Raw genomic sequence first — 70,495 nt, 5'->3', positions numbered from 1 at the left:
TCGGACACGACTGAGCTGCTGAAGACGCCCTGTGTTGGACAGGGCAGGTATTGAACTCTGCCGTCACTGTAGAAAGCTCTCCTGGGTTGCCCTGCTGCGTATATCCCGAGGCTGTGCTGTCAGATGCATATATGTGTGTGCTTGTCATGTCTTCTTCACCTATGTTCATTTTATCAATTCATAAAATAGTTCCTTATCCCATATGATGTTTGTGACCTTAAATTCTATTTGTCAAAATTCAAATCTGTAACCCAGGCTTTAGTCGATTTACATTTACCCAAAGAATCATCTCTGCATTGCTTTATTCCCTGCCACATCGGAAATTTTCATATTTACACAAATGTTCCAGGTTTCTGGCCAATTGAAGTGATAACAGAACCACAGAAAAGGAGGGGTTTATTCACACAAAATGGAGCCTATCAACTTTGTTGAACATGTCCACCAGGAAATTCATGCTTGTTGATTCAAGTCAGTTTCACTGTCAGATTTATTCAGCAATTTCTTTCCTGCTCCGGCTGATTTCTTGCTGAATGTCCCCATCTACTAGTGAATAGTGGGAAAATATTCTGTTTCCTTAAATCCCATCAGTCTCTCTTGTAGGCTGAAAAAAAAAAAATTCTCTAGAGAGATTTCCATGTCAAATTGCTGTACCTTATGAAAGTTACTTTATTTGGGGGAAAGAACATTGTAGATCTGATTAAGATAAAAATCTTGAGCTAAGAAGCTAATCCTGGATTTCTGGGTGAGCCCTGAATGCGATAATAGGTGTTCTTATCAAAGAGATGTAGGGCTGTCCCTGGTGGTCCAGTGGTTAAGACTCTGCACATCCACTTCAGGAGGCGCGGGTTCAACCCTGATTGGTGAGCTAAGATCCCGCCTGCCTCAAGGTGTGGCCAGTAAAGAAGGAGGTCATAGCCCAGCACACACGGAGGAGACGGTGGTGTGAAGATGGAGGCAGAGATAGGAGTGATGTTGCCAGGAGCCCCGGAACACTGTGGAAGACCAGCAGCTACCAGCAGCTGGACGGCAAGGAATGGGTTCTTCCTCAGGTTTTCCAGAGGAGTGGGACCCTGCTGATATCTTGAGTTCAGATATCTGGCCTCCTGAACGGTGAAAGGATAACTTTCTGCTATTTTAAGCCATCAAGGTTATGGTAACTTGTTTCAGCAGCCCGAGGAGACTACAGTAAGTCCCTGCATATAAATGAATTTTGTTCTGAGAGCACATTTGTAAGTCCAATTTTTTCATGAGTCCAGCAAAGTTAGCCTAGGTACCCAGCTAACACAATCAGCTATATAGTACTGTACGGTAACAGGTTTAGAATACTTGCCACATAATCATACATAAAAAGCAAACATAAACATTTTTAACCTTACAGTACAGTATGTTGACAAGCACTGTAAAACTTGAAAAGGTCAGTACAAGGCTGGCATTAGAGAGGCTGGCGTCGACTGAACAGTCAAGTACCGGCTGCCTCTGTGCTGCCTGTACGCTTGCTTCTGGACGTCCTGGGCTTGAAATAAAGGTAATGCACTACCGTACCTTGGGCTTCCCTGATGCCTCAGCAACAAAGAATCCACCTGCAATGCTGGAGACCAGATTCCATCCCTGGGTCGGGTAAATCCCTAGAGAAGGAAATGGCAACCCACTTCAGGATTCTTGCCTGGGAAATCCCATGGACAGAGGAGTCTGGCAGACTACGGTCCCTGGGACCGCAAGACTCTGACACGACTCAGCGACTAAACCACCACCGACACCACTACTGCACCCTGTGCAGCACTATACGGTAAAGCACACAGAGCTCAAGCCCTCGGAGAGGATGCAAGCACGTGATGCTGCGCGCCAGACAATGAACTAACTCTTGTAAACGGGCATTCGTATCTTTGAGTTCACAGCATAAAGCTTCATCTGTAGGGGGCTTCCTATAATATACTCCCATGACTCTCCTATCTTCTGCTGAAACCCAGAACTACAGCTGTATTCCTGCAGCGGGGTTTCTAATTACTCAACTTCTCCCAACTGTAATTCAAAATACCTCCGTATCTCTGCCTGTTCTAACTCTTCTTCTGGCGTGGTCGTCACTGTCCCTCCTTCTGTCCATGATTGACTTCTGTGTTTTTATGCTCTTCCCCGTCTCCTACACTCCACAACCCTGGACCTTCAGTTACCCTCTCCGAACAGCATTGCTTTGCTGTTGCTGCTTAATAATAATTATAAAATATTTTAGATATTCAGTAACATATAAGTAATATAACAATCACTTGTGTACCTGCCACCTTACAAAGGCGAAGCTCCCTGTGTCTCTTTCCAATCCAATTTACCCATCTGTCCCGCTGCACTTTAAGTTCTTTGAAAATAACACCCAAACAATTTTTTAAAGTAAATAATGTACCAAAGCTTATAGTAGAAAACCATTGTTCCCCTGGCCAAATCGTCCTGTCCTTAACACTTGCTGCCCAAATGCAGGCAGTTTCAGCTCACTTAGCTCTCTTTTACGGTTGTCACTGCTTTATTTCAATATAGCAGGCTTCTATTGGTGCTTGTTTCTTTTCTTATTTGGAATATTTTTTACTGACTCCTTCCGAAGAAATGTAAAGATAAGAAGTAAGGACTTCCCTGGTGGCCCAAGGATGAAGACGCCACACACCCAACGCAGGGGCCCAGGTTCAATCCCTGGTCAGGAAACGAGATCCCACACGCTGCAACTAAAATTCTCAGGCTGCCATTGAAATCTCCTGGAGATGCAGTAGAGCTCCATGGCTACCCTGGCGTCTTCCACTGAGCTGTGTCCCAGGACACTGTACCGCACACACGGCACAGAGAGGGGCTGGGGCTGAATCTAGGCGCCAGGTGACCGGGCCTTCCCTGCTCACACCCTGACATCCAGGGCTGAAGTGGGTGAGGGGTGAGTCTCCCAGGCCCCTGACACCCTGGACTCGGCAGGTGTCTGGAGCAGGCCAGGCTTCACCCATAAGCCCGGGGCCCAGGCAGGGCCAGGTGCAGAATCCAGGTCCTGAGGCCACGTGTGCCCTCCAGGGCCTCCCATCTGCTGGGTGGGGGCGGGGCGCTGCAGGCTTAGCCTCAGACCCAGAGGGGCGGAAGCAGTTCCCACAGGAGCCCAGGGCCTGGGAAACGTGGACACAGATGTTTCTAGAGTGCTGCTTGTTCAGCATGTTGAGAACAGGGCGCTTCAGTGAGTCTAGGAGCTGACATTCTGTCCTGGGTCCGTGGTGTCCCAAGCCCTACAGAGGGGCCCAAACTCAGCCCCATCCCCACATCCTGCACAGTCCTGCTCCCCAGACAAGATGCCCCCAAATCCTTGGGCTGGGGCTCCAGGTCTCCCCTCCCCAGCTCCCATCTCATGTCTTTTTCCGCTAAGACACAACCTTCACCCTCCACTCAGACCTGGTGTCCTGCCTGTTCCCCATCCTCCATCTCTGCTCCAGACACCTGCCCTCCCTCTGTGGACACAGCCCACAGATGTACTGATGGTCCGGTCATGGCCCTACCTCCCTTCAACCAAGAGTTTCTTAAGGACCTGCCTGGCATTGCTCATCTGGGTCCTCAGCCTCTGGTCAGCCTGGCGCCAATCAGGTGCTTCATAAACATCCCCTGAGCTAGAAGCTCCATGTGTGGCCGCGGCTCTCAGTGTCCAGCCCACCTCCCGGGGCCCCTCCACTCTGGTGAGCTCCCCACACCCAGCACATGCCTGCCCCTTCTGTGGGGCAGTGGAAAAGGGGGCTGCTGATGGGCCTGTGGGTTTGAGTTCAAGGTCCTTCTCTCATCTTTTTGAAATATTTCTCATTGGATATCTCCCACTTTCCTATCTGAAGGGAAATTCCAGAGGCTTCTCTCTAAGTGACTGCTAGTCCCCTGGGCACATCTCAACAATGGCTTTCTACTGAGGTCCATATAGTTAAAGCTATGCTTTTTCCAGTAGTCATGTATGGCTGTGAGAGTTGGCCCATAAGAAGGTTGAGTGCCAAAGAATCGATGCTTTCCAGTTGGGGTGCTGGAGAAGACACTTGAGAGTCCCTTGGATAGAGGAGTGTGACCAGTAAATCCTAAGGAAAATCAACCCTGAATATTCATTGGAAGGACTGATGCTGAGGCTGAAGCTCCAATACGTTGGCCACCTGATGTGAAGATCTGACTCATTGGAAAAGACTCTGAAAGATTGACGGCAGGAGGAGGAGGAGAAGACAGAGGTTGAGAGGGTTGGATGGCATCACTGACTCAATGGACATGAATTAGAGCAAGCTCTGGGAGGTGGTGAAGGACACGGAAGCCTGGCGTGCTGCAGTTCATGGGGTTGGGAAGAGTTGGCTATAACTGAGCGACTGAACAACAACAATTCAAGGGCATCTGCCATCTGCCTCTGGGGAGGCTGAATCCTGTGCTGCGGCAGCTGCTGACCTTTGACACTCCCTGGTGAAGGACAGGAAAGCCTGACATGCTGCAGTCCATGGGATCGCAAAGAGCTGGACACGACTTAGCAACTGAACAATAACAATGACCCTGCAATCCCATCCTGGGCATATATGCAGAACTAACTCACTGGAAAAGACCCTGATGCTGGGAAAGATTAAAGGTAGGAGGAGAAGGGGACAACAGAGGATGAGATGGTTGGATGGCACCACCAACTCGATGGACATGAGTTGGAGCAAGCTCTGGGAGTTGGTGATGGACAGGGAAGCCTGGCGTGCTGCAGTCCGTGGGGTCGCAAAGAGTCAGACACACTGAATGACTGAACTGAATATTCACTGCAGCACTGTTTACAGTAGCCAAGATATGGACGCAGCCTGAGGTGTCCCTGTCACAGCCCTGGAACCCCTTCAGGCCCCTGTTCTGTCTCAGTTCCAGTCCAGGCCCTTCTTCCATGGGAAGGTTGGCTCCATGCCTGCATCTCTTCTGGGTCAGAAGACACCTACTGGGCTGCCTCAGGGCCACTGGGAACCTGCGAGCACCCCCGCCCCCACCCTCCCCCTACCCTGTCATCTCCACTCTGCCCCACCCCCACCCCAGTCCCAGGTGCATCCTCAGGGCTGTTGCTTCCCAGGCGTCCTGCAGGGGCCTCCTCTTTCAGCTCCTGCCCTTAAAAGGGGGTGATCATCCGTCCATCCCCACCCCCTCCCTGGGATGCCCTGAAAGGCTCCGCGTCAGCATCAGACACAGCATCCTTGTTCACTTCCAGTCCCTTCTTTCCTGGCTTGGAAGCTGCTGACCAGTGTCCCAGGCCAGGAAAATCCTCATCAGGTAGGACTTTCTCCTAGATCTTTCCAGACTCCCACCTGGATGGCAGCTTTGGAGCCCAACACTGTGTTAATCTATTCTGTGCTTGCTCAGTGTGGCCCCACCTTGGAGTCATGCTGGATTGGGGTCTCCCTTCCTCAATGAGGAAGAGTCACATGTGAAGGCAACAGTGGGGGAGGGGATTCACAACAGTCCCTACTTCTCATGTCCCCACGGCCTTGCTCTCACCCCAGGGCTCCTCCCTGTGCACCCTTGAAGCTGCCCTCCTCTGCTGGGGGCTGTGTCCCCTCAGATGGCAGCTCCTTCTCGTGATGGCTGCAGGGCAGAGAGGCCAGGACACATGTGTCTTCAGGGGCTGTGGAAGGAGGTCGTGGCCCTGAAGGCATGTCCTGCATCCCTGGGCTCCCACCCACGGGCCCTGCTGATGTGTGGGCTGTAGAGCAAAGTTTTCAAACTCACAGCTTTGGCATTTCCATATGGGGTTCCCCTTCTAATCTTCTGACCTTAGGGAAGGCACTTGATTCACCAAGCCTTAGTTTTCTCATCTGTAAAATGTGGTTAGCAGCACAATCCACAGTCCCTTTTCTGAAACCCTTGGGGTCAGATATTCTTTAGAGTTCGGAAGTTTTCAGCTTCAGACAGGTGACATGGGACATCTACTCTCTATGACATCAGACCCCACTGGGGTCTCAAAGCACCTTGTAATCAGACACATTCGTGTTTCTATAACTGAACTTTTGAATAGTCGCAAGTGAAATAACAGAGATCATAACTTGTCTCATGTGTCTTCAGGTCAGATTTTGTTAAAAAACAATTTTTCAAATATTTGTTTTCAATTTTGAAATATTGAAGGTTGGGATTTTTAAATATTTCTTTTCAGTTTTGAACAGGATCTCTCAGGGTTGAGACTTAAAGGGTTGGAATTAAAGATAAGGACCATACTACCCTGTATCTCCATAGGTAATGGCACACACAGCCCAGAGAGATACAAAAGGCTCGTGTTTGAGGTTTGGGATAAGACAAGTCTCCTGATGAGGTCAAGGGTGATGGGCGGGGAAAATCATCCTGGAGCAGCTGTGGTCGCGGTGGTGGTTTAGTCGCTCAGTCATGTCCAAGTCCTGAGACCCTGTGGACTGCTGCCCGCCAGGCTCCTCTGTCCATGGGATTTCCCAGGCAAGAATACTGCAGTGGGTTGCCATTTCATTCTCCTGGGGATCTTTCTGACCCAGGGATCAAACCCGCGTCTCTTGTGTCCCCTGTGCTGGCAAGTGGATGCTTTACCACTGAGCCATCAGGCTGTTACCCGAGTGTCTGGGCCAGTGGTTCTAACTCCACAGACCCAGAGCCTCAGCCATCACAGGGCCCTGAACCTTTTCCAGGCGTCTGAGTTTTGCCACCTCCAGAGCTGGATCTTCCTCTGCTGGGTCCTCAGTGAAGACCACTGCTGTACTGGTGACTGTGACCTGCCTGACCATCACAGCACCATGTCCACCCGGCGGACATCCCCAGACCTGGACGTCACGGCCATCATGTGCCTCTGCCTCTGCCTGCCGCAGCTGTTCTCCATGTGTGTGGCCATCTCTCTGGTGGCCGGCAGGGCCACCGAGTGGGGAGCCACAGGAAACTGGTCCATGTCCATCTGGTGCTTCTGTTTCGCCATGACCCTCGTGGTATTCACTGTTGAGTTCTATGGATTCCATTCCCACTTTCCATTTCTCTGGTTCAACTTCCTGTGACCTACGCCTGCTATGCCACCCTCCTCTGCCTCTCGGTCTCCATCACCTACTCCATCACCCACGTCCAGTTTCTGCCTGATGGTCCTTACCGGGACTGGGTCGCCGCTGCCTCTGCCTTCTCCTGTGTCATATCAGCGCTGTATGCCAGAGATGTGGCCTGCACATGGGTCGCCTATGGGTTCAAGGAGGTCCCCTGCTTTGTGCACACCGTGCCAGGCCTGCTGAAGGTGCTGGAGACCTTCATGGCCTATGTAGTTTCTGCCTGCATCATCAACACCTCCCTGTACCTGCACCAGCCGGCCCTGGAGTGGTGCGTGGCCGTGTACTCCATCTGCTTCATCCTGGCAGCTGTGGTCCTCCTGCTGGACCTGGGCAAATGGGAATACAGGCTGCCCGGGCCCTTCTCCCTCTTCCAGCTTGTGCTCACCCTGCTCTCCGTCCTCCTCTGTATCAGTGCTCTGGTCCTCTGGCCGCTCTACCAGTTCAGCGAGGAGCTCGGCGGGCAGCCCCAGAGGCCCAGTGATGGGGACTGCAGGGAAGAGCTCACCTACGACATGTGCGCCTGGGACCAGCGCCTGGCTGTGACCGTCCTGACAGCCATCAACCTGCTGGTTTATGTGGCCGACCTGGGGTACTGGGCTCGTCAGGTTTCTGTAGGGACCGAGGACCAGCCCAGGGACTCCTGATCCTCTGCTCACAAAGGTATCCTCACTGAGCTCTGGTGTTCTCTGATGCCCTCTTCCTAGCTCTCTCCCTCCTCACATCCTCCCCATGCATCTCACTCTCTTTCCTATTTCCTTCCCTCCTCCTGCTCTGTCTCCTTCCTATTTTCCTTGGTTGCCCAAGTCCTGTTTTGCCTTTTTCTCTTGCTTCTCTCATCTTTTCTACATTTTCTGCTTTTTGCCCCTTTTCTGGTCACCCTTGGTTTTCTCGTCTCCTGTGTCCTGACCACCTCTCCCCATCTTCCTTCTTCTGATCTGTCAGGACCTGAGACTCCTCCCTTCTCTGCCCACCGCTCCCTTCTGCCTCCTAAGGTGCTGACTGAACAGCACACAGCCCCCTCTGTGTGATTTGGCCCCCCATCTCCCATGGGAGGGGAGTGTACAGGGCACCTGCCCTTTAACTTTAACTAAAATATCTGGACGTCTATACTTTTCAGTGGCAGGAGTCTTGAAGCAGAAACTCTGGTTACTGGGCCCCACCTGGTGCTGCAGGTGGGGTGTTCCAGCCCCACCTGAGATTGGCTCCAGAATTTGTGCAGGCTCACTAAACACCCGCTGCCTAGAGGCCATCTTAGAGGAAGCCAGGGGTAGATACTGTCCATCCCAGCTACTCTCTGGGGAATCCAAGTAAGAGTTGGTGAAGCAACACAAAAACTTTAAGACACCTGTCTGCAGTGTTGGTGAGGGGCAGCGATGTGGGCCTGCTGCCTCAGTGATCAAACAGCAGGTCCTGCCTCTGCAGGGAGAAGAGTGTGGCCCCTGCAGCTTTAAGGTGTGTCAGCCTGGGATTTTTTTCTTTTCTTTTTTTCCTATCTTCTGATCAGGAGGGCAAAATTTACTGGGTGACTCTGTTCTTAAAGGGGAAATTTCTCTTTAAGTTCTCTTGGGCAGGTTTCTTTGTAGGGGGTGGGGGTTGCTGCTTCCATTGTCAAAGAAACTGCATCGCTCGAGTATGAGGGGGCACACACATCTGTGTTTCTGTGTGCTGACCGCGTCCTGCTGCAGCTTCTTGATTCTCTTGGACTCAGACACAATGTGATCTACAAAATACATATAATTTAAATTTTTTCTGGAGCTTCTGGTTCCCAAAGATCCTGCTGTCAATTGTAGAGAAAACCCTCTTCCCTTCTCATTTACAATGTCCTTTTTAACCTCAACATAAAAATGAAAGAAAATACAAACCCCCCAAAACAAAATCTGCATACTCTCATTGCCCCAGATTTGCCTAGAACTCAGAACAGTCCTAGCCAATTTCCACCCTCACCCAAACTTGGGTCTCTGGGAGCCCCTCCCACTGACTCCCACCCACCCCTGATCCAGAGCCTATGGGTGTGAGCCAGCCTGTGACACAGGATGTTGGGCCCCACCCCAGTGCCAGCTTCCTGTCCCCTAACTCTTAAAGGGGCCATGGCAGCACCTGGATGCCTCTCTAGAAAGATATGTTCTGTGAGCATGCTCAGTGCATGCGTGTGTGTGTGTGTGCATGTGTGTGTGTGTATACATGTGAGTGTGCCCGTGTGCTCCTCTGCATTGAGACCAAAAACCCTTTACAGTAACTGGGGGCAGTGAAGGCCCCACAAATCTCCCGGTCTCAGCCACAAAGCCTCAGAGTCCAGCATCCTGGCGTCACCAGGGCCAGAGGGGCTCCAGGCAAGCAGACCTGTGGGGGAGGGGAGGGGAAGGACCCCACCCCCACCCACTGCTGCCCCTCACTCCTGTACTGGGATGAAGCATGTGATCTTCACCCAGAAGCAGGTGAGGTGGAGGGGGAGGGCTCCCAGGAGCCCTCAGGAAAACTCATCTATTAAACCAAGGCAAGAAAAATTTCAACATAAAATTTTTCTCTGCCCTTCGGCCTCCCCCTCCCCTCTGGTGTGCATTGAGCATCTGTGCTACGTGTTAGCCACGCTCCCCAAGGGCAGAAATGCCTGAACCGCCATAAAGGTGAATTTTCCCTGTGCAAGCCATGTAACTCCTTAGACGATAACACTACTTACTCACTGAGCACCTGGCTGATGTCAGTAACTGTGTTACCAGCATTCTGCTTATTTTACAAGATTCTTGTTTCTCTTTAACAGATCTAGGATTGAGCCTGTGATAAAAAAAAATAACGGTGACTAGATTCCTCCAAATGATTCATGTAATATATGGTTTCATAAGATCCATGATTATAATAGTGTGGCTCTAGATACGGGAAGAAGCAACAGGAGGGAACCATTTCCTGTAGGCTGAAGAGGCTAGTAAGACAGATGGGCCAGAGGATTAAGGCTCATGTTGGACTTCCCTAGTGGTTCAGATGGTAAAGAATCTGCCCTCCACGCAGGAGATCCAGGTTCAATCCCTGGGTCAGGAAGATCCCCTGGAGAAGGGAAACCGTCCATCCCCATGACCTCTGCCAAATATGCTTGCTGGTGAACATGTTTCTTGTCATAACATGATTCCGCCGAAACTTGCCTGTGGTCCAAGTCTCCAGTGATGCTTGTCAGAAACACACATTTCAGGCTTTCCTGGTGGTCCAGTGGTGAAGAATCTGCCTGCAGTCACATGTTCGATCCCCGGTCCAGGAATATTCCACATGCCTCTGGGCAGCTAAGACTGTGGGCCACAACTACTGAGCCTGTGCTCAGCAACAAGAGAAGCCACCACGGCAAGAAGCCAGCACACTGCAATTGGAGAGTAGCCCCCACTCAGCACAACTAGAGAAAGTCCACATAGCAACGAAGATCCACCACAGCCAAAAATAAAATACGCAAATAAAAAGAATTTTAAAAAACCCTGAGGGATGGGATGGGGAGGGAGGGGGGTTCAGGATGGGGGACACATGTACACCCATAGCTGATTCAATGTATGGCAGAAAACACTACAGTATTGTAAAGTAATTAGCCTCCAGTTAAAATAACTTAATTAAAAAAGAAACACCTGAACTGCTTCCAGGCGCCCCCACAGTCTGAGGTCTCCCAGACTCCCTTGTTCCTGCACATTCCTTGACTTTCCACTTCTTCAGAGTCCAGCTCAGCAGCCCAAGTGGTCTTGCCCTGTTTGGAGAGCTTGTGTTTCCTTTAGAGAATGCAAAATCCTTTCTGTTGGACCTACAGAGAGGCTGACCCTAAGCAGGGGAAGGGGAGGAGGAAGCCCAGAATGAGAGAGAGGAGGATTCTACGTCTATGGATGGATCCAAAGTCACATATGGTCCTGCCTCCTGTTAAGTGGCCCAACAGCTCTGGTCTGGTCCCCCAGGGATGAACCTTGAGTAGTTGGAGAGCCCAATAAATCTGGTATCTAGTTTCAGTTCTACCACAGAACAAGTCACGACCACAGATGAGTCTTGTCCCTGATCTGAACCTCAGTTTCCAATTTGTAAAATGAGAAAATTGGACTAATGTGGTTTTTAAGCTGTGTTCTCTGGAGCCCTAGGTTTCTGATGAGGCAGTGGGCTTTCAAGGTGGTGTTGACCTCACCTAGCACTTTCTCTAAACAGAGCAGCCTTGCCTGAATCAATCTCCTACTCAAGATCTCATTTGAGACTAAGATTGGAAAGGTTGAAAACAACCCATGTACTCATCTTTAGGATGCTGTTTAATAAGCTAAGTTACAGACAGGAGAGGAAATACTATACTGCTGGAAAAATATAGGGATGCTCTCAAATAATGATTGTAAATATATCCAGGATATGCTAAGTAAAAGGAGTAAGATACAAATCTACATGCAGTATGCTATTTTTTATGTAATAAAAAAAGGAAAAAACATAAAAATAAATACAATTGTATTTGCTTTATTTGTATTAAGAAGCTTGAGAAGGACTCTGGAGAGTTTAGCGGAGCAGTGGTCCTGGAGGGGTAGGAGAGATGAAGGGAGAGTGGATGGAGCCACAGGTAAAACCAGGTTTCTCAATGTGTGGCTTTTTTAGAATATCTTTATTTTGAAACGTAAATATATTATCTTTTTAAGAAAACAAAACTGAAGTTTGAAAAAATGCATCAGGTGGAGAAGGGTCAGGGGAAGGATGGTGAGCAGATGGTCTCCATGTTCTCTGCAGCCTTGATGGACAGACTAGGGGAGGAGCTGAGAGACGCCCACACAGGCCTTTCTCCAAAGGCAGAGGGAAGTGAGGTGACTTAGGTCCAGGGATCTGGGGCGGTGGGGGGCGCTGCGGCCTCCAAGCCAACCTACTTGGTGACCAGGGCCTCCTCCAGCCCTTCAGCACACACATTTGATGGAGAAGCCCCCAGTGCCCAAGCCTCAGGCCCTTCCCTTGCTCTCTGCCTGGCCTGGGCTCCCTGTCTCCCAAGGCAGCGGCCAGAGGCTCCCTCCTCAGCCAGCCAGCCAGTCAAACCTGGGATGGGACTTGTGCTGCAGCAGAAGAAGGGATTTGATTTGTCAGTTCCCTACATGATTAGAAACTTGCAAGCATCTTTTCCTTTAATAGTATTCAAGTAGTAGACCTATCACTTAACCCCTGTATGACTTGGGCCAAATTATTCAACCTCCCTGTACCTAAACTTCCTCATAACAAAATGAGCAGAATAACAGCCCCTACTACACACAAGATCATACATGCGTAGCACCTAGAACAGTGCCTGGTGCCCCAAGAGCCCTGATAAGTGCCGGCCACTGTGTCACTTGGTCCTGGTGCTCGGCCGTGTGACGGGCAATCACTCAGGGAAGGTGAGGAGCTCTGTCAGGTGGGGGAGCTCAAGGAGGAGGATGCTGAGGTCAGACACGAGACGACTTATTCCAGCATCGGGTAAGAACGGACTCATCCCTCCCTCCTTCCTTCTTTCCGTCACTCCATCCATCTCCTCACCCACTGGAAGACACCAGGGCCTGCGGCAAGCTCTGGGAATAATGAGATCACAGTGGAGCAGCCCTGACCTCAAGGATCTACAGGAGAGTGAGGAGGAGGAGAGAGAAATCCAGCCAGCACCACCACAGGTGTGTGGGGACCCAGGTAGGTCAGGGATCCAGAGGGCCCTCAGGAGCGGGTCTTCCTTTATTAGGACCAGTGGTAACGGTGCTGTTCATGGGTCCCCACCTCCCCCAGCCTGATGCTGGGCACCCTGTCTATGGGGCCTCAGTCCCCTTCTCAGCCCTTTGATGGACGGGACCCTGATCTCACAGAGGGAGACACAGAGCCAGGTGGGCTGACTGAAGCTGGGGTCTTTCTAAAGCATCAGCCTGTCCTTCCCCGTGACGGGGCTTCCTCCACTGAGAGCTGGCTGTGCAGGAGGCAGGGGCCCGGGGTGAGGGCGGGGCCACAGCATATGCTGTCCTCTGGGGTCTTGACCCTCACCTTTGCGCCACCTAGGAGGTAAGCTCCCCCGCCAGCTCTTCCCTCCCCTGGGGCATCCAAGCCCCAGAGCCAGAACCAGGACTTCAGGTTAGAGATTTCCTTTGGGAAAGCTTTTCCTCTGGGAACCCTGGCTCCTCTTCTTTCCAGGAAGCCTGAAGCCCTGGAAGGACTCGGGCTGGGAGTCACGGACCCTGGGGGTCACCTTCCAAGCCAGGCAGCACTACTGCCTCGGCTGCCCTGAGTCTCAACTCAGCAGCTGATGAACGCATCTAGAGGGTCCCTGAAGCTGCCCTCCATTCATGTTAAAGACCCAGCCTCTCACATCGCCTGCCAGAGGGTCCCTCAGGCTGGTTCTACCTGCAAGTCAGTAAAATGGTTCAAGGGCACCACCTGATGGCCACTCACAGCCAGACAAGCAGCTGCACCCAACAGGTTCCAAAGTTCATTAACAATCAGCAGAGGTCCGGACTCCAAAACGTGGGCAACAAGGTAAGGGAGAATCCAGAGAGGTCAAATTGCACTTCCCCCTCGCCTTCCCTAGCGAGGCTTTCAGAGGCCAGTGGCACAAACGGGAGGCTGCCATTGTAAAACAGACTGAAAAGAAGCCCCGGAGTTTGGAGTCGGATGGGCCCGGATTTGAATCCTTGGGTTTAACCTCACCTGGAGCCCCTCATCCCTGCAGTGGGCTATTGAGGACACATCCAACAGGGCTGCGCCCTCTCTCTGCATGAAGGCAGCCAAGGGACTTGGAGAGGGTGAAGTTGGACCAGTGACCATAGTCCCCCTGGTGGTACACAGCCCTTAGGCCAGTGGCTCATCCTTGGCTGCACAGCACAGTCGCCTGATGTGGGAAGCGCTTCTCAAAGCATGGTCCCTGGATCAGCACAAGACATCAAGGGGGTACTTGTGGGGAATGCAGATTCCTGGGTTTCCCCCACCCAGCCAGGCTGAATCAGAAACTCTGGGATGGGGCCCAGCAGCCCCCATGTGATGCTCAAGTACCAGGGTGATGAAAAGGTACCTTATGTGACTTGAATGTCTTATGCATCAGGATCACCTCTGGAGGTCAAAATACTAACAGGTACCTACCTCACCCCCACGCCCCACCCCAACCCCCACATCCAGGGATTCTGGTTCAGTGAAGCTGAAGAGGGACCCAGTCAGGGATTAAAATAACAACTCTGCAGATTATTCTACTGCACAACGTTGGACCTGGGTGTTATCCTCAGGAAACCGTTCCCCTTTCTGGGCATAAATGCAGCTAGAAAGGCAGGTGGAGGTAATTAATTGTATTAATTGTCACATGGACTTCTTCTCAGACTCGTAGACTCGAGACGTTCAGGAAACTGACACTCCTTAACACAGACATCCCTTAAGTGACGGGAACACTTGAGCCCCCATCCCAGTTCATGCTCGCTGCCCTCTCAAGTGCCGGGTGGGATCCACCAATGCCCGGCTCAGAGAGAAGAAAGAAAAAGAGGAGGATCCAAGGGAGTGGAGAAAATATAGAGCTATTTTATTGCTAAAAATGTATTTTACAAAAGCAACAGAGTTTTTGTTCCGAAGAGACAAAAGGCCTCTTGTCCTCGGGGAGGGGCTGGACTCCACCAGGCGGGCAGCCCTCACTGCTCTCGAATTCTCCTGGAGATGCGGTAGAGCTCCATGGCTGCCCTGGCGTCCTCCACCGAGCTGTGGCCCAGCACGCTGTCCTGCAGATGAATGGACAGGGGATGAATCCAGGCGCCATGGGACCCGGGCCTTCCCTGCTGACAGCCTGAGCCCAGGGCTGAAGCGGGTCAGGGTGAGTCTCCATAGCCCCTGATACACAGGCTCAGCTGGTGGCTGGAGCAGGCCAGGCTTCAAGCAGTTCTCACAGGAACTGCTTGGGGAACATGGACACAGATGTCTCCAGAGTGCTCCTTGCTCAGCACGTTGAGAACAGGGCTCTTCAGTGAGGCCAGGAGCTGACACTCTGTCCTCGGTCCCTGGTGCCACAAGCCCTGTAGAGGGGCCCAAACTCACGCCCATCCCCTGCCTCCTGCATATTCCTGCTCCCCAGACAAGCTGCCCCCCAATTCGCAGACTGGGGCTCAGGCTCTCCCCTCCCCAGGCCCCTCTCTCCTGCCTCCTCTGCTAAGACACACCTGCACCCTCCACTCAGACTTGGTATCCTGCTTGACCCTGTCCTCCATCCCTGCTCAGGACACCTGCCCTCCCCGCTCAGATGTGTTGATGGACAGGTCACAGGCCTCTCTCCCTTCAACCAAGAGTTTCTCAAGGGCCGGCGGGACCTTGCTCTCCCAGGTCCTCAGCCTCTGGTCCAGCCTGGCCCCAAGCAGGTGCTTCTTAAACATCCGCTGAGCCCAAGTGGCCGCAGCTCCTAGTGTCCAGCCAGCCTCCCTGGGCCCTTCCACCCTGGTGAGCTCCCAGCACACGCCTGCCCCCGCCTGGGGCTCAGAGTTAGGGCCCCAAAAGCAGTATCAGCCGCGGCCTGATGGGCTCTGTGTTTAATCGGTGCGGCTCCCTGGGGACGCCCGAGGTCTGCACTATACAGTTTCCCAAGGTGGGCTGGAGGGTGAAGCCTCAGTTACCCACAGGGAAACTGGCCTACCTGAAAACAAACTAAATCACCTTGATGGGCTGCCTTCCCTTCCCTGGCCCTCGGCCTCACCCTACAGGCTTCCCAGGTCAGCGCTCAGATAGACGCGGTGCCTGCCAGACAAGCAGCCCGCACCTTCTCAGAGCACACAGCCTCTCAGGACTACGTGGGGAAGTTGGGGTGAGCAGAGCATCTCTGGGGCCACATATGTGCTCTGGAGGCACTGGGGGACTTTAGAGTCCTGCAGGGAAGGCCAGCCCCCCACCCCCGCCAGGTAACGGGGTGGCCCTCACCTGGATGCGCCGCCCGAGGAGGCGCTGGCTCAGCACGCGCAGGGAGACCCTCCGGCAGTACTGCAGGCCGGCCTCGCGCCACAGCTGCCGGTCGGCGGCCGTGTCGTAGATGGCGTAGCTGCTCATGTTCTCCTTCAGCGCCTTGAAGTCGTGCTTCAGATCGTGGCCCACCACCAGCTTGCCCTTCAGCACCTGCAGGATCTGGCGGGGAAGACACAGGCCCCACACGTCACCCAGGGCCCTTCCAGGTGGGTCTGGGACAACGTGGTGCCATCAAGGGGGCTGGCCTGGAGCAGCCCCTCCTGGACTTGCTGTGTGAGCATGAGCACACCACCATCCCTCTCTGGGCTTGGGACATATCTCTCAGGGAGTGAAAGAGGCTGGAGCAGGCCCTTCATCACCTTCAACAGTTTAGTTCTGCCCAAAGGCCTATTCCAGCTTCTTTGGTGGTTGCCTTGGGAGTTTCCCTGGTGGTTCAGACAGTAAAGAATCTGCCTGCTAATATAGGAGACCGGTTCGATCCCTGGGTTGGGAAGATCACCTGGAGAAGAGAATGACAACCCACTCTACTTTTCTTGCCTGGAGAATCCCATGGACAGAGGAGCCTGGGAGGCTACAGTCCGTGGGGTCACAAAGAGTGGAACAGAAGTAAGTGACTAACAGTTTGTCCCATGAGCCAGGCACTCGCCGATGTTCATCACATACATTATGTTATTTAATCCTTTCAACAACCCTCTTGTGGCAGATGGAATAATAACCTCCCAGAGATGCCCACTTCCTAATCCCCAGGACCTGTAAACATGTTACATGGCAAAGGGAAATTAAAGCTGCAAATGAACTTCAGGTTGCTAATCAGATGACCTTCAAAGAGGGGCAGTTTCTGAGACTTCTCTGGTAGTCCAGGGGTTAAGAATTCAACTGCAGGGGACACGGGTTTGATCCCTAGTCCAGGTACTAAAAGAAAGCCCACATGCAGCAACAAAGACCCAGAGCAACCAAAAGTAAAGCTAGGGAGAGTTTTTGGATGACTCAGAGGGGCCCAGCATAATCCCAAGGTCCTTATACGTGAAGGTCCGAGAGATCTGACTTGAGGACTTGACGGTCTGTCTCTGGCTGTGGAAGTGGAGGAAGGGGCTGAGAGTCAGGAACACAAGAAGCTAGGAGCTGGGAAGGACAAGGAAACGAATCCTTCATCAGGCCTCCTCCGGGGTTTCCCTAGTGGCTCACAGGGTAAAGAATCTACCCACAATGCAGGAGACCCAGGTTCGAGCCCTGGGTCAGCAAGATCCCCTGGAGAAGAGAATGGCTACCCACTCCAGTATCCTTGCCAGGAGAAGTCCATGGACAGAGGAGCCTGGTGGGCTACAGTCTACATGGTCACAAAGAGTCGGATGTGACTGAGCACCTAACACACATCAGAGGCTCCAGAAATTAATACAGCCCTGTGGACACTTCAGTCTCAGAGGAATGAGACCCCATTGGGTTTCTGAACCACAGAACCGTAAGATGATAAATCTGCATTATTTTAAACCACCCAGTCTATGGTTTTGTTATAAAAGCTGTAGAAAACCAGTACAGCTATGAGGGAGGGCTGTGTTTAACTGAATTTTGCAGTTGAAAACCACTGAACTATCAAGAAGTGGAGTAATTTACTCAAGGTGATTCTGATGATTTTTAAATATTTGCAGATTCCTTGACACTCCTTTCAGAACAGACAGAGCCTAGGACTTCCTTGGTAGTCTAGCGATTAAGAATCTGCCTGCCAATGCAGCGGACATGGGTTCGATCCCTGGTCTGGGAAGATCCCACATGCTGCAGAGCAGCTGAGCCCAGGCGCCCCAACTGCTGAAGCCTGAGTGTAGAGCCCGTGCTCCACCACAAGAGAAGCCTGTGCATCACAACCACAGAGTAGCCCCTGCTCATCGCAACTAGAGAAAGCCCACTCGGGATGCAGGAATGAAGAAGATCCAGCTCAGCCAAAAATAAGCCAAATTTTTAAAAGAAAAGGAAACATGCCATCTGATTCCCTTCACCTTGAATATGAGCCAATCTGTCTGATGTCTCACTGGTCGATGGAGCCAGTGTCCCAGGATCCCTGAGTCACCCTGAAACCACCATGCTGCAGAAACCACCCTGAGTTACAGAGTTGTGCCCAAGGAGCCCCAGCCACACGACAGGTGGATGAGTGACCCACCCCGTGATTCCAACCCCAGGCTGGCCAGGTGCCTCAGCCGATCAGCTGTCCCTGTCCGAGCCCTGCCCAGATTGCAGATGCGTGGGTGACATAAATACTGACATTGTTTGGAGCACTTGGTTTTGGGGTGACTTGCTAAGCATCATTCGATAACTGGGACAGTCACACAGGTAGTTCATGGCAGGGCCAGCCCTCAAAGCCAGCGGGCATGGCTCCAGTGCCTGCTTGTCATACCGTGTTATATGGAAGAGCCTCCTGCTCCCAGCCTCTGCCAGCACCCTGGGCAAGCTGCAGGGGTCGACCCGGAGAGTGCCCCAGCCCAGTGCCCTGCCCGTGTGCCCAGGCCACCCCTCTTGCTTCTGTTCTCACCTCCTTTCCCATGGTGGCCAAATGGACAGCCTCAGTCACTGGCCACACGGAGGCGTCACCTTTCCTTCTCTTGGCTGCCCCTGGGCCTCCAAGGGACAGGGTTGGGGTGGGTGCTTGGGGCAAGCTGTCCTAGGTGCAGTCTGGGCAGCAGCTCATAGCCATCTCAGGCCCACCTTGGATAGCTCTTCAGCAGCCTTCATCTCTTCCTCTGTGCCCAGAAAGGAACCTCTAGGTGGCTAACACCCTCCAGTGTCTTGCTTCTGCTTCTAGCTGCTTCCCCAGACATCAAGTGGGACCTTTGACTTGCTCCCCCTTGTGGCCACTTTGCAGAAGAGAAGCCGAGTCTCCCAGAAGTGACTTCCTGGCAGTCCAGTGAAGAATCCACCTGCAATGCAGGGGATGTGGGTTCGATCCCTGGCTGGGGAGCTGAGACCTCACACACTATGGAGCAAATAAGCCAGCATGTGTCAACTGGAGAGACCACCCACTGCAAGGATAGATCCTGGATGATGCAACAAAAATCCTGCATGCCGCAACTAAGACATGATGCAGGCAAATAAGTAAATTTTTTTAAAAGTGAGGGGACCTGTCCACAGTCACAGCACTGGAGACAGGGTGGGTCCATCCCACCATCAGCCCCTCCATTACTGAGGTTTTGTTGGGAATGGTGGCTCAGGCGGTAAAGAGTCTGCCTGCAATGAGGAGACCTGGGTTTGATCCCTGGGTTGGGAAGATCCCCTGGAGAAGGGAATGGCAACCTGCTCCAATATTCTTGCCTGGGAGAATCCCCTGGATAAAGGAGACAATCCATGGGATCACACAGAGTCAGATACAACTGAGCAACTAACACTTCCTCCAGACAGACCCCTGCCCAACCTAGGGACTGGAGAAAAAGCTCCAAGAATGAAGCTGGGCCACTCCTGAGAGACATCAGTGCTTGTCACACTTGGGCTTAGGGATCAGCTAGTCAACCTTACCAAAATCTGGATTCGACTGGGGGATTCTGCCTTTCTAACAGGTGGTGCGGATGCTGGAGGTCTGGGGGCCCCCTGAGCGATGAGGGCACACAACCTCTGAGCAGAGGCTGGAGGAGAACGCTTCGTGTGAAGGAAAGGGCTCGGGCAGCACGCAGGGGATGGGTCGAGGCCCAGGGCCAGGGGATGTGGCTGTGCTGGGCAGCTGGGGGGTCACATACCTTTCCTTGCTGACATCTTTTATGTTTCTGAACAGTGGGCCTGTTTTCTTGTCTAGGAGATGACTCAGATCTAGTTCACACAAGCCCTGAGGGGGCTGTGACATCCCAGAGTCAACCGCAGTAGCCGATCCCAGGCTAAGAGGGCCAAGTCATCGTGGGATGTATTCCCGGGAAATTCATCACTTCCTGAGGGTCCCCACGGGGAGGCGGGCATGGTTACCTTCAGGACCATGAGACTCATCATGAAGTGGACAAGAAGTAGAAGGATGAAGAGGCAGGAAAAGGAGGAGACCTGTCTTTTCAGCAGAGAGATGTCAACTCTTCAGGACAAAGATTCTGGGACTTGCTGTGTGGTCTCGGGGAGGTCAAGGACCATCTCTGGGTTTCAGTTTCCCTCTTTGAAAAGGGAGAGCCTGGAGAGGTGAGCTCCACGGACTTTTTGAGGCAAGGCAGAGAGGGAAATCCAGGGTGGTGTGGAGGTGAGCTGGCAGGGCCTCCGGGCTGTGTGAGCTGCTGGCTGCCAACCTGCCCTGAATCAGTGTCATGAGGCAAATGTGTCCAATGCACTGGGTGGAGGCTCAGGTTCCTGGAAAGAACTGGAGGGGGTGGGGGAAAGGGACATTCATCCATCCGTTCTCATTGCCTGGCTTTGGGTCAGGTACTTTCCACACCTCATCGTGAGGCCTCACAACAAGAGTGTTCTTAATGTCATTTTACAGTGGAGAGGGCTGAGGATCAGAGAGGGTAAGAGGCTTGCCCAGGTCACACAGCAGGTGAGTTGACTGCTGAGATGCCCTGTCCAGACCTGCCTGAACCTGTCACTATCATTACAGTTGTTATTATTGCCATCTGTTGAGAATCTAGGGATTGTGTTAGCATTATTAATTTCAGAGTTGAACTTAATAATTTCTGTTTGGAGAATAGAATAGATATATGAATGGCTAGGGCTTCCTAGCCCCAGGTGGCTCAGTGGCAAAGAATCTGCAAGGAGACACAAGAGATGCATGTTCCATCCTTGGGTTTAGAAGGTCCCCTGGATGAGGAAATGGCAACCCATGCCAGTATTCTTGCCTAGAAAATTCCATAGACAGAGGTACCCGGAGGGCTATGGTCTATAAGGTCGCAGAGAATCAGACATGACTGAGCGGCTGAGTGCACACACACACGTGTATGGCTGAGGCCCTTCACTGCTCACCTGAAACTGTCACAACATTGTTTGTTAATTGGCTATGTGTGTGCTCAGTCGTGTCTGACTCTTTGTGACCCTATGGACTGTAGCCTGACAGGCACTTCAGTCCATGGGATTCTCCAGGCAAGAGTACTAGAGTGCATTGCCATGCCCTCTTCCAGGAGATCTTCCCTACCCAGGGATCAAACCCGGGTCTCCTGCATTACAGGTGGATTCTTCACCAACTGAGCCGCTGGGGAAGTCCCATTAATTGGCTATACCCCAATATAAAATCTGTGGAAAATTCTGAGAGAGATGGGAATACCAGACCACCTGACCTGCCTCTTGAGAAATCTGTATGCAGATCAGGAAGCAACAGTTAGAAGTGGACATGGAACAACGGACTGGTTCCAAATAGGAAAAGGAGTACGTCAAGGCTGTATATTGTCACCCTGCTTATTTCACTTATATGCAGAGTACATCATGAGAAATGCTGGACTGGATGAACCACAAGCTGGAATCAAGATTAATGGGAGAAATATCAATAACCTCAGATATGCAGATGACACCACCCTTATGATAGAAAGTGAAGAACTAAAAAGCCTCTTGATGAAAGTGAAAGAGGAGTGTGAAAAAGTTGGCTTAAAGCTCAACATTCAGAAAACGAAAATCATGGTATCTGGTCCCATCACTTCAGGGCAAATAGATGGGGAAACAGTGGAAACAGTGTCAGACTTTATTTTTGGGGACTCCAAAATCACTACAGATGGTGACTGCAGCCAAGAAATTAAAAGACACTTACTCCTTGGAAGGAAAGTTATGACCAACCTAGATAGCATATTCAAAAGCAGAGACATTACTTTGTCAACAAAGGTCCATCTAGTCAAGGCTATGGTTTTTCCAGTAGTCATGTATGGATGTGAGAGCTGGACTATAAAGAAAGCTGAGCACTGAAGAACTGATGCTTTTGAACTGTGGTGTTGGATAAGACTCTTGAGAGCCCCTTGGACTGCAAGGAAATCCAACCAGTCCATCCTAAAGGAGATCAATCCTGAGTGTTCATTGGTAGGACTGATGTTGAAGCTGAAACTCCAATACTTTGGCCACCTGATGCGAAGAGCTACTCATTTGAAAAGACTCTGATGCTGGGAAAGACTGAAGGCAGGAGAAGGGGACAACAGAGGATGGGATGGTTGGATGGCATCACTGACTCAATGGACATGAATTTGGATAAACTCCGGGAGTTGGTGATAGACAGGGAGGCCTGGAGTGAAGTGCTGCAGCTCATGGGGTTGCAAAGGGATGGACACAACTGAGTGACTGAACTGAACTGAACAATGCAAAATAAAAACTTAAAAAAAAAAAGTGATGTAATAACCCTAAATAAAATATCATATAACAGAAAAAATTAATTAATAATTTCCACTGCTGAACCCATGACAGCCCTCAGTAAAGATTTCTGATTCCAGAATATGGGTCCTATAAGGTGGGGATTATCATAGCATCTTACCCACAGGGACAGGGGGTGCTGGGTGGTGTGTACCATGCCACTCATTAGGGGAATGACAGGCCCAGGTGCAGGAATCTGCCCGCATCCTCTTTCCACCTTGTTTCCCCTCTAGTCCAAGTATTTCCCAGATGGGCCTGATCAAAAAATCACCGGGGGCCCTTGTTAAAAGACAAGAGGGCGGGGCCCTACTCGAGACCGGCTGAAGCATCATCACCAGGAAGGGGCATTAGCAAATGTTCCAGGGTATTCCTCCCATCTGCTGAGTTTGGAAATGCCGGCTCTGATGTCTGTCCAGCCCCTCAGAGACCGCTGCTCCCATCATGCATCCGTCTTTCCATCTGTCCATGCATTCATGCCTGGGGCCAGGAGAGGTGATCATAAGGCACTCTGAAGAATGCTGCCCTTGTGGAGGTCCCCTACTCTGATCGTCAGGAGTGGCCCTGGACCCGCTCTTTCTTCCTGTCCCTGCCAGGCTCTCCGGGTGTCCTGGCCCCTAGCTTGGGTCTGCTTCCCACAAGGCTGCTTAACCCATGGAAAACCTGGATGACAAAGTTGTCCTCATTCACCTGGCTGAGCCCCAGAAAGACATTCCAGGTGTGGGGACCCCAGCAGGGTCCTTGACCCAGGCAAGGGCTGTGTCACTGGTACAGCTGAAACCACTCTGCTCACAAGCCCCCGTGGCTTCCTTCCTTTCTGTTTCCCACCTAAACTACGATGACTCACAAGGTTCAGCTTCTCTATGTGCGAACTCACAGCATCATTCTCATTCTCCAACCCCAGGCATGGGGTGGATGCTACTCACTATACCAGGTTAACATTAGAAGAGCATTTATTTACAAAAGTATGTTACGGACTTTCCCTGGTGGTGCAGTAGATAAGAATCTGCCTGCCAATGCAGGGGACACAGGTTCAATCCTTGCTGCAGGAAGATCCTACATGCCGCGGAGCATCTAAGCCCATGCGCCATACTGAGCCCCCACGCCTAGAGCCTGCACTACACAACAAGAGAAGCCACTGAAGCGAGACGCCCACACACAGCAACGAAGATGCAGTGCAACCAGAAATAAGACAAATAAATAGAAAACTTAGGGTTTTTTAAAAAGTGAGTTACCAGTTATTGACCATCATCATTAGATTAAAACATGAGTTAAAAGAGTGTTGACAGGCTTCCCTGTTGGTCCAGTGGTTAAGAATCTGCCTTCTAGTGCGGGGAACGTGGGTTCCATCCCTGGTTGGGCAGCTAAGATTCCACGTGCTGAGGGGCAACCAAGCCTGCGAGCCAGAACCAGAGAGACGTCCATGCACCACAATGAAGAGTCGTGTGTCTTGACTCAGAGCCAAGGCAGCCAAATAAATAAATATTTCATTTAAAAAAAGAGCATTGACCTGTCAGGTGAGAGCTCTGAATCTGGGCACTGAGCTGTAGCCCAGCCTGCTGTGTGTCCTTAGCAAGTCACTGCCCCTCTCTGGACCTCGGTCTCCTCACAGGTTCCCTCCTATGCTGACAGCCTGGCTTATGGGGCTCTATGTAGACCAGGGTTCTCAAGCTTGGAACTACTAACATTTGGGGCCCGATACTTCTTTGTTGTGAGTGTGTGTTCTGTGTGTTGTAGGATGTCTAACACCATCTCTAGCCTCAAGCCATTGGATATCACTGACAGCTTTCCCCGCCTCACTTACGACAATCAGAAACACCTCCAGATGTTGCTAAAAATGTCCCCTTGGGGGCAGAATCACGGTGCACTGAGAACCACTGTGTTAGATGACAGTCAGACCTACAGGTGTCAGAAGATAACAAGGCAATTACCTTGCATTATAAAAGCAGTGTCGGAACTTCCCTGGTGGTTCAGTGGTTAAGAGTCTGCCTTCCAATGCAGGGAACATGGGTTCGATCCCTGGTCAGGGAACTAAGCTCCCAAATGCTGCAAGGCTACCAAGCCCACGTCCCACAACGACTGAGCCCAGACAACCTCCACTACAGACCCTGAATGCTCTAGAGCCTGTGTGCGCCTTCAAAAAAAATACCACATGTGACAGCAAAGATCCTGAGTGCAGCAACGATAACCCAACACAGTCAAGTAAACAAATATTTAAGATAAATAAATAAAAGCAATATAACACCATTACAAAAACTAAAAAAGAGAACAGTGTGAGGGAGGTCCCCTTGAAACTTCGGTGCCTTGCGGCCACATTGCTCCTGGGTGTCCAAGGTGTGCTAGCGGGCTTTGTGGCTCATCGGAGCCCGCCTGGCTTCTACGACCTGGTCAATGGCTCACTGCTAGCCTGGTCCACTCGCCATTCCCATGGGAGGAAGAGACAGGTTGGTGAGCCGCCTTTGGAAAATGCCTGCAAGAAACCTCGACTCACCTGAGAGGTGTCACCTGGCCTTGTGGGTCTGATAAATGGCTAATAGACTTCTGCCCTACCCCCCACACATCTCGGGTTCTATGAGCCTGGCCTTTGGGATTAAAATACTGAGGATGACGAGTGGGGTCAATGTGTCTCGATGTCTTCGTTCATGAAAACAAACGACGGGGGCTTCTCTGGTGACTCGGTGGTGAAGAATCTGCCTACTAGTGCAGGGGAAACAGGTTTAATCCTTGATCTGGGAAGATCTCACAGGCAGCAGAGCAGCTAAGCCCGTACACCACACCTATTGAAACTGTGCTCTGGAAGCCGGGAGCTGCTACTACAGAAGCCGTCTCACCCTAGAGCCCACCCGTGCACTGCAACTAAAGTGTAACCCCGCTCGCCGCAACTGGAGAAAAACCCTTGCAACAGTGAATTTCCAGCACAGTCAAAAATAAATAAATAAAAATTTTAAATATATATATATATATATATATCTTAAAACAAAAAGAAAATGATGGCAGTTGCCTCATCCCTCAGCTTCACCCTCATGCTGCACTGACGCTGTGTGTACACCAGGCACAGAGAAGACTCTTGAGAGTCCCCTAGACTGCAAGAGGATCAAACCAGTCAATTCTAAAGGAAATCAACCCTGAATATTCACTGGAAGGACTGATGCTGAAGCTGAAGCTCCAATACTTTGGCCACCTGATGCGAACAGACGACTCACTGGAAAAGACCCTCATGCTGGGAAAGATTGAAGGTAGAAGGAAAAGAGGGCAACAGAGGATGAGATGGTTGGATGCCAACATCGATTCAGTGGACATGAACTTGGGCAAACTCCTGGAGATAGTGAGGGACAAGGGAAGCCTGGCGGCCTGCAGTCCATGGGGTCACAAAGAGTCGAACACGACTTGATGACTGAAAAACACCACCAGGCTCTTAGCATTCACAGTTAAGTGAGTTCACAGGATTCACACCCTGATCACAGGTTTGGAACATCGCAGAGGAAGTCCCGGGGACAGAATTTGAGTCTTTGCTCCTCCCCTTCCTTGGACAGTCTGCTCAGCCTTGTGTCTTAGTTTGCTCATCTATAAAACGGAGTGATGAGACTACCTTCCAGGCTGTGGTGGGGAGTAAAGGTAGTGGTGTGTTGAAAGCGCTTAGAACAGGGCCTGGACACCTTGCTGGTTACACCTGCGCTACTTTCTCACATCACCCCTATGTCACAGAGAGGTTTAGCAACAAGCCGGAGGACATGGGGCAATCAGGAGGCAGAGCTGGGACTGGACCCACGTCCAGCCAAGTCTGAAGACACTGTGCTTGCTCCCTGCCCCCTGCATGTATTACTGCGTCTTGACAGCAAAAGCCAGCATGAAGGCAGAGGCAGTTCTGGTCCACGCAGCTGCCAGGACTCCTGTGCATGTTAAATCACCTCAATCGTGTCCAACTCTTTGTGACCCCATGGACTGCAGCCCACCAGGCAAGAATACTGAAGTGGGGTGCCATGCCCTCCTCCGAGGAATCTTCCTCCCAACCCAGGGACTGAACCTCCATCTCTTAGGTCTCTCTCCTACATTGGCAAGCAAGTTCTTTACCACTAGTGCCACCTGGTAAGCCCCAGGACTCCTGAAAATCAGTTCAACTCCAGTCCCAAAACATTCTCAGGGCACCTGTTATGTTCAAAGCACAGTCTCCAACCTGGGGTAGATAAGATACCCTGCAGGAGCTGCAGAGCTAGGCAGACCCATGTGGGGGGTAGGCAAGCTCTAAAGCATGCCGTCTCTGGGACTTCCCTGGCGGTCCAGGGGTCAGGACTCTGCACTTCTACTGCAGTGGCACAGGTTTGATCCCTGGTCAGGTAATTGAGATCCTGCATGCCAAGAGTGCAGGCTATAGCAAGGAGGGTGAGACTCCCACGTGGATAGAGTCGGGGGTTGGGAGGGTGAGGAGAGAGGAAGAGCATCACGCAGGACTCCCCTAGCCTGAGCCTGCCAGGACGGCAGTATTTCTAGGGGAAGGAATGGGGAATGGGAGGGGGACAGGATGGGGCTGAAGTACTGGGGGGTGATGGCTGAGCTGAGAGAGATGCCAGAAAAGGTAGGTAGGTGGGGTTTGGGGGACCATGGACGTTGGGTTAGGGGGACTCTAGGCAGCGGGCAGCCTTTGCAGGTATTTGAACCAGGGGGTGGGGATGAGAGTGGGGACTGTGATCTGAGCCAGGCCTGGGGAAGTTCCTCTGACAGCCGGGTAGGAGAGATGAGCAGGGAGCTTACCCTATGCAGAAAACGAGGACCAGAATCTAAGCCCGCGGTTCTCAGGGGAAGTTGCAGAGGGGACTGGATGTAAAATTTGAGTTTCTGCCCTGCCCTCTCCAGGAGCGGAGCACATGGAGTGACAGTCAACCCCGAACCAGGCACTGTGCTTAGAACTACAGACCACATCGCCACACCCAGCGTTCACAGGCCAGGGAGGACACACTAGCTCCTCCTTCACTGGAGAGACAATAGAGGCTCAGAAAGCCTCAACAATAACTTGCCAAACGTCACACCAGCCAGTGACAGAGCCGGAAATGTGAACCCCAAGGTGGGTCCCAAGAGCTGCCCTGCCTTTAATCCCGCCTCCCTCCTGGCACGGCTGTGAGTGTGTGTGTGTGAGTGTGTGTGCTCAGTTGTGCCCAACTGTTTGCGACCCCATGGACTATAGTCCCCAGGCTCCTCTGTCCTTGGGATTTTCCAGGCAAGAATACTAGAGAGGTAGCCATTTCCTTCTCCAGGGCATCTTCCTGACCCAGGGATTGACCCTGTGTCTGTTGTGTCTCCCGAATTGGTGGGCAGATTCTTTACCACTGGAGACACGTGGGGAGCCCTCTTGAATGGCTATTAAGCACCTACTCTGGGCAGCACTCTGTGTTACACACCGGAAGGGCATCATCTCCAGCTGAAAAGCAAACGCATTTCAACACCAAGTGTGGATGAGGACCGAGCTGTCCTGACTCCCAGGCCGGTGCCTGAGGGCGTCCAGGGAACTGCATTTCTCTGCCGCCTCCTCTCCCCTGCTCTGGACTCTTCTGCCCCTTCTTCCACCTTGGGGTGGGGAGGGACAGGGAAGGAGGAGCAGAGATGCCATGCCGCCCACCTGAAGGCTCAGTGGGGATCTGAGTATGGGCAGCTCCACACAGGGGCCCTGGGCCTCCCATCGGCCCCAACAGCCCCACCTCTCCTTCGTGTTGCCCTCCCCTTCTTGTTCTCGGTCCTAACAGTTCCTTCTTGCCCATCCTCCAGATGCTGCCGATGACTAAGATCCTTGCAACTGCTCCTCAGTCTCTCTGACTCTCCTCTCTACTGTCATCTCCTTCCTTACTCCCATCCAGTCTCCCCAGCACCCCAGTTCAGGTTTTCCTGGCAGTGGTTTTGATCCTGCCATGCTCTCGCTCAAGAACCTTCAGTGGCTCCCTATGACACACTGAGTTGCAGGCACTGAATCCTCCCACCCCTTTGGCAAAAAGTACCAGCCTCGAGCAGCCTTTCTAGAACCACCCTGATGTACTGTGGGCTCCTCTGGGCTCCGTAGTATCCTGTTAGCAACTCTAGAACACTGCTGTCCAATAGAAAGAAACATAACGTGAGCCACGTGTGTAATTTTAAATCATCAGCAGCCATATTTTAAAAGTTAAAAGAAATAGGTTAAATTACTTTCAACATGTTTTATTTAACCTAACCAAAATATCATTTTAACATATATTCCATGTTAAACATTATTGAGGCCTTTTATGGTTCTTTTTTAAATTCAGGTCTTCATAATCCAGTGCATATTTTATGTTTACATCTCAGTTCAGACCAGCCACTTTCAGTGTGCTCACTAGTCACAGATGATGCTCTCTTGGACACACAGGTCTAGAGGTTTTGAGCCTTTTACATTCTATTTATCTGAACTTGTAAGAGATACTCAGTGATATGGGTTGAATATGTTCCCCTTCAAATCCACTTGTTGAAAGCCCCAACCATCTCAAAATGTGACCTTTTTGGAAATGGGTCATGGAAGATGTTATTGTTATGATGTCATAATGGAGCATGTTGGTTCTGTAACACAGGGGTGCCCAACTACCAGTGCGTTGCCTGTTAGGAACCAGGCCACACAGCAGGAGGTGAAAGGAGGCTCAAGCAAAGCCTCCCCTGTATTTACAGCCACTCTCCATCACTCACATTACCACCTGAGCTCTGCCTCCTCTCAGATCAGCGGTAGTATTAGATTCTCAGAGAAGTGTAAACCCTACTGAGCTTGAATCATCCTGAAACCATCCCCCCAGCCCCATGGAAACATTGTCTTCCATGAAACCAGTCCCTGATACCAAAAAGATTGGGAACCACTGCCCTAACAAATATGACTGGTGTCCTTATAAAAGGGAAATCTGGTACAGGGGCATACACAGAGGAAGAACGCCACGTGAACATGAAGGCGGAGATTGGGGTGACATTTCTCCAGACCAAGGACCATCAAAGATGGCCAGCAGGATAAGAATCTGCCTGCCAATGCAGGGGATGTGGGTTCAATCCCTGGTCGAGGAAGATTCCACATGCCACAGAGCAACTAAGCCACAAATATTGAGCCTGCAACTACCACGCCAGGGCGCTGGAACTACTGAAGCCTGCGCGCCTAGAGCCTGTGCTCCACGCCAGTGAGAAAGAATAGCCTGTGCACCGCAACGAAGACCCAGAGCAGCCCAAAATAAATGAACAAATAAACAGATGGCCAGCAAACCAACAGAGGCTAAGAGAGAGACGCAGGTCAGGTTTTCCCTCCTCAGAAGGAGCCTTCTGACACCTTGGCTGGGAACTTCTAGCCTCTAGAACTGTGAGAACAGACATTTCTCTTGTCTAAACCACTTTGTGGTACTTTGTTTCCTAGCAAACCAACATTTAGTTCAGACACTCTGTTTCCTCATCTGTAATATGGGAACAAGGGAAGAATCCTAACAAGTAACAGGTTTATTCTGGTGTATGTGTGTGTGTGTGTGTGTGTGTGTGTGTGTGTGTGTTTTGGGCATGCCACGCAGCATGTGGGATCTTTGTTCCTCAACCAGGGACTGAACCTGCACCCCCTACACCAGAAGTGCAGGGTCTTAACCACCGGACCACCGGGGAAGTCCCTAGTTAACAGGTTTTTAATACTTCTATAGGCACTCTTTCCAAGCCCTTTCTCAGTCCTCACAATAATCCTGTGAGATTGCTACTGTTATCACTCCCGTCGGGGAAATGGGATACAGAGAGTTCAAGGAACCTGCACAAGGTCACTTAGCAGGTAAGGGGCAAAGCCAGGATTCAAACCTGGCCCTCTTAGCCCTGACCTAGCAGCTGCAGAGGACGCTCCTGGCAGGCTGCTTTGTGAGGCGTGAACGAGCTCCCGGATGGAACTCGGGGAGCATCCGCTGAGTAGCCAGTGCTCGGGAAACAGTGGCTATTGTTGTGGCCTCATCTCTGGCACAGGGAGCACGCACATGCGCAGTGCGTGGGACTAAAGTGAACCCTGGGCCTTTGTGTTCTTCCTGAACTTCCCCAAATTGAGCTCACCTTCCCAGAAATGACTAAACCCTGGTGCCGCTTCTAGAGAGGTTGAGTTTCCTTTTCACTGAGTGATTCAGAGAAACAGAAAGTAAACTGGAGGTGTCGCAAGTTGGAGGGCAAGAGGACTGGGAGGCTCTGGCACGCCCCACCCACCTGGAAGGGCGGATGGCCTGTGGGGGTCTGGGAGCAAGCTCTCCCGGGGGGCTCAGGGAGGGGCCCCCTCCCGGTAAGGGCCTCCAAAACCCACCCATCCCCACTTCCCCTGCCGGGCTCCCCGGAGGCAGCCGGTGTAGGGGAGAGAATGGGGAATCTAGTCCCCAAATCAGTGTGCAGGGGGCATCAGGCAGGACGGTGTCCCCATCATGAGACCAGCAAGGTGGACTAGATGCCGTGAAGGCTGCTCCTAGAGGCGAGCCTACGGTTGTCTGATGTCTGATCCTTGGGGATGCGATGGCCACACCAATGGGTTTCTCACGCCCTGGCTGGTGCGGGGGTGGTGGGGAGTCGGACGTGGCTGGAATTACAGGTCACAGGTCAGCACCCAGGGGAAGCACCAGAGGAGCGTGTATATGCGGGCGTGTGCGTGTTGGCCCGGCTGGCATCCAGCCCTTCGCTTACCTCCAGCCTGGCCACGGCAAACGGGGTGGCCCCCTCCATGTTCCGAGCTGTGATTCCACTGACCGGGGTCCTGTAGTCAGTGATGTCACCCTCGGGCCGGATGAACTTGTCGTACAGCACGGAGCCGTGGTAGTCCACAAGGCTGCAGCGAGCCAGGCCGCTCTCCCGGAAGGGCCCTAGCCCCACCATCTCACAGTCCATGGCTACCACGTCCTCGCTCCTTGCCATATTCCACCAGGACCCTCAGGTGTGCTGGACGGGGCGGCAGGAGAGCCATCATTCGAGAGGCCGGCCAAGGTCCCAGGTGTCCTCAGCCACCTCCCAGGCAGCCTACACCCTCTGCCCTGCCCTTCGCCACAACCACCTGGCGCAGAGAGAAGCTGGCTGCTTGCCACCCCAACCAGCCTCTTCACTTGGCGATCCCATGGCCTCTCCCGGGTCCTGCAGGCAGCCTCGGGATCAAGATGCCCCCCTCCCACCACCACCCCTGGCCACCACCCCGGAGAAACGTCTGGAAGCCCCCATCCTGTCCCCCACTCTCACCTGCCTGCCTCTCTGATGCCCCTTTCTCAGCTACTGCAGTTGCTCTTAGCAGTGACTCATCTCTGAGTTCAAGCCGGGAATCCTGACCCTGTTTCAGTTTCTGGTTTGCTATCAAGTGAAGTCAGGGGCGGAGGCCAGGCACGTGGGCTGGGCTGCCTCATCTCCCAGGGCTGCCAGCCTGTCGGGAGCTCCGTAGCCTGAGTCAGGACTGACGAAGCTGGCCACTGGCTCTGTGTCTGGGTGTCCCATCTTTCTTTGCCCCTGCCCCTCCACCTACTCCCTCAAGCCCGCCCCTCCTCAGTGACACGGCTGATGTGAGTGTTGTAGATTGCAACATCTGTCTCTTGTTTCTCGCCCTCTGCTCGGAAAAGAAACATCCCCGGGACTGGAGCCTGCAGACGGTCCCACAACTTCTGGAGCCATCACCAAATCTGATGCTCTGTGAGGTCTTTCACAGGGGCAGGGAGAACTGGCTCTTGGGACACTGAGGTTACTTACTGGGAAGGGCAGGAGAAGGTTGGGACGCAAGGAGGGCTAGCCCCCACCGCTGACCCAGCAGAGGCAAGGAGGCAGTGAGGGAGCCCTAGGGCCTCCACCGGCTCAGGGGTGTCTCAGAAATGGTCATGTCTGCCTTTGAAGGGCTCTGCCTCCAGCTCTGCTGACACTGTTCGAGGACAAGGAGAAGCAGGCCTGGGGGGAGTCCCCACCAGCCTGGCTATATTACCTAGGGATTATAAGCCTGGTGTGCTGCGGTCTATGCAGTTGCAAAGATTCGGACACGACTGAGCAACTGAACTGAACTGAACTGAACTGATGCTCTGAGAAATGGAGTATCTCCTGCCATATCCGTAGACAAGGATGTCACCATCATCAGCAGGGTAGCCCTCCAGTGTGCCCTCCTTAAGGGCACTCAGGAAGATAAGGGTACCTGCAATCTAACAGTCATCAGAGTGTAGCCAAGAGTACCTGCAATCTAACAGTCATCAGAGTGTAGCCACTCTCCGTATGGTGAGCCCAAGGGAGCTCAGGATGTGAAAAGAACACAGGATACTGTCCCGGGATAGCGGAGATACATGTGAAAGGAATGACTCCAGTGAGCCCAGATGCTTGCATCTTCCCATGCATAGAAACACACTGAATTCCTTAAGTTGGGATGTCTGTGCATGCATGCAAGCTATGTCAGACTGTTCGCATCCCTATGGACCACAGCCGGCCAGGCTTCTCTGTCCATGGGATTCTCTAGGCAAGAATACTGGACTGGGTTGCGTGCCCTTCTCCAGGGGATCGAACCCACGTCTCTTACATCTACCTGCATTGGCAGGCAGGTTCTTTACCACTAGAACCACCTGGGAAGCCCTTGGGATATCTGGTTTTCTTTAATTAACAATAATCTTTTGAAGTTCAGACTACCCACAACATTTGCAAAACTTTTGTTACAAAAGTTAAAAACGTTCCGTTTGTTTTTTTGGCGAAACTTTGTTTCAGAACCTCTGTGTAACCTGACTCCTCCCCTCACCACCTTGGAGCAGCGAACTCTTTCAGGGTCACTTCAGATGCCGTCTCCCTGGCCTGAAATGAAAATTACTCAGTTGTGTCCAACTCTTTGCAATCCCATGGACTATACAGTCTATGGAATTCTCTAGACCAGAATACTGGAGTGGGTAACCTTTCCCTTCTAAAGGGGATCTTCCCAACCCAGGGATCGAACCCAGGTCACCCGCATTGCCAACAGATTATCAGCTGAGCCACAAAGGAAGCCCAAGAATACTGGAGTGGGTAGAAGTCCTAAAAATCCCACTGAATAAAACATAACTCTCAACTTTTAGATTGTAATTTTTTAAGTCGACAGCTCTCCCAGGCTAGGACTCTGACCCTTTAGAACAAGTCTAGTACATAGGAGCACTCAGTATCGATTGAATAAAAGAGTTACAACTGGGGCAAAAATAAAATCAGCTTTAATGAGGAAATTGTCTGTAGGTACTGGGGTGAGTTGATCACCCCCGTCTTACTTCCTACCCGAGATCCACATGAAACAAGATTTGCTTTCAAACTGTCACTAAAATTTGTGGCTTGGAAAGGAATTTCCCCAGGTTCTTAATGTATTCACCAAGAGACATCCAGCTTCATTTAACAGACCTCAAAAAGAAAACCAGATACTGAAATATGTTTGAAGAGTACGGCATTGTTCCTGTGTGTTGTTCTTGGTTCAAATTTGAGTTAGAGGTTTTGGTTTCCATTCTGAATGAGCAACTTTTCTTTGAATTCAGACTGTCTGGGGATTTCTTGTTCCTCAAATGCATAAAGGATTGTTACCCTGATTTACGAGAAGATGCAAAATTCTTGCTACTTGAACATACATTGAAAAGTAACTCCCTAAAGAAGGCTGAGCCCTGAAGAGTAGACACTTTCGAATTGTGGTGCTGGAGAAGACTCCTGAAAGTCCCTTGGATAGCAAGGAGATCAAACCAGTCAATCCTAAAAGAAATCAACCCTGAATATTCACTGGAAGTACTGATGCTAAAGCCCCAATACTTTGACCACCTGATGCAAAGAGACAACTCATTGGAAAAGATCCTGATGCTGGGAAAGACTCAAGGCAAAAGGAGAAGAGGGCGGCAGAGGATGAGCTGGTTGGATAGCATCACCAACTCAGTGGACATGAATCTGAGCAACCTCTGAGTGCTGATGGACAGGGAAGCCTGGCGTGCTGCAGTCCATGGGGTCGCAGAGTCGGACACGACTGAGTGACTGAATGGCAACTGTGTGCTAAGGTGGGACACAGGAACTGCTAAGAGCCCAGGGGAGGAATGCCTGACTCCAGCCAGGCGATGGGCTGCAGGGTTCCTAGTGGTGATGCTGCCCAGGTTTATCTAGTGTCACTCATCAGCCAGACCAAGTCCCCAGATCTCTTCGGGTCAGGCGACAGTAGGAAAGTGAGTCACTCCTGGCACAACTCTCAACCTTAGCTGACACATACCCTGCCACAGTTGGCCCATTGGTAGGTCACATCCCTCTCCCTACAGGCAACCTGCCCTTTGAAATCCAGCTCTCACAAACCCCTAAAATACGTATGTGAATTCCAAAATTACGTACCACAGAGGGAACCACCTCAAACAGTCAGATATAGCAATTCCATGTGGTTCAACTTAAAACATATCAAACTGTACTAGTGGAGTGAATACATTTTTAAATACACAGACACAAAAAGAATGAATTAAAAATAAACTATATACCAATAAACATGTGAAAAATTAAACATTCAATCAGGGGAGTGCAAATCGAAACCACGGGTAACCACCTGACGCCTGTCAAAATGGTTATTACCAAAAAGATCACAATAGCATACTGGTGAGGATGTGGAGAAACTGGGACACTCGCGTAGCCACTGGGAAGGTAAAACACGCAGTCACTGTGTAGAGCAACACAAGATCCCTTAAAAAATTAAGCGCAGAACCACCATGAGCCAGCAATCCCATTTTTCTGGGTGTATATCCAGAAGAACCGAAAGCAGAGTCCTGGAGAGATACAGAAGCATTATTAACAATAACAATGCCTGTCCATGGATGGATGGCTAAACAAATGACGGCATGTACCTCCAGATGAATGTTACTCAGCCTTAAAATGGAAGGCAATTCTGACACATCCCACCACCTGAGATGAACTCTGGGGACATTTTAAGTGAAGTAAGCCAGACACAAAACGGCTAATACTGTAGGATCCCACTTATCATCGCTCAGTCATGTTCCGACCCTGCAACCCCATGGACTGCAGCACACCAGATTTCCCTGTGCTTCACCGTCTCCTGGAGTTTGTCCAAACTCATGTCCATTGAGTCAGATTTCACTTATATGAGGTATCTAATCAAACACACGAAAACAACGTGGAATGGTAGTTGCCAGGAGCTGAGGGGTTATTGTTAATGAGCATAGCGTCTGTTTTGTAATATCAGTTCTGGAGATGAGTTGCATAACAATGTGGGTATTAACACTATTAACTACACTTAAAAATGGTTAAGATGGTAAATTTTAAGCTGTTTATTTTATATTTAAAACTAAAAAAAAAGAATTTAAGATAAAAAGTGAGTGCATAGCTTCAAAGAGAAACAAGTTTAATAAACTTATGCTCTATAAATGATAGGGCAGTTACATAAAAAAAAAATAAACTACATAAATTCTGTAGCTCTAATATTTTCCTGCCACATTCCAAAGCACCATCTTGAAAGCCACCCACCTCAAAGGCCAAAGCACCCAGCAAGACTCAGTGCCCTGGGGTCCCACAACCCCTCCACCAAGTCCCCTCCCACCTCGGCTGGAGGATTCAAAAGGCCATTTCACCCATTTTTCCAGTTGAGTTTTATTCCAGAACGGTTTTACAAAGCTGATTTAAAACCCAGTACATCTCCACATGCAAACAGCTCCATCCCTCAGCCCAAAGCCCAAAGCCCTTAAGCAACTGCTCAGCTGTGAGTGTGGCGTCTGCTAGGCTTTTCAGGAGCCTAGAACAAAGTCTTGGAAGCCGATCAGCAGCTGGTCAGTGACTCAGCCAGCGCCCAGAACAGTCTGCGGCCCTGCGTTTGCTGTTATGTTTTCAGGAGTGTCTCTCACTCCCTGGCCCTGCTGCTTTGCTCAGATTGATGCAGCAGCACAGGGAAGAGTGAGCTGTGCTCGGTGGCCCGTGCCCCACCTACTGGAATAGCCACAAGAACAAGTCCTGTCTGGGCAAAAAATGCACAGCGTGAGAGATGTGAGTTAAGTTTTATTTGGGTGCAAAATGAGGACTGCAGCCCAGGAGCAGCATTTCAGAGCTCTGAGCAGGCGAGGAGCGGAGTCAGGCTATATAGGAGTTTTGAAACATAGGGCAAGTGGTCCAAACATCAAAATATGATGCTACTTAAAACCAGAAATCTCGGGTTAAGGAGTTTAGTGTTTTTCTATGCATGGGAAGATGCAAGAGTCTGGGTTCAAGCTGAAATCACTCCTTTGATTTGCGCCTCAGCTCTCTGGGGGCCGGTATCCTGAGCTTCACATCCTGAGTGTTGTCAGGGCTCTGCTGCAGGGAGTGGCTAGTCTGATGACTGCTAGAAGACAGGTATTCTTTTCAGCCGAGTTTCCTCAGGGTTCACCAGTTCACTGTTTAAGGGCTGCAATCTGCAATTGCTGGTGACTGTGACTTCCTTTGTTTACTGATAAGGCTGGAAATATTTGGGGCCAAAGCCCTCAAATGGCCCCAGGGTGTGTTCAGGTGTTACTTGGAAGAACCTAACACTAATCCTTAAAGAAAACACAGCTCAAAAAAAAAAAAAAAGAAAGAAAGAAAACACAGCTCACAGAGCCTAACAACCCTGTGAGGTAGGTGGTACCCTTATTCCCATTTTACAGATGAGGAATCAGACTCAGGGTGAAGTCACACACTTGCCTAGGTCTCAAAGCTATTAAGTGGTGAGCTAAGATGGGGCTCAGAGTTTCTGTGTGACTTGAGCTCTCAGGTACCCCAATACCACAAAACTGGTCCTTAGGGAAAAAGGACAGAGGGGTGGGGGATGAATCCTGACAGAGAACGTTTTTAGTAATTTTGAGAAAACCCACCCACTCACCCAACCACAAGTGGCTGGGGGCACCCACCCAAGTGCAGGCACAACTACACAGCTGTCAATGCCAGTCTAACCCTGGCAGACCTGCCCTCTGCACCCCTGGAGACCTGTGGTCTTGCTCTCAATAAAGACCCCAGTGGGCAATTCTGCTGAGGGGCCCCAGAGTTTAACCGCTCTGTTTCTCAGACTTCTGCTTCAGGGTCTAGTGCTGGGTGGGCAGGAGGAATGCCTGCCTTGGGTCAAGATACACATGCCAGCCTCCACCCAGAGCTTATCTGCCTTCCCTCCTCCCAGAAGAGCACCCGGTGACTCCTGCCCGCAAGCAGGTGAGGACCCAGCTCCCCGTGATCTGAGGTCTCTGTTGTTCCATTGCTGCCAGAGTTCCAGTTCAGAAAGGGACAAAATGGCCTAGAAAGTGAAGTCGCTCAGTCGTGTCCGACTCTTTGTGACCCCATGGACGGTAGCCTACCAGGCTCCGCCGTCCATGGGATTTTCCAGGCAAGGATACTAGAGTGGGCTGCCATTTCTTTCTCCAGGGGATCTTCCCAAACCAGGGATCAAACCCAGGTCTCCTGCACTGCAGACATTGCTTTACCGTCCTTAACTGTATAGCCTCAGGGCATGTTTATTTTCTAGAAAGTGACTCTGGAGGAAGAGGTAGCTGGTGACAACAGGAAGAACACTTTGCCCCAGGTCACAGGGTGGAGATAAGGGAACTCTGGAATATTGACACCCCCACCCACCACACCCAAGGAGGGAGACCTGATCCCTTCAGAGAGCACAGCACGAGGGTGGGGGCAGCCTGCTGTCATCTGCCCGTGCAGTCCCTACTTCTAGCCCGCCTGCCATTTTCATGGGCGTCTATAAAGTGCCATTAGCAAAACCACAGGAGCTGGGGAGCAAGGGCTGACAGCTCTGGAGAGCGGAGGGCTGTGCTGTGGGCAGGTGGTCCCGACTCTTCAGACCGCGGGGGCAGCCAAGCGTCCTGCCCCAGGTGCTCTCCCGGTCCCCGATCCCCAGGGGAGCTTCTCCACCCTCACTCCCTCCGGCCCGGAGCCTCCCCTGCGTCTCCGCAGGCGCCCTGGGCCGGGTCCTCTGGCCAGTACTGGTCCTGCATGTACTGCTCCACGTCCGTGCTGCTGTCGGGCTCTCTGTCCTCAGGGGGCGCCCGGAGGCTGCTGGCCGCCTGCTGCTCCCACTGCACCTCCACTAGCCGGTAGAGCTCCATGGCGGTCATGGCGTCTTCTACGGACGAGTGCCCGTGCTGGCCCACCTGCGGACAAGAGCCCACGTGTCACTGCCCGCAGTCCTGGGGGGAAGTCAGCCGCCCCGGGCTCTGGGTCCAGGCCCAGGGACGTGTACTCTCAGAACACGGGTGCACAGCCTCGTTCAGTGAGAAGGACATGGGTCCCAGTCACACAGAAGAGCGCTGGAACGCCAGCGGTATCACAAGCCATCTGTTTCGCCTATTTCCTTAAATCTAAAAACTGGTTTAAAAGTCCCTGATTCTGGGCTTCCCGGGTGGCTCAGTGGTAAAGAATCTGCCTGCCAATGCAGGAGACGTGGGCTCATTCCCTAGTCCGGGAAGATCCCACAGGCCGCAGGCTTCGCCCACGCCCTGCAACAAGAGAAGTCACTGCGTTGAGAAGCCCGGGCACCGCGACCAGAGAGCAGCCTCCACTCGTCGCAACTGGAGCAGGTCCACAGGCAGCAGCGAAGATCTCCTCGACGCAGTCCCAGGGAGAAAATAAATACATTGCACCCAATTCAAAGGCTCGAGGAGCAGATGGAATAACGAATGTGAAACACAGGAGGACCAAGAGTGACCAGGTACCCCTGACCGCTCCTGGGTGTAAGAGGTGGAATTCTACACGTGAACGAGAGGACAGAAGCAGGACTGGGTGGGAGATGGATCTAAAGAGAGCAGCCTGGGAGCAGGTGGCTGACGGTCACAACCTACTGGAGAAGAGGGTGAAGAGAACACACCCAGGGTTATGTGTACACCCGGGAGTCCCTGGACCAGGCTGGGGAAGTGGCAGGCCCCGCACCGCCTGCCCATGGCCCCTGGCTCCCCCCTCCCGTTCCCCTCCAGCCCCACGCACCTGGATCTTCTTGTGCAGCAGCTGCAGGGCCAGGTCCTTCAGAGAGACACGATTCCGGATGTGGACCCCTGGCTGGCTGAGGAGGCTGGGGACGGAAGTGGTATCCCGGGTCTGGCCCCGAGGGTGGATGTACTTGAGGGCCTGAAAATCGTTGTGCAGGGCGTGGCCCACCACCACCTTGCCCTTCAGGAGCTTGAGAATCTGTGAACAGAGGAGGAGTCAGGAAGGGCCACATCCTGACACCCTGAGCAGTGGTCCAGGGACCCCTGTGGGGGGAGGCAGTGTAGACAGGGGTGACCATGAGCCCCACAGTTAATCAGGCTGCTCAAAGTTTGAATGTAGACCTTTGACTCACTACTCACTATCACCAGGGGCCTGTTTAAGCTTCCCCCACACCTGCAAAATGGGAAAGCTGGCAGCCGCATTGGTGGGGTGGCTGTGAGCACTAAGGAGCTCTTAGATGGGTAGGTTACCCCAGACAAGCATATTTCCTCCTGGCCCAGCCTCTTCTCAGCCTGGAAGACTTAGCCATCCCCAACCCCCTCCCGCCCACTTCCGCCCCCAATTTCCACCAGCTCCTCTCACGGCAGGTCTCAGCTTTAAACATCGGGAGGCTGCCCCGGCTGCCACCAGGACCCCTGCTGTTCTCTCCTTTGGGGGATTAACCATGTTGTCTAAGCACATGTTCAGCTCCGCATGGCCTGTTCAAGCTGCCTCTCAATGTAAGCTCATTGTAAAATGCAGGGACATGTGTGCCTAGACTAGCGGTGCCCAGTGACAGCTCAGCTCACAGGAGGGGGTCCGGGGAGACGTGCCAGGTGAAGTCACAGAACTGTGCCAGGCACTGGAGACAGGCGACCAAGGACAGCTCTTTCAGCACCAACGCAGCAGTCCTTGTCTTCTGGATTCTGTCCCTTTGCCCCTCTGCCGTCCAGGACTCCCGCCTCTCACCCTCGGAACCTCTCTCTGGCTCAGCTCAGACCATCTGCACAGGGTGAGCCTCTCTCTCCTGCCTTCCAAGGGAAGCCAAATCCAGGCCTACGGGCCTGCAAACCCCTTGAACCCTCTTCCCTGGGCTCGCATCTCCTTATCACCTGCTGCCAGCCTCCCACAGCCACCTCTGCTGGCAACACACGGTTTATCACTAAACTCAGCTTTCATAGCATATGGATAGGCACATTTAGACTTCAGTGGTAGGGATGGGCCACCACCCCAAACACATACACACAAGCCACATGGTGGGAAAGGACTCAGCAGACCCCATTCATACTGGCCCAGAGCGTGGGCCAATCCAGCACGGGCCTGCTCTTGGCAGGCCAAGAGACATCCCTAGGAGCTGGGGGTTACCACCCGTCTGCCTTCCTGCTGCCTCTATTCCTAATCAGCTCACTTGAAACATCCATTTAAAAGAAATGCTTACACTGTATCTGCTGTGAAAAAGGAAGACACAAGATGACTTGTATCAATATTCCCTAAATGTACCTCATCCCAAGAATAAACCAGAAATGTTAAGTATAGCTTTGCTATAATGCTTGGTTTAAAAATGCAGAATGGTCCAACCTGGTTGATGTGACTTGAGAATAATGCAGATGTTGCCCTTGATAAACACTGAATGAATGCAGAAAGCATACCCAGGTTAGCAGAGCCACGGGGGACTCTCAGACGTCTACCAGCCAGCTTAGCTCACCTGCATGCTTCCCATATCCTAACTTCAAGTAACACCCTTAACCGCTCCACCACAGCACAAGCCACCATCCTCTCGACAGCTACGTCCCTGAGCGCTCCAGGTCTTCTCAAGGCAAGTTCAGTTCAGTCGCTAAGTCGTGTCTGGGTCTTTTCAAGGCAAGTTCAGTTCAGTTCAGTCGCCAAGTCAGGTCCGACTCTTGGCAACCCCAGGGACTGCAGCACATTAGGATCCCCTGTCCTTCACTATCTTCCGGAGTTTGCTCACAGAGCACCATATCAGTAAATTTATACTTTCCTTAACCACTGAACCTGTGCAAAACTGTGCTTCCACTGTTTCCATAATTGGGACCTCCTGTTTTATCTGGGGGGGTCACTGATAAAGTTTAAGTGTTGTGTCTCTAACCCCATTTTCCCCATCAGCTCTAGGGTCTTTATCATGCAGGTTTGTACAGCATGATGGTTTTTAGAAACACACATCAGTTCCCTCCCAAGACCTAGAGTCTTGCAGGATCAGAATCTCTAGGGAGAGGATCTGGGACAAGAATCCAAGATTGTTAATAAAGATTTAGGTACATTTCCTACGCTCAAGGGTGTTTGGGAGTTCCTGGCATGTTAGTGTGGCCCCAACCACAAATTAATTTTCCTCAAAGCAATGAGTCCCTTGGACAGCAAGGAGATCAAACCAGTCAATCCTAAAGGAAATCAACCCTTAACATTCATTGGAAAGACTGATGCTGAAGCTGAAGCTCCAATACTTTGACCACCTGATAGGAAGAGCTGACTCATTAGAAAAGATCCTGATGCTGGGAAAGATGGAAGGCAGGAGGAGAAGGGGATGACAGAAGATGAGATGGCTGGATGGTGCCACCGACTCAATGGACATGAGTTTGAGCAAGCTCTAGGAGGTGGTGAAGGACAGGGAAGTCTGGCATGCTGCAGTCCATGGGGCCACAAAGAGTGGGAATATGACTTAGTGACTGAACAACAACAAAGCAATGAAAAACTAACAAAAAAATACCAAAATATTAACACCTGGAGGTGACAGCACTAAGGGCCTTACACATTTTATGCAGACACGTAGTACTTTTATAACAGAAGAAAATGGGAACGTAAGCTGCTTCCCATCTTGTGGGAAAGGCACAGCCTTTCCACACACACCACCACGTGGGACAGCCAGCAATCGCTCCATGCAGGGAAGGCAGGATTTCTACTCATCCTTTCCTATGGAGAGGAAACCCACTGTTTGAAGAAGCTTAGTAAGGTTCCCTAGGTCTCTCTGCTTCCAGTGGCTACGTGTTAGCTCAGACCCGGGCTCAGCCCCCGCCCTGGCCTCACCTCTTTCTGGGCCACCTGGAAGGGGATGGCTTTGCGCATGTGCTGCCGGGTGATGCCGCTCCAGCGCGTGCGGTAGTCCACGATGGGCATCTCAGGCCGGACGTACTTGTCGTAGAGGACCTCGCCATAGTAACTCACCACGGAGCAGCGGGCCAGCTCGCTCACCCGCCCTCGGGGTCCCGTGCCCACCATCTCGCAGTCAATGGCCACGCACTTGCTGGGCAAGGGGCCGGCAGAGTCCCTGGGGGCTGGCTTTCTGTTGCACCCAGCACCTTCAGATTCAGCCCGCGGACGCTGCCTGGCACTGTCGGCCCCTTCTGTGCCTGGCGGGGCCCCAGGCAGCATAGGCAGAGAGGAGGGTCCTGGCTCCCGGAGTGGGCTCAGCAGCCCCTGCTCCTGCAGCAAGGCCTTCCGGGCCATGAAGCGCTGGTGCTGTCGGCTCTTCCTCTTGTGCTTCCTCCGAAGCACATCCTTGGCATTCCGGCTGGCCAGGGAAGGGCTCAGGCACTGCACTGACTCAGGAGCTTCCTGGGGTACCATCCCCATCTGTGCACCACTCAGGGCCAGGGAGGCCTGGGAGGTGATCTGCCAACAGGGCAGCAGCCTGGGAGAGAAACAGGGCAGAGGGGCGGGGTGAGGAACAGGCCCGGCCAGCCCTGCCCCCCCACCCGCTCCCTCCAGCCAGTGCGCAACTGCTGTACAGTGTCTCAAGACCCCAGACAAAGCCAAGGACCTGTTTTAATGATAACTGCACTCATAGGGTCAACATCACCTGCAAAATCACTGTCTTAAGTACTTTACATGGAATCACTCAATCTTTCCCACAACTCAGAAAGGTATTATTATCCCCATGTTGTAGGTGCGAAAGGTGAGGCATGAAGGCTTAGTAATTCATCCAATTAATAAACAGACAAAGGCTGATGTGAACCCAGAACCCAGGCTTTCAAATTCCACACCATAGCCTACCTCCAACATTGTTAGCTTAAACTAAAAATTATGAAAAACTTTTAGAGAGGTTTAAGAGAAAATAAACAAAATGAGAAAATAAAGATTACAGAGATGTTACATATATACGAAATCCCATTTTGGATAAACAAACAAAAGCTTTATGCAGTGTAAAGGTAGAACCTTTCCTACCCACAGTAGAACCTAGAGAAACTATCTCACAGGAAGCCCACAACAGTTGTATTTTTGATATGTGTTAACCAAAATGACATATCTATCAACTGACTTTCTAATTCACTCGTCATAACACTGTCTACAAACATTTAACATAGTTGGACTTTGTAGTGTAATCATGGAGGCCTACAGGCATAGGTGTGTGCTGGTAAACCAGCTCAAATCTAAAAAGGAGAAACAGAAAAGAGCCCTGATGTACAGTGCTGTAGACTTCCGTGGTCCCTCCTCCACGCTCTCCATGCCTGAACGCTGGGTTGACAGGAGATGCTGTCACACACCATGGTCACAGGAAACAGCTGTTTGCTCCTGTGGGTTTACAAACCCCATGCAAAGACTGGCATCTTCCAAATCGTCAAGGATGCAGCTTGGGAAGCCTCATCTCATTTGCTGTGCTAAGTCATAAGTCAGCTGGTAGATTTTGAACAGACCGCAAAACCAGCGCTTTGAAGTAGTCAGAGCAGGGACTAACTCAGCTCAGAATAAGTACCTAACCAATTCAGGTTCTTTGCATGTAAACCCACCCTTCCCTTGTGAATAGGAAATGGTAAAATCCATGTGTATTTTTAAAAATTATTATTTTAAAAGTTACTGGAGTATAACTGATTTACAGTGTTGCTATTAACTTCAGCTGTATAACAAAGTGATCGGTTACACACACAAATATTCCTTTTCATGTGCTTTTCCATTATGATTTATCACAGGATATTGAATATAGTTCCCTGCGCTATACAGGCGGCTTCCCCAGTGGGTCAGTGATTAAAAAAAATCCACCTGCAATGCAGGAGGCGAGGGTTCTATCCCTTGGTAGTGAAGATCCCCTGGAGGAGGGCATGGCAACCCACTCCAGTATTATTGCCAGGAAAATCCCATGGACAGAGGAACCTGGCGTGCTGTAATCCATGGGGTCACAAAGAGTTGGACATGACTGAGCATCTGAGCAGCAGCAGCAGTGCTATCTATACTTGTTTATCCATCCTATTTGTAATAATTTGCATTTGCTAATCCCAAACTCCCAATCCTTCCCTTCCCCACCCCATTATTTCAGTCTCCTGGTTCATTAATCCATCTTTCATCTAGACTGTATACTTTGATATAGCCTTTAAAATCTTTATAGGTGACCAATTTTAATTGCAACTGTATTCATGAAAATGCTGTTTCCTAGTACATCTGATTAAAATTGAGCTGCTCATTCTTAACTCCTGAATCAACTATTCTTCATAGTATCAAAGGGATTTTCTGTGGAGTCAGTACAGTGTCGTATCCTAGGCTTTCAACTGGTTAGTATATATTTTTATTGCGGCCAAATCCCCATTACGCTACATATTTACATTTATTATATGTATATATTATAAACCCCCTGCATACACCCACACACACACATAAATATATGGAAGGACCCATGACTGTCATCAGGCCAGGTATTTAAAAAGCAGAAGCGCTAAGTTAGAGAAGGCCTGGCAGTGGAGGAGATACTTTGAAGGGTTTCAGAAAGGTCTACCAGTCAGCCCAGGAAGGGAAGGGCATGCAGACAGGAAAAAACATGGACACAAAGTCCAAGAGGCAGGACAGACTCATGGTGGGAAAGCAAGGATTTGGATGCAGCAACTGGAAAGAAAGGAGGTAGGGGCGAGGAGACGGGGATAGTCAGGGAGAACTGTCCCTGGAGAAAAGTCAAAGTTGGGGCTTCATCCAAAGGTAGGTGGGAACCATCAATCTCCAGTTTTAGGGAGAGAGGGACAGGATCACAATTGCCTTAAAGGAAGAGACCTGGAGAAAGAACATAGGAGTCTGCACAAAGGCAGCAGTGATTAAGAGAAATGGGAGGAGAGATGAACTACCTACCATGCGGTGATGCCTGGGCCAGACGGGAGTCTCCATGACATCCTCCCTCTGCTTCCTGATCCCTTCCCCCAAGAACCCTTCTCCTTTTTAAAGGGGCTCTCAACTATAATCACCTTCATATTCACAAGTCACCTACTGAGGCTGACAGATACAGAACCTCAACTTGCCTTGGCCCAGTAATGGGGAGAATGAGGTCTAAGAAGACAGAGAGCCACTAATAACTGCCTTCTGTAGGGGAGGAGGGACCTTGTCCTTCTCTGAGATGGCCAAGGACCCTGCAAGGTCAGGAGGCCTGGACTAGGGTCGATGGCCTCCCTAAACCTGTTGACAAAGTTTCAAAGAGGCCAGAAATTGGTGGCATGGTGGTAAAGAATTCACCTGCCAATGCAGGAGATGCAGGATCCCTGGGTTGGAAAGATCTCCTGGAGAAGGAAATGGCAACTCATTCCAGTTATCCTTGCCTGGGAAATCCCACGGACAGAGGAGCCTGGAGGTCCGTGGGGTCGCAGAGCCACATGGAGGAGGGGGGAAAAAAGGTCTCAGGGCTGTTTGTTCCAAGAAATGAAAGCAGTCCTCTTCTACATGTCCTGACTTAGCTGACACATCAGAACCAACAGTTAATCATCAAGAGCACACAGTCCTCATCTTGGGCTGCCACACGGAGCTCAGTGAAGCTAGGCAGAAGCTTCGCTCAAACAACAAATGTTTCAGTGAAGCAAACAAATCTCTCTCCCGCCCAGAACCAACATCTGAATCAGCAGCCAACAGGCCTTTGGGCAAAGGAACTCCAAAGTCAGAATCGCCAGTGGCCTCAGGGCCACCAACTTGCGGGCTATCAGGAAGATGGGCAGTCTAGACCCTGCTCTGGCACTAAAGAGCTAGATGAACAGGACCAAGACACTGTCTCCTGACTCAGGGGTCCCCAACCTCTGGGCCACAGACCGGTACCTCCTGTCAGATCAGCAGCCCCATTAAATGAGAAAGAACCATAAGGCACTTGAATTATCCAGAAACCATCCACCCTGCCTTCCCAGTCCATGGGAAAATTTGTCTTCCAAACCGGTCCCTGGTGCCAATAAAAGTTGGGGATGGCTGACCTAACTTAAAACTAGGGTTTATTAAACCCAGCGTCGAACTAGGTTGCTGCTGCTGCTGCTGCTAAGTCACTTCAGTCGTTCCCGACTCTGTGCGACCCCAAGACGGCAGCCCACCAGGCTCCCCCATCCCTGGGATTCTCCAGGCAACCCACCTCCAAAAAGCAGCTCATTATCAGAAACAATTAAGAAGTCTGTTTAAAAAGTCTGATTTCCAAGCCTACCCCCACACCTTCTTAACTGCCATTTGGGGAAAAGGGCCCTCGAATCTATTTCAGACTGCGCGGCCCCGCCCCCCGCAACAGGACACTAATAATCGCCGGAATTTGAGAAAAGCCGGCTCGATGAGATCCCCTGTGCTGCTGAAAAGTTAAAATGAGACAAGAAAGTCCGAGGAGATCCTGCTCAGTCTCTCATGGCCGCCGGCTTTCCGGGGAGTGACGTGCGGGCGGCCCGGCCTCACCAGGGAGGGACTGAAGCACTGGTCACTCAGGGGTCGCGGTTGCCCGGCCAACGCCCACCAGGCCCGGCCCCACTGCCCAGCGCCACCCACTCAGACCCGAGACCCTAGAGCAAGGCGCGATGCGGGCCAAGAGGCGCCCCGGGCCGGGCCTGCACTCCCGGGGCCCCGGGAGCAGAGCCGGCCCGGCCGGGAGTCTCCGGCCACAAGTCGGGGGCGGACACACCTCGCGGGGGCCCTCCGCGGCCTGGACATGTCGCGCCAGCCAGCCCCACCCCGAGATCCCCGGCAGGGTCCCCGAGATCACCTGAAAGCCCCACGAGTCCCCTCACGCCAGCACGTGGCGTCCAGGCATCCGGCAGCCGCTACACGCCCGGGCAAGCCCGCTGCGGCCGCCCGCCTATTGGCTAGCTGGACGGCAGCTCCCGCCTAAGGCCTTTTCTGATTGGTCGGAAGCCTGGCTGGCTGCCGGTTGGCACTGGGCGCATAAGGGGCGGGGACTCCAAGAGGGGCGTGGTTTGTGCCCAGGCGGGCCCCACCCGCGGAAAATTTTAAAGCCGACTGGAGGGGACTGTGGCCTCTTTTCTCGCCAGGGTCCGCTCCCACCTAGGTCCCCAGGCTCCAATTCATCCCCCTCCCTGGGTGAGGATGTGGACTCTTATGAGCTCCGTGCCACTAAAAGCAGAATGACTTACTGTGTACACACCCACATTTGAAAAAGTTGGCCCCTTCCTCCTCCAGGGTAGAGGAGACTGGGTGAAAGAGTAATACACCTGATAAGCACTAAAGAAAGATTTTTTACAATTAGGATTGCTTCTTCGGCGCAATTTTTTTCATTGGTCCTTTTGCAGTACTTTATTCATAAGTAATACGTTCCTGCCATGGGCTCCGCAGTGGGATACATAGAATAAGCTTCGTTGGTGGAGATTCTAGTTGCTCACAGTTTGGCACAGTAACAGAAGTTAACAGCTAACTTACTGCAACGTGAGTAATAAAAACAATAATAAAGAGCTTGCATTTATTATTGAGCATTAACAGTATGCCAGGCAAAACACCTGTTTAGTCTGAGGAACTCTTTGAGATATTATCTCTGTTTCACAATTAGGGAGACTGACATTTAAAGAAATTAAGGAAAAACAGCTCGAATCCAAACCAAGACCCTTACCTATGAAGTCAGATTCCTTCTAGCTCCATTTTGCAAGCAGCAGTGCCATCGAAAGGTAACGAGAGGGTCAGAGGTACCTGGGCCTATTTCTGACCAGAATACAGATTTAAGGGAAGCAGGACAAAGGATAAGGCCGCTGGAGAGATGAGCATTCCTACTCAGATTCCTGATGGTTTGGAGGAGATGTAAAGAGTTTCAGCCAGAGCTGGTTCACCAGCAGATCTACATTTGAGGGAGCTCACTCTGGCTGCAGTATGAGAGGAATGGACCATGCCTGGAGAAAAAGGAGTGGGAGCAGGTGACTGTGGACACTACGGCAGGATAAGATCCTGATGGCCAGGATGATGCATGTGTGTGTGCCTTCTCAGTTGTGTTTGACTCTTTGCAACCCGTAGACTGTAACACACCAGCTCCTCTGTCCACAGGGTTTCCCAGGCAAGAATACCGGAGTGGGTTGCCATTTCCTTCTCCAGAGATCTTGCCGACACAGGGATCAAACCTGCATCTCTTGTGTTCCTGCCTTGGCAGGCAGATTCTTTACCACTGCACCATGTGGGAAGACCAACCAGAGTGCTAGGTAGGGAGGATAAACAGCCTGGGACAGATTCCTGAGCTCCTTAGGAGGCAGCATTGAGAGGACAGACAGAGAAGGGAAGGAATGCAGAGTAGCTGTTTTCAGACAAGGTGACTTTGTCAGAGGCAACTCTGGGGACAGGAAGGGGTTCAAGAGAGTCAGTTACCAGAACCTCGACTCCTGTGGGACTAGACCTGGGAATGGAACTGGAGTCTTTGAAGTCCAGCTTCCCTCTCCCCTTGTATAACCAGCTGTCTCCCACTTTACAAAGGAAAGTCACAGACACACACCCAGTCTAAACTTTGCTCTGCAACATTGCCCTAGGAAATAAAGGAGTCTCCCAATTCTGAATATGAATTGGGTTTCCCAGGTGGCTCAGCAGTAAGGAATCATCTGCCAAGCAGAAGACATGAGTTCTATACCTGGATCAGGAAGATCCCCTGGAGAGAGAAATGGCAACCCACTTCAGTATTCTTGCTGGGAAATCTTATAGACAGAGGAGTCTGGTAGGCTACATGGGGTCACAAGAGAGCTGGACACAACTCAGCAACTGAACAGCAACAACAACGGGCTATGATCCAGGACTGGCAAGAAACCCTTCTACCAGTCTATTGGTTTCTGATTCTTTGCTTTTGCTATGATCCAAGGAGGATTTAATCATGTTGTCAGCTAATAGGTCATTAAAAACATTGTTTTGAGGCTGGATAATTATCAGGAATCAAAAGAATTGAGAGTCATTGCTAGGAAAACTTCCTTCCACTTCTTTTATCTGAACAATGTTTATTAGTGCTTACATCCATAAAAACAAAATGGAAGGCCCAACTCTTTCTCATTCTGGCAAAAAGTATATTCATCCCTGGATTTACAAATTTGATGGAAAAAATAACTGGTTCAATCTCTTAAAGGGACACATTTCCAATGGCATTTCTAGTGAAAATTTACTTTTTATGTTTAAAGATTATTGCTCGGACAATGAAATGCTGTGTATTTATCATTTGCTCATTTGCAATACAAATAATTGCAACAATATCTCAATCCGGAAGGAAAAAATATAACACTGAGACCCCTATGGGTCACAAGACAGAAAAAAAGAATCACATTTGGAAACTTTATGGGTCACAAGACATTTTTCTAGTGTTAACAAGTTCAAATGGATGTACAGTTTCGTGGCATTAAAATGTGATCAGGTTCTCCAGAAAATATTACCAAACATGAAAACAGATGATGCTAGGATAAAACGCCATAGCAGAAGGTGAATGGAAATATAAGTTGAAGAAGAACAAAGAATGTTGCACATAAATAAAAAAACAAATCCAGATTAAGTAAGGAGAAACTGTTTGAAAGGATTAGTGGGGTGGATGATTGGGAGGAGAGATTTATTGCAATAGAGAAAATGCTCTGCTAATTCTTAAGAGTTAGGCAAAAAGAGTTTCCTTTTATAGGGAGGAGAAAACAGGGCCAGAAAGAATACACTGTGGAAGCAAGAGTGACCAGATCCTTTTATATCAGTAGATATTAGATTTGGAGATTGTTTTACCCTGCTGCTGCTGCTGCTGCTGCTGCTAAGTCACGTCAGTCGTGTATGACTCTATGCGACCCCATAGACGGCAGCCCACCAGGCTCCCCCGTTCCTGGGATTCTCAAGGCAAGAACTGGAGTGGGTTGTCATTTTCTTCTCCAATGCGTGAAAGTGAAAAGTGAAAGTGAAGTCACTCAGTGGTGTCTGACTCTTAGTGACCCCATGGACTGCAGCCTACCAGGCTCCTCCGTCCATGGGATTTTCCAGGCAAGAGTACTGGAGTGGGTTGTCATTGCCTTCTCTGTTTTACCCTGAGGCCAGCCTATTCTCTGGAGGGATCCAGAGGGATTATAAACTGGCTCTGGGTGGGCCAAAGTTCAAGGGACCTGAGGGAAGAAAAGAAGCTTAACCAATGTTTGGTTATAAGCATTTTATTCCAATTGATCCATAGGTCCAACAGTTGAGTTAATCACCAATGAGGCAAAGAAGAGGAATTTGGAGTGGTGGTGCCAGGACTCAATCCAGGAGTTTTACCCCAGTCATATGGGGCATCGTATTTCTTTGCAGTAACTATTTTCTGGAACACAAAAGGATAGGGGAAATTTCTTCACCATTGCACCATTGATGTTTTCCAGGAGCACAGGCCTCAGATAAAATTTAACATTGTCAGTAAGAGCTTTTTTCATGTATTTTAAAAAATGGTTAATGTTGGTATCAAACTGCTATGATATATATAGCAGTTTGAAACAAATCTTTAAAATGTTTTAAAGATTTTTTTTTACATAGATCATTTGAAAATTCTTATTAAATTTGTTACAATATTTCTTCTGTTGTTTATGTTCTGGTTTTTTGGCCACTAGGCATGTGGGATTTTAGCTCCCCGGCCAGGGATCAGACCCAAACCTCCTGCAAGGGAAGACCAAGTCTTAACCACTGGACCTCCAGGGAAGTCCCTGTTGTTCAGTCTCTCAGTCACATCCGACTCTTTGGGACTCCATGGAGGCAGGCCAGGCTTCCCTGTCTTCCACTGTCTCTTAGAGTTTGCTCAAACTCATATCCACTGAGTCGGTGATACTATCCAACCATCTCATCCTCTACCTCCCTCTTTTCCTTTTGCGTTTAATCTTTCCCAGCATCAGGGTCTTTTCCTATGAGTCGGCTCTTCACATCAGGTGGCCAAAGTGTTGGAGCTTCAGTTTCAGCATCACTCCTTCCAATGAATACAGACACATTTAAAAAAAAAGTCAATATTTCCAATACATCTTTTATAACTACCAAGGGTTATGACAAGACATTATCAAGCAAAAAAGTTGGAAGTCCACAAGTATACAACATGGATGGCCCAATACTGGCATATCTTGTCTGTGAACTTCAAACTTTAGGGCCCTCACCCTCCCATTCCTTAAATGAACCTACCTCCTCCTTCCACAAAGAGTAGGGCTCCCCTATAACAGACCCCTTGAGCCGGGCTTGATGCGGGAAAGCCCATGATCCAAGTCCTGCCCTTTCTCCCTCTACCTTGTACATCAAGCAGCACTTGAGACGTATGACTTGACTTGTGCTTTGCCCTTACAAACCATCAAGCCAAACTCTTGAAGCAACATTCTGCCTTCCTTGCATGCCTATTTTTAAGACTTTTTTTCCTTTTTTAATGTGGACCGTCTTTAGAGTCTTTATTGAATTTGATACAATACTGCTTCCATTTTATGGTTTGGTTTTTTTGCTGCAAGACATTGGGGATCTCAGTTCCCCAACCAGGGATTGAATCCACACCTGCCTGCGTTGGAAGGCAAAGTCTTAATCACTGGACCACCAGGGAAATCCCTCATGCCTGTTTTGAGGACTATCCGGGATGCTATGGGGATTCCCATGTGGCTGCATCCGGTGCAGACAGGAGGGTGGGTGTCCATCCAGCCATTGTTTGCGGCAGTGGTTCTCTAAGGGTGGTCCTCAACCAGCAGCCTAGGCATCGCCTGGAAACAGGTTGGACCCACTGACTTAGAAATTCAGGGGTGGGTGGGGCCCAGGCGGTCTGTGTTTTAACAACCTAATTAACAGCTTCCTGATGCATCTTAAAGTTTAAAATCCGATGTGTTAGAGGGTGTGAAGCTGGCACAACTCTGGGAGCCAACGTAAGTAACTTACTCATTCTATTCAAGCACACTCCTGTTCTACTAGCATTCTTGACCCCACGGTGACTTTGCACCTATCTGCGGTACCTCTATATCTTCCCCTGATTTCAGATGTGTGCAGCAGTAAGCGGCAGCAAGTGGTAGCTGGAAGCAAGGTCTTTAGTTTTCCAGACTGGGAGTCCTAACCCCTGGACCACAGGAGCCAGCAGTTAGGGCTAAGGTCCCTAGTCTTGCCTGTCTATTCAAGAATGAATTCAGGCAAGGAGACAGAAGGTAAAGAGTAAAAAGTTTATTGAAAAGAAAAGAACGTGTGGAAAGACACCTGGGCGAGCTCGGAGAGACAGCCGCACCTTTGAAGTTTGAATCTTTTATAAACAAGGGGACAAGTTTTCTAGGTCTTTATATTCTCTCAGGCCAATCATCTTGCTTTGTACCACCCGCTACACTCTGGTTAATTTGTCTCAGGACCCTCCCCTGGGGTGCGCACGCACACCTTACTAAGATGGACCTCAAAGTGAAGGCTTCTGGGAGGAGCAAGACTCATTATGGCCTGGAATTATCCTCTGACTTTTGACTCCAAGGAACCTTTCTGCCCATGTGTTCTATCTCCTTTATCCTTTACTCAGAGTTTTTGCCTCTCTTTATCCTTGCCACGATTATTCCCTTGAGGTGTTTACAAGAGACAAGGACTGGCTATTTACCCTATTTCTGTTGCTACTTCCGTTTCCAAGAGCAAACAGGGAGCTGATTGTAAATTCCTCTACTGAAGCCCACCTATCTCAGGAAATGCAAAGAGGAGGCTGGCTGATTCGGAATTTCCCAACCTGGAGCCTATCTATCTCCTACCTCACCCCCAACTCCTGAGGTTTCCAGTATTTTTAGAACCGCGTCAAGTCTCACGTGACTGATTTTTCATTTATTTATTTATCTTTGGCAGTGTTGCGTCTTTGCTGCTGAGAGGGCTTTCCTCTACTTGCAGCAAGCGAGGGCTGCTCTCTAGTTGAGGTGCGCGGGCTTGTTGCCGCGGCTTCCCTCGTGGGAAGCACAGGCGCTAAGGTGTTCGGGCTTCAGTAGCTGCCGCTCTCGGCTCTAGAGCACAGTCTCAGCAGTTGTGGTACCCGGGCTTAGCTGTTCCATGGCATGCGAGATCTTTCAGAATCGGAGATCGAACCTGTCTCCTGCGTTGGCAGGCGGATTCTTTACCACTGAGCCCCCCGGGGAAGCCCCACATGACTGATCTTTAATAGAAAACTGGCAAGGTTTGATCCAGGGGAATTTTATTCCCCACCATTAGTTTTTCCATTCTAGACTACATTTTCTTCACTTAGAGAATTCATCTGTAATTATTCCTCAGTTTTGGCTGAACATTGGAATTGTCTGCGGAGTTTTAAAAAATGTTGACACTTGGGTGACAGCCCCAAGATTCCGATGTGACTAGCCCGCAATGTGAACTGAATTTTGGAGGTTTTTTAAAGCTCGCCGAGTGGTTGTAGTTTGCAGCAAAGACTGAGAACGGGCGCTAAAGCGCAGATACCTGAAGGACCCAGCAGAGGGCGCTGCCTCCCTGCTCATCCTTGGAAACGCGCGTGTTCATCGGGCTGCCAGCTACAAAAAAAACCCCGCGATGCGGTTTAGGTAAGGGACCCCAGATACCTGGTCCTTGGATCAAGAACCATTTTTTGTTCTGAGACTCCGAGAAAGTTACCTTAAGAAGTAATAAGCTGTCTGCTTTTCTGAGTAACCTAGAGGTAAGTCAGACAACCCAAGTCTTGGTTTCTGCATTTTAAAATGGGAAATTGTGGGAAGGGGAAAGGGAGGTGGGAGACTTGGTCTATAGTCGTTCTTTAGATATATATTGAGCCTCCTGAAGTGGGCAAAATACTCACCTGGGGGGAAGGATAAACATTTAAATGGGATCCCTGGGTGGGGAAGATCCCCTGGAGAAGGAAATGGCAACCCACTCCGGTATTCTTGCCTGGGAAATCCCATGGACAGAGGAGCCTGGTGGCTTACAGTCCATGGGGTCACAAAGAGTCAGATGTGACTTACACTTTCAACACATGGTGGATCTCATTTGTTCCTAGTTCAAGGACGGGGACCTGTGGGTACCCTCAGATGCCAGAAGAGAAAAACTATGAAAGAAGAGGCAAAGAGACTACTGTTGAGCATTTACATGTGCCCTTATATATTATCACACCTCTCTCGATTAATTATCATAACCTGGCAAGGTGGATACGATCAGTTCCCTTTTATAATTAAAGACATCTGAGGCTCAGAGATGTTAAGTCACATACCTCAAAGTCACACAGCCACTAAGTGATGCATCCAGGATTGGAACTGGGGTGTGTCTGACTTGGAAGCCAGGCATCCCTACCAACCCCTCTAGGAAGTGCCTCACTCCCTCCGTTTTGCACCTTGCCCCGTAGCAACAGCAGCACTCTTGTCCATCTCTCAAATCAGGAAAGCACTCATGATCCACCCTGCCAGATGTTTGTTTCACAGAGGCAGGATCTCTCTCCCATCTGTCTCCATAGCAGCTCTGGATACTGAAGACCCCTGGGAGAGATTTGATCCCCCTCCTCTCCTGCTTCTCCACTTCTGCCCTCTTCTACCCAGTCCAGCCCCCTTTCCTCCAGTGAAGGACATGCACCTGCTGAGTGACAACAATTTGCAGCCTTCCCAAGTGTGAATGAGATTTCTAATAGGACTGGCTGCCCCCCTGCCTCAGGCAGGATTGGAATAAAGAGAATTTAAGAGGCAGGAAATGGGCACTAGGAGAGCCAGTTCAAAGGAGCTGAGACAGTGGCCACAGCAACCTCTGGATGGACGTGAAGGACTAATTGGTTCAGAGAGGTCAAGTGTCTGGCCAAAGGTCACACAGCTGGCATGTGGCAGAGGCAAACGTGAGCTCAGCAGTGGTTGTGATTTTAGGGTTCCCTGAAGGAGTAGAGCTCCCAACCCAATTTAAATTGGCAAGATGTGTTAGTATTCTTAAAAAAAAAAAAAAAAAGACTTTCCAAGAGTCTTTTTGCCTCTGAGGCTGCTGACCAACACTTCCCTTTTCTGACCCAAGGATCCCAGGAATGCCTCCTCCAGGGTGGAGAGGAGGCAGGGAATATACTTTGAAAGGACTTTGTTGTATTGTTCAGTCGCTAAGTCTCGTGTCCGACTCTTTGTGACCCCATGGACTGCAGCATGCCAGGCTCCTCTGTCCTTCACTATCCCCCAGAGTCAGCTCCAATTCATGTCCACTGAGTCAGTGCTGCTATCTAACCATCTCATCCTCTGCCACCCCCTTCTCCTTTCACCTTCAGTCACAGAAAGGACTGAGGAGGACATCTGAGTTTGCTGGCTGAAAAACCTGTCCTTGTGGAGAGAATCATCACTGGAACTTGGCGACCGTCCCAGGGCAAGGCAACGCCTCCCCCGCCCCCCCACAGAGACATAGACAAAGGCTGGGAAATGGCTTTGATGACCACTGCTTCTGCCATCGTGGGGGACTGCTGTCCAGGCTCAGCTGGAGTCGTGAGTGTCCTCACCTCAGTTTTCCCCTGGTGATGCGTCTGGACTCAGCAGCGCAGAGGCAGATTCCGGGGTCGGGAAGAAGGTCTGTCCACACAAGTCCACCTCTCCCCCCGGGTAGGCAAGGCAAGGTCCAAGCGGGCCAGGGCCAGGCGTGTCCTCCAGGTGACCGCAGCGCAACAGCATCGCAGGCACCAAGGTCATGAGCACGTGCCTCCTTGGGGAGGATGGAGACCCTGGCCACCCCTCGCCCCACAATCTAGTCAGTTCTTGTTTCTGGAAGAGTCTGCCTGAAGCGTGCTGCCCAGAGGGGCGCTCAGGGTAGTTTCGGAGATGCTTGCTAGGAGACAGAGAAGGTGCAGAAAGAACCTAACGGAAGGACAGCCGCAGAGGGAGTGCCCGGCCCCGGCCCCGCCCTGCTGCGGTGGCCGGCACCATGCGGCAGACTGGGACTTGTTGTTGAGTGCAGGAGACAACAACAAAATCACTAGTCTTCCAGATGGGGCTGGCTGCTCCACAGCGGCAGCGTACACATGGCCCATCCCGCCAGGCATTCGTGACGCTGGACCCACCCCACGCCAGCCAGCCTGACCCTGCAGCCGCACGGGCTTGTGTCCAAGCCCGTCCCCTCCCCCACCCCAGAATTCTCCAGAGCCTCGAATCAGTTGCGGGGAGTAGGGATTGTTTCCCTATTTTCTTTTTCATTGGAAGGTTCCATGTTCTATAATGAGAATACTTCCTTAATAATGATAGGGGGTTGTAATTTTTAAAGGGTTGCAGCAGGCGGCTCATCTCTCAGCCTTGCTTGGGTAATCACAAAGCTCTGTGCTATTATGCAGAAGGGAAAAACAAAGAGCTCCAGGTTATGGCGACCTGTCTCTACCAGGAACCCCCATCTCTACCCAAGTCTACAGTCAAGGCCTTGGGTGACAATCCCCTCTGTACTCACAGAGCCACAGCTCTGAATGAAGTGGGAGTAGGGGTGCTGGGCCTCACAGACTAGAAAGGGGAGGAAAAAGGGGAAGCGGTGCGGGAGACTGGGTAGAAGGGGTTCTAGTCCCGCCCCCCCCCCACCTCCACCCCGTCCCACCCACCCCCCAAGCTGGGCTCCGTGCTTCATTTCCCCAGGCCTGGACCCTGATGGAGGGGAGGGAAAGGGCCCCTGCCAGCCAGGCAGGCCACTAATTGTCCTGGCAGGGGATATCCGCTTCTTAATTAGCCAAAGCCACAATATCCTGGCGGCTCCAAGAGCACGGCCCTAATTGTATTTCTGCAGCAGCTGAAGGATAATTACCCTTCCCTTTCTGTGCTGCTTTTAATTCTTTCTCTTCTTAATTACAGGCTCTTCCTCTGTAGCCCAACCCTCCATCTCTGGGCTGGTTCTCTCCGCCCAGAGTGAGGAAGGGCTGGCCCAGAGCAACTGAAGAGCAGGGGATGTGGAGGAGACCAGCAGCACCCAGCTGGGAGGCCCAGCCCCTTCCAGCAGTCAGCCTGATATAAGAGAGGGGAGAGGGGTGTCCCTCCCCAGGAGGCTAAGACTGGCCCCCCTCCACTCCCTACCAAGGTGCTAACTCTGCAGCTCTAAGGTGCAGGGTCTTGAGGGCTCCCCATCCCAGCTAAGTCATCAAGCAAGAAAGAGGGATTTATTGCCATTAACTTCTTGTAAAAGAAAATAACTGTGTGTGTGTTTTAGTCGCTCAGTCGTGTCCGACTCTTTGCGACCCCTTGGACGGTAGCCTCCCAGGCTCCTCTGTCCATGGTATTCTCCAGGCGAGAATACTGGAGTGGGCTGCCACTTCCTTCTCTAGGGGATCTTCCCAGGTCTCCTGCACTGCAGGCATATTCTTTACCTTCTGAGTCACCAGGATGGTTAAGACTCCAAGCTTTCACTGCAGAAGGTGCAGTTTCAACCCCTGGTGGAGCAACTAAGATCCTGCATGCTGAGCGCTGCAGCCAAAAAGTTTAAAAACAAAAAAACCTAAGTCTCTTTGGCTCTGTTGAGAGAGGACTAGTTCATCATCCTTGATGTACCGTTTCAGAGACAAGAGTGCTAATATCAGAGGGCATGGCTAACCAAGGTGAAGGTTCACTGGAGGGGCTAGAGCCCTAAGTATTCCCAGGAAAAACTGGCCTTTCCCAGCAAGCTCTCAGGTAAACTTCAGATAGTAATAAATAAGCTAAAAGGTATTACAAAGAGAGTTTGGAGAGACTCCTGGACACTGCCATATCCTGCTATGCACGACTGTCCAGTCCAGCCCATGTGAGCAAATCTTGGCTCTAAAGTCACCAAGGGACTGTCCTGCTATCAGCTCACCATGCAAGCAGGGACTATTTTGCTGATGATTATTTTCCAAAGCCTCGCAAGAGCCTGGCTCATATTAGATGAAACTGATCAGCAGTGAGGCAGAGTTTAGAGATAAAAGTATAATCATGAGGTGTGAACACAATAAACCCACTGTCATTGGCCTTTTCCTTGCAGGACCGACGGAGATGGATTTGAACCTGACAGAGGCCCCAGTTTTCTAAAATTTTTAAACTCTGGGCTCCATCTGGGTTGAGGGCAAGATGCAAAAAGTGAAAGAGGCTGCTGAAGCCTCAGAGAAATGTACCTTGAAAAACTGACCTGCCCTTGAGCCCATCAACTCCCTCTCCCCACTTTGTTTCTTTCCTCTGAATTTAGAACCATCCCCTTAGCAACGCTTGTTTCCATGGTTTCCTCCTTCACAAAGATCCCCGAACCCCTCCTCTCTTTTTCCTTCCAACAGTAAGGGGTGATAGGGATCCTCAGGGTGGCCATTCCATGTAACCATGGAGACAAGTAACGGAGCCTTCATGTATCTTTTTGTGAAGAGAGCTAGGGAATATGGAAGAGAGGGGCGGGGGAGGGTGCAGGCTCCAAACGTATATGTGACATAGCGCCCATTATTAAAGGCTTAGAGCTTGGTCATTGCCCCAGTCAGACTCTGGCATAGATGGGGTCACTAAAGGAGGTGGCTCTTGATAGCACCATCATGGTGGAGATTCTGTCCACTCCCAGGATCCCCTCCAGCCAAGAACAAGGGAAGACTGACCAGTGGGGTCTGTACTTACCTTAAGTTTTCTCAAGCTGTTGCCAGATGATTCCTGTCTTGGAAGAGAAGGAACTTTGACGCGCCCCTCCTTTTTGAGAAGTGGAGACTAATGTGAGCATCCCTAAGCAAGACTATCTGGAAGAGGGAGAAAGGAAAAAAAAAAAAAAGACCTCCCCAACTCCGGCACCATGAGAGATTTGGATAATCTCCAGTCCCAGGGATCTCTACCACCTACCTGTCACAGCCTTTCTGGAAAGTTATGTCTTCTCTTACACCAAATTAGAGGGTCATTGTCTCCATCTATCCACCTTTTTGTCACTGAAAATGCAGGCCAGAAGACAGCTGTGAAGAATTAAAATAGAAAAACAAACAAATAAAACTACCAGGGACATCAAAGTTAGACAGAATGAATCCAAATGCTGAGATATATGTTCATCATAAGGAACAAAGCTCTTTCCTCTTCTAGCTTCCCAACCTCAACTCTCCAAATTTTCACCAAATCCCTTAGGGATAAATTCTATACTTCTAAAGGAAATCACAAAGATCCCTGGACCATTGGTGTGCTGATACTCATAATCTGCATGGACTTGGAAGAATGATCATAATATATTTTAAAATGAAAAAAATTCACAGAATAATGTGTAATTCAGGAGTTCCTCATGGTCCAGCGGTTAAGAATCTGCCTGTCCAATGCAGGGAACAGGGGTTTGATCCCCAGTCTGGAAAGATTCTGCATGCTGTGGAGCAACTAAGCCCGAGCACCACAGCTACTAAGCCTGAGCTCTAGCGTCCATGCTCCACAATAAGAGAAGCCAGGATAATGAGCAGCCTGCACATCGCAACTAGAGAGTAGCCCCTGCTCATCACAACTAGAGAAAGCCCAGACAGCAATGAAAACCAAGCTCGACCAAAAATAAAATAAAATTTTTTGAAAAAGAATAATATGTAATTCAGATGTGTTCGAGTAAGCTACAAATAACTAGGTTACAGAAGTCATCTTTGCAAGTCCAATGAATCTGAGTTGGCCAAAGCAAATAGCACATCCTGGGTCTCAGAACTCTGAGTCCCATCCTTTGCTACTGGATGGTACTAAAGCAGATTCAATCATTCTGGGTACCCTGCTCACCTAGCTAGTCAGAAAAGGATAAATGGCATCCTCTGATTGGTTGACAAGGCAACACACAACAACCAATGAAAGAATACTTCTTCCCTTCTGGCCAGTAAGATCTCAGTTCTCCTCTTGAAAGGAAAGTAGACCCTTTGTCCATAAAGAAAATGAGCAGAAAAGGAATAATAATTTAAAAAAAAAACACAGTTGCTATGGGATTTTATTGATGTGATCAATGATAGCTGCCCCAGAGAATTCATAAAGGAAGGCACTTCTTTGGGAAGAAAAGTACAAAAAGCAGACCAGCTGTCTGGTCTGAACTAAAAAGAAGTTTCTATAGTAACGTGTGAGGGGAAAGCATTTTAATGTAAATGTCCCCAAAATTATATCTAGCCAGCCCATGGAGGATAATTTTGGCGTTCAACTTAGTCTGGAATTAAAATGATTTTTTTTAAAAATTTACATTAGCAATGAGTGAAAGAAAAGGTGAAAAGTAAAGATATGTGTGTCTGTAATGCAGAGCAACAAAGATAAAAATGATAGTTACTGCCTGGAAGAGAGATTTCCTCTATTCCTCTGTTGTCAAATGATAGCTCAGTTTAAAACAAGGTTTTACTGTAGAAAAAGAAAGTTCATGGCTCTTAAGAAGTAGTCTGAGTAAAGTAGCGCACAGAGCTCAGGTTGTTCTGACTTACTGGCAATTTCCCCTTAAGTCATCCTGAGAATGTTACATCTGCCTTTGAGAAATGATGGGTAAAGTGATTTTCTACCCAGATACTGTGAATGAATGCAGGCAGACTAGTCTGATAGATGAAAAGCAAAATCAACGTTTGTCAATCCAGGGAAATGAAAAGCTCAGAAGATTAGAAGCTTTAAGTGCTTCATTTCCTAATTATGAAGGCAGAGCTGAAGAGAAAGAAAATAGATTTTTGAGGAATCTGATGCTGGTGATGCAAATGGCTTTTGCTAAGGGTGTCCCATTTTTACCACCTGTGGTTTCTGTGTGGTCTGTGGTCTGAAAAGAGGGGGTTGATCAAGAATTCACCCTCTCCAGCATGAGGGGTGTTTAGGGAGGAAGGAATCACTGCCAAAACAAGGAAAAAGCCTCTCTCTACTGGAGACACTGTTGGACAGTGTCCTCTCTCCCTCCAATTCATGAAGAACAAATGTGTCTTTCTCATGTAAAGGGAAAAAAGCAAAGCACACAGGGCTGGGGTGGCCGCGGATGAGCCCTTCTGTCTAAAGGATCATAGGAGAAAAATAAAAGCTATCCCCAGAGAAAGGACAGGGTAGGATATGATTACCTTTCTGAAGGAGGTGGGAGAGAGGAAAGGAAGGACTGAGGTGGCAGAAAGGTACTTGCTTCGCCAGGCACCTTGATTTAAAAGAAAAAAAATTTGCCTTCCAGGATTTACTCTTAACCCCCAGGAATTTTGAGGAAGCGGTTGTTGACTCACATCCAGACCAGGGAAGGAAGGAGCTCCAAAGCAGGTATTTTCAAGAATAAAGTTGCTTCCTGATAAATCAATAGCCAAAGCCCCTCCACTCACTGTAACCACGGAAACAAGAGGCTGGGCTGGTTGCCTGGAAACCACACTCTAGTTGGGGGGGTCCTGTCCCCCTCTCTTCCTCCCCCACCTCTGTTAGCCCCCTTTTGTGATAACATCTTCCCTTGGATGGCTATTTTCCTTCTTGGCAAAATAGTCATTCATCTCCTAACACAAAGAGCACTCCATGCTCCTTTGGCTAAACAGACCTCAACGTGCAATTTGGACAGATTTCATCTTCACTAAGTTGTTCCAGCCCTGATAAAATGTGGTTTTTACCTTGGCCTCCATAGCTCGATATCTTCTCCCACCATCCCACTCTTTTCTCTTCATTTACCGGCGTTAAGGCCTATGGAGACTTCGGGGAGAGTGAGAGAGAAGGGGGGTTTGCAGTAGAGAGAATGTGACTTGGATGCCCTGACCTTCCACAGGACACCAGTGCCGGGGTTCCCGGTAGAACCACTGTCCTACTTGTGCCTAGGCTCACCACTTACCGGAGCACATCTTTCCTCTTCGACATCCTGCTTGTGCTTGGCACCAAGTTATTCCAAATGCTTTTAGAGGAGGGACGATAGAATGCCCTCCCAGAATTTGATACTTAAATTCCTGAAAATAGGGAAGATTAAACCCTTCCTCTCCTTTTAACTCCTGAAAATAGGGAAGATGAAACCCTTCCCCTCCTTTTCTCGGTGAACCCTGTCTCGCCTCCTGGCCTCCCTCGCGAGGGATCTGGGGAACCGGGCTAGGAAGCAGAGTACTGGCGGGAACCCACCCTTGGGCGAAGACAGGCAGGGCGCTGTCCACTCTCTGGTGCTGAAGCTGAAGTCTCGGACTCGCTGTGGAGGGGCTCTGGGGACCATCGGCCGACCCGTTTTAACTCCGAGGTAGGGACGTAAAGTGCACGCGCTCAGTCTGCCGCCAGGGTAAAAGGCGAGACTAGGACTTGTCTGCACTGGATGCTCTTTTTGCAGTAGACTCGACTCCCTGCCCGGCTCAGTCCCCCGCGCCTCTCCTTTTCCTTCCCCGGGTTAGCGGGATGATTTGCCACAATCACAATGCGGCAATTTGCAGTGGGATGATTACCCGGTGGCCTCCCAGCACTTACGCGTTTTCTCTTTCGGCACTAGGCTCTCGGCGTCTGCACGCAAGGTCCCGGGGGCTCCTGGCTGTCAGATCTCGTGGCGGGCGGAGGCCGGCAAGGCGGGGAGGAGAGACCTGGAACATCTCATCCCGCCGCTTTTCTGCATGCAACAGGTCGGCTTGCATCTGGAATCTGAAAAGCGAGGAGCGCGGGAGACCAGGCGGCGGCCACGGTGGGCTTGGGGAGGTTGTGGCCAGAGACCGCGCACTCCGGGGTCTGTGGGTGCTGCGCATCTCGGATGGGGCGCCAGACCCAGCCAAACAGACGGCAGACCGGGTTTCAGCGTCGCCCGGCGGAGTGGGTACGAGAACTAAACGCCCCCACAGCTCCGAGCGGGTAGAGCACCCCCTTTGGAGCGCTGGGGTGCCAGGTTTAGGAGCCGTTTCCTGCTTTCCAGGCGCCCTTACCGTCTTCCCCGCCCGGCTTCGTGAATTTGGCGGCAGCTGCGGCACCTTTGGCAGATGCCAAGCCCGGTTGCCCCCGTTCGGCCCCCCAAGGCAGCCCCAGGCTCATCCTGGGAAACCTTAGTTCCGCTCTGCTGTTCCTCCAACCCCACACCCTTGCCCTGAGGCAGAGAACTGGACCGGGGATCCTGGTGGGGATTTTACCTGGTTTGGGTCGCCACGGCCTGGAAGAAAGATCGCTGCTTTCCACTCCTCTCTGGAAGAAAGCCCCTCACCACCCCGCCGCCGGCTCCTCGCTTCTCCACTAAGAGCTGCATATCTGGGGGCGGAGGTGCGGGTAGGAGTGGGGAGGACTCGGGAGGGAGCTGGAGCTTAAGGAAGAAAACCTGTGAAGCATCCTTGAACACTTGCCTCTCTCCGGTAATCGGTGCTGTCCGGAGCAGTGGCCGCTCCACCCGGGCGAGAGGCGGATCCAGAGTCCCGGCAGGGTGCTCTCGGTGCCGACACGGCCGCTGCAGCTGCGGGGGCGGGGGGAGAATAGCTGCTTTAAAGGCGAGACAGACCCAGAGGTAGCCAGTCAGCGCCGAGGACGCCCATGACGTCATCTAGAAGGCGAGCGGCGAAGGGAAGTTGGGGGCGTGGTCACCGCCCTTCCAGTCAAAAGTCGGCTGTGGCCATGGCAACATCTGGCGGAGGTCGCGGCCAGCAGCTCTCCGCCCTTTCTCTCCTGTCGAGCGACTGGGCTCCGGGATTCCAAGCCCCTGTATGGCTGAATGCTAGAGGAGGGTTCCCAGCCAACTTTTCTCTAACAGGACAGGCGCTAGAGCTAGCCTCGAGTCCACCTCTCTGTTCCGGCCCCGGGTGAGGGCAAGAGAAGGGCTGCCTAACCCCCAGGAAACGCTGGAAGGAGGATAACGCAGAAACTTGCATTTCCACAGGGGCATCTCCTATAGCTTCACTTCCCCCAAATCGCCCGCGCCTGAGCAGATCAGACCCGGGTCACCTGACCGCACACAGAGACTACTTCTCTCCGAACTCAAAGATGCAAACGCTTACCCTTCGTATCCACTCTTCGAGGATGCGCTGTGCCCGAGCCAGCATACCCAGGCAGCGCCCGCGCGGAACCATCTGCCCCAATCCCTGCCTGGGTACGCGGGTAAACCGAGGCTCTGAGCTTACCTAATTGGTCCGGAAACAGCCTAACCCACGAGAGAACAGCCACGGATCGAGGGTTCGCAAACTGGTGGCCAGCGGTCTAAATGGGGGCACAGAAGTGTTTACTGGGCTCTTAGAATTTTTAAAAATGTGAAGTACTTGTCTTCAAGATTGAAAAGGTTCACACAGAAATCTGGGATTTCTATCTCTTGAATGGGGGGGCTGGCATGGTGCAAGCCATGAAAAAACAATGACCCTGTAGTAAGGGCTGAAATCCAGTCCAGCCTAGGCCCTTCTCTCCTTTTTAATTTTTTATTTTTTTAAACGTAATTAATTAAATAATTTTGGCTGTGCTGGGTCTTCACTGCTGCACACAGGCTACTCTGCAGGTGCGGTGCACCGGCTTAGTTTCCCGGAGGCGTGTGGAATACCCCCAACCAGGGATCGACCCGGTGTCCCCTGCATTGGCAAGCAGACACCCAATCACTGGACCAGAAGTTCCAACCTCTTCCTTTTGTCAGTGTCACCAATGTTATCTTCTTCTTCTTTTTTTTTTAAACAGTAGGGAGGATAGTGAAATATTTTTGTCCCCACTTCACTTGCTCACTTTTTCAAAAACGGATTTAGTTATTATCACTTATTATCATGAATGATTCTGTACAGTTTGGTCAGTAACCATTTAGTTATTTATTCAGTTCAGTTCAGTTGCTCAGTCATGTCTAACTCTTTGTGATCCCATGAATCACAGCATGCCAGGCCTCCCTGTCCATCACCAACTCCCGAGTTCACTCAAACTCATGTCCATCGAGTTGGTGATGCCATCCAGCCATCTCATCCTCTGTCGTCCCCTTCTCCTCCTGCCCCTAATCCCTCCCAGCATCAGGGTCTTTTGCAATGAGTCAACTCTTTGCATCAGGTGGCCAAAGTATTGGAGTTTCAGCTTCAGCATCAGTCCTTCCAATGAACATCCAGGACTGATCTCCTTTAGGATGGACTGGTTGGATCTCCTTGCAGTCCAAGGGACTCTCAAGAGTCTTCTCCAACATCACATTTCAAAAGCATCAATTCTTCAACGTTCAGCTTTCCTCACAGTCCAGCTCTCACATCCATACATGACATACTGCCTAATAAATTACCCTCAAATTTAGCAGCTTAAAATAACAATCTATTGTGCTATGTTTCTGAGGCTCAAGGATTGGGGAGAGCCTAAGCTTGGTGGTTCTTACTCTTACCTGGTTTTAGTAAAGGTGTCTTACCTGCTCACTTGATGTTACCTGTCAGGCCCTGCAGTCATTGAGTTTTCTGCCCCCCTCCTCCCCAACCCCTACCCCTGTGTTTGACAGGAACTGGTAATGGCTTCACTCAAGCTGAAATTTTTGCTTCACTATCTGCCCTGCAGGTCCAACCTTTGGCTGACACTTGGACATCTGTCAAAGAACACAGAGCAGGATATTTCCCACTAGTAAAGCTGTCTTTTCTCCCCACCTTCCATTTTCACATTTCAATTATGCAGCTTTTGGTAACATTTAAAAAACATTTTTCATAGATCACCAAGAAATTTGTTTACATAAGACATTCTTTGCATTTCCATATCACAGGAATAACACCTCATTAATAAAAATACAGAAAAATAGAGGGAAGAAAAAAATTTTATCACTCATCCCCTAAGCAATGTTTTACATTTTCTGATTGGCAGTTTAAATATAACTATTAAAAAAAATTGTGAAATCAACCAACCAACTAACCTGCAAACAAACGAACAAAATCCACCACCAACAATAGAGCCATATAGTTGTGTCTCACATATTCGCTCTCACACAGCCACACTTACTGCGACAACCATTTAATGTGCATTTTGAATATATGCAAAAATTGGGAGGGCAATCTTTTCTCCCCCTTAGCAGTAGAATCCCCCCTAAGGAGAAAGAAGTTTTTATTTATATGTACTTACTATCCAGGCAATTCTAGTTGAAAGCAAAGGTAACTTTATAGTATGTCAATTCCCAGTCTTGCCTAATATGGATTACTTCTAGCTTATTCAGGAAAATGAGGGCCAGAATAGATTCTGCATCACTGTTTTGGTGGGAAACTGTTAGGTTTCTGGTTAGTACATGGAGTCCTCCAGTATCTCATCATTTGGCCTGATTTTGCTCCTTCACCCAGCATATTTTTCTTAGAGCCATTCTCTTTGTGAATTTTAGAACTCTAGGCTGTCGGAACTATTGAGAGTAACAATATTAATGTTCCATTCATTGTCTTTCTAAACCACTTGAGAGTTCACCAACCATTTCACATGGTGTATCTCTGCTGATTCTAGAAACTTTTTGTTTTTTTAATTAAATTTATTAATTTTTAATTGAAGGACAATTGCTTTACAATGTCATGTCGGTCTCTGCCATGCATTAACACAAATCAGTCATAGGTATACATATGTCCTCTCCCCTTTGAACATCCTTCCCACCTCCCACCCCTTCCTATCCCTCTACATTGTTACAGAGACCTGGTTTGATTTCCTGAGTCATACAGTAAATGCCTATTGGCTATCTATTTTACATATGGTAGTGTAGATGTAGAAACCACTTGTTTTATAGATGAAGAAACAGAAGTCAAACCACTTAATTCACCCTGAGTTATCAGTACTCTTTTTGCTGGACAGACCCAATTGTCTTCCTTACATGAATCATTAAAATTATTTATTCAGCAGCTGAGATGATTAAACAGACAATGTACAAAAATGGAAAAACAATGAATATACCAACAGTTGGGAAACTTTTTTCTGCTTTATCTAAAATAGAAGTATGAATTATGACAATATGGGATACAATTTTTCACATATGATGTTAACAAAAAATAAAGATGTCTACTTCCCAGTGCTGGAGGGGGTATGGTGAAATGAGCACTAATAACTTTTGGAGATTTTAAGTTGGTTGAATTCATGGGAAGGTAATTTGTATTAAGTTGTATCAAGATCCATAAACATATTGACTACCTTTAGGTAGGGAATTTTTCTGTGAATCCATTCTAATAAAATAATCTTAACTACAAGAAAATCTAAATGCATAAAAATGTCCATTATAGCATTATGTAATTTTTTTTAAATGGAAGGAACATAGATATCCAACAATGGGAGACTGGCAATTGTCTACTGAATAGATAGAATGTTTTACCAGTTCTAAAAACCTATGCTGATGCTGAAACATAAGCAAAAAAATGCTCATGATATAATTTTAAGGAGGGAAGTAAGTAGAACATAAAATTGCCTTTACAGTTATGATTAACTCACGGCTTCCTGCATTCAGAAAATATAGCACAGAGTACATCAAAGTGTGGGAAAGTTTCTGCTAAAGTGAAGAGATTATAGGTGGCTTAAAAATTTTTTTCTTTTATCATTTTTTCCAAATTATCTGAAGTGTGACTGCGTTCAGTTCAGTCACTCAGTCGTGTCCGACTGTTTGCAATCCCATGAATTGAAGCATGCCAGGCCTCCCTGTCCATCACCAACTCCCGGAGTTCACTCAAACTCACGTCCATCAAGTTGGTGATACCATCCAGCCATCTCATCCTCTGTCGTCCCCTTCTCCTCAATCCCTCCCAGCATCAGAGTTTTTCCAATGAGTTAACTCTTCGTATGAGGTGGCCAAAGTATTGGAGTTTCAGCTTTAGCATCAGTCCTTCCAAAGAGCACCCTGGACTGATCTCCTTTAGAATGGACTGGTTGGATCTCCTTGCAGTCCAAGGGACTCTCAAGAGTCTTCTCCAGCACCACAGTTCAAAAGCATCAATTCTTCGGCACTCAGCTTCCTTCACATTCCAACTCTCACATCCATACATGACCACAGGAAAAACCATAGCCTTGACTAGACAGACCATAGTTGGCAAAGTAATGTCTCTGCTTTTTAATATGCTATCTAGGTTGGTCATAACTTTCCTTCCAAGGAGTAAGCGTCTTTTAATTTCATGGCTGCAATCACCATCTGCAGTGATTTTGGAGCCCAAAAAAATAAAGTCTGACACTGTTTCCACTGTTTCCCTATCTATTTCCCATGAAGTGATGGGACCAGATGCCATGATCTTAGTTTTCTGAATGTTGAGCTTTAAGCCAACTTTTTCACTCTCTTCTTTCACTTTCATCAAGAGGCTTTTTAGTTCCTCTTCACTTTCTGCCATAAGGGTGGTGTCTTCTGCATATCTGAGGTTATTGATATTTCTCCTGGCAAGCTTGATTCCAGCTTGTGCTTCTTCCAGTCCAGTGTTTCTCATGATGGACTCTGTGTATAAGTTAAATAAGCAGGGTGACAATATACAGCCTGGAAGTACTCCTTTTCCTGTTTGGAACCAGTCTGTTGTTCCATGTCCAGTTATAACTGTTGCTTCCTGACCTGCATATAGGTTTCTCAAGAGGCAGGTCAGGTGGTCTGGTATTCCCATCTCTCTCAGAATTTTCCACAGTTTATTGTGATCCACACAGTCAAAGGCTTTAGCATAGTCAATAAAGCAGAAATAGATGTTTTTCTGGAACTCTCTTGCTTTTTCCATGATCCAGCAGATGTTGGCAATTTGATCTCTGGTTCCTCTGCCTTTTCCAAAACCAGCTTGAACATTAGAAAGTTCATGGTTCATATATTGCTGAAGCCTGGCTTGGAGAATTTTGAGCATTACTTTACTAGAGTGTGAGATGAGTGCAATTGTGTGGTAGTTTGAGCATTCTTTGGCATTGCCTTTCTTTGGGATTGGAATGAAAACTGACCTTTTCCAGTCCTGTGGCCACTGCTGAGTTTTCCAAATTGGCTGGCATATTGAGTGCAGCACTTTCACAGCATCATCTTCCAGGATTTGAAATAGCTCAACTGGAATTCCATCACCTCCACTAGCTTTGTTTGTAGTGATGCTTCCTAAGGCCCACTTGACTTCACATTCCAGGATGTCTGGCTCTAGGTGAGTGATCACACCATTGTGATTATCTTGGTTGTGAAGATCTTTTTTGTACAGTTCTTCTGTACTATGACTATGTAGTGACTGTGTAGTTTCTATAATTAAAATGTAATATGATACAAATATAAGAATAGATGACATTTCTTTGGGATCTCTTACTTATCTAGCACTGTTCCAGGTGGGCCTGGTTGGGACAAGTATGGAGACTGGGTCTCAGACTCTGTAGGTTATTTCAGAGTTGGCCCAGGGTATTCAGTGACCACAAGAGTGTTTGACCTCATCACTCAAGTGCTGATACTGGACATTTGGTTGTTAGAAGACTCAGATGTGTCATCAGCCCAGCTGCTTGGCCTCATCCTCCTTCCCAGGGAGCTTGGTTCTGCTCCTAGTATCTATTTGTTGACTATGCATCCTTCCAAACCAGAAGTAAGAATGATGATGATAATTACATTTTCCTTACATTTTTAATAGTACTTCACATTTTTTAGTGCTCTCACATTCAATATTTTACATAAATTTATAACAGCTATTAATAAAAAACAAACTTAAATATTGCAATATTTAATTATCACAATAACCCTCTTGGATTAGGTATTCTGTTCTCTAGTTTCGTTGAACCTCTGTTTAAGAAACTTGCCAGGAACCACACAGCTGATTAGTGATGGTTCCATCCACAATTTGACTTTTAGACATTCCCTCTTCATAGGAAATAAACACCTTCGCGATGGATAAAAATTCTTCTTTAGAGTAAATTTTAACTGGAGGACAGATTGGAAGCTTAGCTGACTTGAGTTCCAGCATCTCTAGCCAAATAAAGATAACCTTGGATACTGTTAGTTTCCTCAATGTCTTCATCCATTTATTCCTTGGAATTTGCAAACCTTAGTGTGTGTGTGTGTGTGTGTGTGTGTGTGTGTGTGTGTATCTGTGTCTGTGTTGGTCGCTCAGTCGTGCCCAACTCTTTTCAACTCCATGGATTGTAATCTGCCAGGCTTCTCTGTTCATAGAATTCTCAAGGCAAGAATACTGGAGTGGGTAGCCATTCCCTACTCCAGGGGATCTTCTTGACCCAGGGATCAAACCTGGGTCTCCTGCACTGCAGGCAGATTCTTTACCATCTGAGCCACCATGCAAGCCTTAGCCCCAAAGTCAGAATATTATGGGAGAACTTCCTTGGTGGCCCAAGTGTTAAGGCTCAGCGCTTCCTCTGCTGGAGGTGGGGCAGCGGGGCAGGTTCAATCCCTTGTCCAGAAGTCCCACATGTTGTGGTGGGAAAAAAAAAAAGAGATTATGGAAAGGTCAGGCATTCTGAAGGTGTTACTGAGTTTCTAGGTTAGTTAACATTTCAGAATGAAGCTTTTCTATCTTGTAAGCTAACAAAATTAGATTACAGCATCTGAGAGGCTCACCTGCTGTTGGTAACTAAGAAGGCCCCTGTCCCACGACAGCAACCACACATCTCAAATGTGGAATCAGAGAACAAGTGCAGCGAACACAGTTATCTCACCTGTACACACACGGTGGGCATCACAGC

The 70,495-nt window shown here is 49.9% G+C and overlaps 2 protein-coding genes and 1 pseudogene across 2 annotated transcripts; 1 reads left to right on the top strand and 2 right to left on the bottom strand.

Annotated features, from left to right (window-relative positions):
• The first annotated feature begins 6,737 nt into the window (after positions 1 to 6,737).
• LOC138423875 (myeloid-associated differentiation marker-like) lies at positions 6,738 to 8,231 on the top strand (annotated as a pseudogene).
• A 6,265-nt stretch (positions 8,232 to 14,496) lies between these two features.
• Positions 14,497 to 31,719, bottom strand: ISG20 (interferon stimulated exonuclease gene 20). The gene is made up of 4 exons (XM_069560255.1): positions 31,404 to 31,719; positions 30,861 to 31,112; positions 15,894 to 16,094; positions 14,497 to 14,710 (listed from the first exon to the last, which is right to left on the bottom strand). The coding sequence occupies exons 2-4, from the start codon at positions 31,086 to 31,088 to the stop codon at positions 14,624 to 14,626; spliced, it is 516 nt and encodes a 171-aa protein (XP_069416356.1). The 5' UTR covers positions 31,089 to 31,112; positions 31,404 to 31,719; the 3' UTR covers positions 14,497 to 14,623.
• A 4,021-nt stretch (positions 31,720 to 35,740) lies between these two features.
• On the bottom strand, positions 35,741 to 47,089 carry AEN (apoptosis enhancing nuclease). Its single transcript, XM_069560404.1, has 4 exons — positions 46,999 to 47,089; positions 42,117 to 42,720; positions 39,096 to 39,296; positions 35,741 to 38,266 (listed from the first exon to the last, which is right to left on the bottom strand). The coding sequence occupies exons 2-4, from the start codon at positions 42,660 to 42,662 to the stop codon at positions 38,030 to 38,032; spliced, it is 984 nt and encodes a 327-aa protein (XP_069416505.1). The 5' UTR covers positions 42,663 to 42,720; positions 46,999 to 47,089; the 3' UTR covers positions 35,741 to 38,029.
• Between the last annotated feature and the right edge of the window lie 23,406 nt (positions 47,090 to 70,495).

Source organism: Ovis canadensis, chromosome 18 (genome assembly GCF_042477335.2).
Source record: "Ovis canadensis isolate MfBH-ARS-UI-01 breed Bighorn chromosome 18, ARS-UI_OviCan_v2, whole genome shotgun sequence".
NCBI classification, from domain to species: domain Eukaryota; kingdom Metazoa; phylum Chordata; class Mammalia; order Artiodactyla; family Bovidae; genus Ovis; species Ovis canadensis.
This window is presented reverse-complemented; position numbering and strand designations above follow the sequence as displayed.

What these genes read in the sequence shown, in the direction of transcription:
- AEN (XM_069560404.1), bottom strand. Translation starts at nt 42,662, where the DNA reads ATGGGGATGGTACCCCAGGAAGCTCCTGAGTCAGTGCAGTGCCTGAGC. An exon ending in TCCAGGTGGCCCAGAAAGAG is followed by an intron (nt 39,297 to 42,116) that starts GTGAGGCCAGGG and finishes CTCTGTTCACAG; the next exon opens with ATTCTCAAGCTCCTGAAGGG. An exon ending in TGCTGCACAAGAAGATCCAG is followed by an intron (nt 38,267 to 39,095) that starts GTGCGTGGGGCT and finishes TCTTGTCCGCAG; the next exon opens with GTGGGCCAGCACGGGCACTC.
- ISG20 (XM_069560255.1), bottom strand. Translation starts at nt 31,088, where the DNA reads ATGGCAAGGAGCGAGGACGTGGTAGCCATGGACTGTGAGATGGTGGGG. An exon ending in TTGCCGTGGCCAGGCTGGAG is followed by an intron (nt 16,095 to 30,860) that starts GTAAGCGAAGGG and finishes CTTCCCCGCCAG; the next exon opens with ATCCTGCAGGTGCTGAAGGG. An exon ending in TCCTCGGGCGGCGCATCCAG is followed by an intron (nt 14,711 to 15,893) that starts GTGAGGGCCACC and finishes ATTCATCTGCAG; the next exon opens with GACAGCGTGCTGGGCCACAG.